This window comes from Pinus tabuliformis, chromosome X (genome assembly GCF_031772625.1).
Source record: "Pinus tabuliformis cultivar Carrire ecotype Pingquan chromosome X, CPIR1, whole genome shotgun sequence".
NCBI classification, from domain to species: domain Eukaryota; kingdom Viridiplantae; phylum Streptophyta; class Pinopsida; order Pinales; family Pinaceae; genus Pinus; species Pinus tabuliformis.
Window position 1 is genome coordinate 1,742,446,620 of NC_142308.1, and position 72,089 is coordinate 1,742,518,708.

General features: G+C 36.8%; 3 protein-coding genes across 3 annotated transcripts; all 3 read left to right on the forward strand.

Annotated features, from left to right (window-relative positions):
• The first annotated feature begins 15,929 nt into the window (after positions 1-15,929).
• On the forward strand, positions 15,930-16,562 carry LOC149146757 (uncharacterized). Its single transcript, XM_089452854.1, has one exon. The coding sequence runs from the start codon at positions 15,930-15,932 to the stop codon at positions 16,560-16,562; it is 633 nt and encodes a 210-aa protein (XP_089308980.1).
• A 2,968-nt stretch (positions 16,563-19,530) lies between these two features.
• On the forward strand, positions 19,531-20,166 carry LOC149146758 (uncharacterized). Its single transcript, XM_089452855.1, has one exon. It carries the CDS (start codon positions 19,531-19,533, stop codon positions 20,164-20,166), a length of 636 nt encoding a protein of 211 aa, XP_089308981.1.
• A 1,576-nt stretch (positions 20,167-21,742) lies between these two features.
• Positions 21,743-28,979, forward strand: LOC149146759 (uncharacterized). The gene is made up of 2 exons (XM_089452856.1): positions 21,743-22,880; positions 28,333-28,979. The coding sequence occupies exons 1-2, from the start codon at positions 21,743-21,745 to the stop codon at positions 28,977-28,979; spliced, it is 1,785 nt and encodes a 594-aa protein (XP_089308982.1).
• The last annotated feature ends 43,110 nt before the right edge of the window (positions 28,980-72,089 follow it).

Consider the following 72,089-nt stretch of genomic DNA (forward strand, 5'->3'; position numbering starts at 1 on the left):
ACCTTTGACTCTCTTGTGAAAAAAATTGCTGAAACATAGAAAGCTTTTGGGAAGAAGACAACTCCTCAATTTTCTCAGGAGGTTGTGTGTCTTGCACATAGAGAGAAGAATATTTATCAATATTCTTCCAGAGGAAGAGGTGGTCAAAGAGGAAGAGGAAGAAATTTCAGAGGTAGAGGGGGATAAACACTCAAGGAGAAAATTGAGATCTGCACTGCATACACTGCAAAAGAGATGGATCACATGATGTATCCACATGCAAGTTGCCTTGGGAAAAAATTGAGCAGGAAATAAACCAACCCAAAGGTAAAAATAATGACAAAGAGAAAGGGAAAGCACCTGAATCCACTCACTACATGTTGTGGCACACTGTAATATTGGAGTAAAGATCCTTGGAAAAATGATTGGTTTCTTGATTGAGGAGAACCTTGCCACATAACTTTTAGAAGATATTTTTTTGAATAATTTACTCACAATGTTGATGGAGCAGTATACTTCGTAGACAAATCAAAACTCAAGCCATCAGGGCTTGGCACAATTAGGCTTAAATTGCGTGGTCTTCTAGACTCTCTTCTACATCATGTTCTATATCTCCCACAACTGAGGAGAAACTTGATGTCCTTGGTCCACATCTTCCAGCAAGGACACTCCATTCATATGTTTTATGGCAAGCTTGAGGTGAGAAAATCATTATACCACTCACTTGTCATGACGAGGATAGAAGAAGAAAGGCTTCTCAAGTTGCAGGGTACCTCTGCTCGTGCACAAAATTTTTCATACAATTCTCATTATGAAGAAGGTACATTTCCATCAATTTTATTATGTAATGCTATATTTGGACACCTAAACTATGAAAGCCTCTTCTTGTTGAAGAAAAATGGTGTTACTGGTTTTCCTACAATTCCTAGGAAACTTAAGCAATGTGATGCTTGCATTCTAGGAAAGAATAGCAAACAATATTTTCATGATTCACATTCCAGAAAACATAGAAAACATGAACTCACTCATTCATATTTATGTAGTCCAATTCCTTTTCCTTCTGCAAATGGAAATAAATATATGATGACATTTATTGATGACTACACCGGAATGTGTTAGGTTAATTTAATGAAGAACAAATCTTATGCTTTTAAAACATCCAAGAACTTCCATACATGGATTGAAAATAATGCGCAATCTCATATTGGCTCTATTCGCATAGATAATGGAAAACAATACATTTCAAACGAATTTGAAAACGATCTTCACCAACATGGGATCAAACATCAAACAATTGTGCCTTATAATCCCCAACATAACGGAGTAGCTGAAAGAATGAATAGGACAATCTTAAATATGGTGTGCTCCATGATGTTTTTCAAAAATGTAAAATTGATGGTTTGGGATGATGCAGCTCTATGTGTTGTATATGTAAAGAATAGATGTTCATCTAATGTTATTAGAAACACGACTCCTTATGAAATGTGGTATGGTCGCATTCCTTCAATAAAGCATCTCATGGCCTTTAGTTCCACCTGTTATGCCTTGATACCAAAGGTACATAGAAACAAACTTGGTGCAAGAAGTCATAAGTGTATCTTCCTCGGGTATTCAAACACCTCCAAAGCATGCCGTCTCTATTATGAAGTTAATTAAAATTTTGTTGTACCTAGAGATGTAATGTTTCTTGAATCCTCCAAAACCCACAATGTTGTTGAGCGGTAACTTGAACGCTTGGACAGATTCACACATGAAAAATAATTTGAATAATTTGATAATCAGATTCCACATCTTGAAGGGGGGATTCCTATACTAGATCAACCTGTGGAATCTTCTTCTGAAGCACTCTCTCCCCTGCATGAAACTTCAACAATGGATGATGCTTTGATTGATGTGATTGACAGAATTGGGAGACTCAATCTTGATTCAATCCTAACTCAATTAGCGGAGTAGCCTAGACCATCTCAGAAAGGTCCCCCAAAGTGGTTCACAAAGACACTTGAAAGTGTTCATCCTCATGAGGTTCGAAAGATAAGAACTAGAAATTCAACCTGACAAAATGGAGGTGATGTAGATGACTCTCATTCACCTATTGATATGGATGTTTCTTATGATTGTGAATTGAATTTGTTTACAGATTTTGAACCAACTTCCTTCAAAGACGATGCTTCCCATGATGAATTGAAAGAAGCAATGAAAAAGGAGTATGATGCCTTGATAAATAATGGCACTTGCAGGCTGGTTGATCCTCCATTGGGAACCAAACCAATTGGCTACAAGTGGGTCTACAAGAACAAGTATAAAGCTGCTGGCTCACTTGACAAGCACAAAGCGAGGCTTGTGGAAAAATGTTTTGGACAGAAGGAAGGGGTTGATTATGAGGACACTTTTGCCACCACAACAAAATGGGCTACCATCTAGACGCTCTTTGCCCTACAAACTCAGAACGCTTGGAAAGTCCATCAAATGGATGTAAACACTGCTTTCTTGAATGGAGATCTAAAAGATAATATTTTTATGTCAAGGCCTGAAGGATTTGTTGTGAAAGGACATGAGCATAAAGCACGCAAACTTGTGAAATCCTTCTATGGCCTCAAATAAGCACCACAAGCATGCTATGAAAAATTAACTGAGCATCTTCTGAAACTCAATTTCAAACATTTTGATCTTGATGATGCAACTTTGTTTGTCAATAAGGTTGGAAAAACAGTTGTATATCTTGTGGTATATGTATATAACCTTTTGATTAGAGGTAATAATGAGAGCTACATTGCATTGATAAAGAAGAAATTGAGGAAAGGTTTTGAAATGACTGATTTGGGCTATGTTCATTACTATATTAGTATTGAAGTAACTCAACATTTGAAGTCCATATTCCTTTCTCAAAAGAAGTACATTGGAGATCTGTTGAACAGGTTTGGCATGACTGAATGCAATCCTCTCACTACTCCAATGGAACAAAACTTAAAGCTTACATCCATTGAAGGAAAATAATTTGAGGATGCAACAAAGTATAGACAACTTATAGGAAGTCTAAACTACCTCACTACTGTGAGACCACACATTTCGTTTGGTGTTGGAATCCTCTCCAGGTTTATGCAAAAGCCTTGTGAGAGACATTGGTCTACTGAAAAAAGAGTTCTAAAGTACTTGAAGGGAACTCAAGACTTTGGACTCAAGTACACACAGGTGGGCGATTTCAGCAATTTTCTTACAATAGCTTTCCGATCACCACAAGAAAAATGGTAGATGCAACTTCAATTTGCAAGGAATAGGTTTCACATGATGTGTGAATTTTAGAGGGGAAGGTGTAAAAAAAGGGTACCATTTCTTGTCCTCCTCCCAAGAAAAAGGTTCTATGTTGGAAAATGCTAATATCAAGTTTCAAAGAGGAAGTGGTTGGCATGTCATGACAATGAAGAAAAATAGCTAGTTACATCCATACTCGACTAAAGTAAAATTGCAATGAAAATTGAAGGAAAATGAAACTTAACTATCTCTCGAATGGTCGCCATAATACCTTGATGTTTTGGAACGAAATTGTCCCTTGAAAAAAACATCAACATCAACATCTCGTACTTATAGGCCATTGATGAGAAGTATTGGGAATGTTATCCTACAGTTTATAGTTGCTCGAGTTGGAGTAGATTCTACGCCAATACTGGTACAACTTAACCCTCTCCCTAGTCAATGAATGGTAGGTGACATGAAAGAGTCGTGCAACTAGAAAAAATGACCATAAAAATAAGAAACAAGAAAATGTAGCTACTATATGCCTAAACATGAATTTATTTAGAAAAGAAACAGACTAGTCTAGTTTGTTCTCTAAGATTTTGGTCTTACATTACTGTAGATTATTAGTTGTATTTAACTTATAAATTACATAAAAAAGATTAACCGCACCACACTAACCCTATGTAAGATGAGTAACTAAAATACCCTTCATGTAAGAACAAATAAATAAATGATAGCCATCCTATTAATGAACCAAATATCCCAATACATTAATGATTAGTTAAATTAGTGAAGGCATCTCGAAAAATTAATGAATTGATCTTAACTGGTTTGAAATTGTGACCTCTAGGTTGCATGACAAGTGACCTTAAAGATCACATTTATAACTTGTGTAATTGAATCTTTTCTTACATAACTTAGTTGTTGAATATGTATTCATGTTATGAAATTAGAAATATTAACCAATAGTAGAAGACATGTAATTAAATAGTCATTGAATAAGATTTCTTTTAACAACCATTAACATTAACCATGTTTGATCAGATAAACATTTGTTCAACTTAAAACAAAAAAAATTATCTACAAAACTAAAAAAAGTTTAAATAAGTATGGCTACAAAGTAAAAGATACACAAAAACCATTGAAGAGAGATTTGACCAACAAGGAAAATTCTCTTTTTTTAATTGCATTCTGGCATCTAAGTAAATTTCTACAGGGTGAGATATGTGAGAAAGTGGAAAGGTCATATACTATATAGCAATCATGAGGTCAATGCAAACATTAATGGTAAAACAATGAAAAAAATGCAACGAAATATCTTAACATGTTCTCGAATATAAACCAATGGAGCTCTGCAGTCATGTCCCAAGAGACACTTGAAAGATGAAACTTGCAAATTGACAATGATATCACTAAAGGAGAGGTCATCTACATGAACACGAAACAAGGAACAAAAGAAAGAAATAGTACTCTTGGTCACGCCCTCACTCATAAATGGGCAACATGTAGGTATGCAAAAGAGGAAATCAACATTCCATGTTGTTGCTTGCTTATATAGATCTCTTGAAGGTGATAGATGGTCTAGATTCTGATCGATTGACCATTGGATGAATGTTTAGTGTATTCATTCATTCAATTTATTTGGGAACTACTCAAATAATTCTTTTAATTTTCACCTTATGGGGCTAAGAACATAATGTCGAACTTCAATATATATTTAATGGATTTGTATTTAAATAAGATATATATTTATTCCCTTCCCTTTTAATACATTCTCAATTTTTACCCTTTTCTTAGTTATTTTTAATAAATATTTCTATAAAGAGAAAAATGTCATCAGATAGAAACTATATTTCAAAAAACACTTCAAACAATTACTACTCATTTTCAAATTCGTAGAACTCGGCAAATGACTCTCGAGGATATTGAACAAGAACTTTTAGCTTGCCATAACTTGTACATTCCACTTTTAAAGCCCCATGTATTTAAGACTAAGAATGGGTAAAACTATCCATTGTAAATTCAAATCAAAGAGTTCATATCTTTGGTGGTTGAATTACTGAGTAGCTTATTTCAAGTATCCTTTCTTTTCCACATTATCTTCTTGTCTATAAATATTTTCATCAAGCTATTGATTTGGTGATGATTAACTTTATGTTCGTGCATCAACTCTTGAACCTTGGCTCTATTATGGTTTAATTCTACTCATAATGTTGTTACCAAGGACGTAATTGAGGAATCTTTCTCCTTGAGGCTCCATATATAGTTTGAGACCTTCAACTACTCTATTGATGTTGTTAGACTATAGCTTGATTCTCTGAGTCTTATGTCCAAATCTATTGAAATTTTTGGAGTAATTACTTGATCATAAGCTCCAACTTATAGAATATGAAATTTCTTCTTTAAGCAAGCTCATAAACCAAGATAATTATGAAGAAAAAAACATATAAAAAAACAATGAACAAATAAAATACACTCAATACCTTAACCACCCTAATAATTTGCTACCCTAATTTTGCAGAGAGAACACAAAATTTGCAGACTTATTTGTCAAAAATTACATGATATGATTAAGCATTATCACGAAAACTCCCTGTTAATGCTTAATGAGGGTTTACTACCTTATCTCGTAGTGCCAAAAGCTTAGCTTTTGTAACTCCTTTGGTGAATATATCCTCTAGGTGATCCTCATTATTTATGTGCTTCAATTCAATATCCTTCATCTGCATCAAATCCCAAATGAAGTGATATTTCATGTCAAAATTCTTTGTCCTATTGTGATGAACCGGGTTCTTTTATAACTTGATTCCACTTACGTTATCACAATAAATCCTTGTAGATTGAATTTTCTTTTCTCCAATACCTTTCAAAAAAATTCTGAGCCAAAGATCTTTTGTACATGCTAAGGTAATTGCAACATACTTAGCTTCTATGGATGAGAGAACAACACTGCTTTATTTTTTTGAGCTCTAGGTGATCAAACCAAAACCAAAAGAGAAACAATTTCTAGATGTGGACTTATGGTCATCAATACTACCTCCCGAATCTAAATAACTAAATCCAATAAGATTGAACTTTTCAGAAGACTAGTGATGAATACCAAAATTTAGAGTGCCCTTCACATTACTTAAAATCCTCTTGGATTCCTTCATATGTATCTCAGATGGATTTGTCATATAACTTGAAACACGTGAAGGGCAATATGTAATATTAGATGTTGTGTGGGTTAGAAATATGAAGCTCCCCACAATACTTATGTAATTCATCCCATCAACTAAATCAACATCATCATCTATACATAACCTAACTCCATGAGCCTTGGAGTAGGGGATGGATTACAATAAATCATATCAAATTTGTTTAGCATACCTGCATACGTTTTCTCACAAATGAAAATCTCACCCTTACTTTGACAAACCTCCATTCCTAGAATATATTTCATGAGACCAAGATATTTCATGTCAAATTCATTCATCATAGCAACTTTGAATTTATCATTCATCTTAGAACTATTACCCATATAAAATACATCATCAACATACAAAATTATGATTAGAATATCAATACCTTATTGTTTGTAGTAAAGGCTAAGATCACTCTTACTTCTCTCAAAGTCGTTTTCCTGAAAGTATCCATCAATTCTAGCATAACATGCTCTTGGTGCTTGTTTGAGACTATACAAAGCCTTCTTCAAGTCGTAGACATTATTCTTTTTTCCTTCCACTTCAAAACATTGTTTCTGCTCCACATATACTTCCTCTTCTAAGTACCCATTCAAGAAGGCACGATTCATGTCCATATGATGTATGCTCCACTTTTTCTGAGCTGCTAAAAAAATCAACATTCTAATTATCTCTTGTCTTGCTAATTGTACAAATGTCTCTTCATAATAAATTCCACACTTATGTGTGAATCACTTAGCAAGTAATCTTGCCTTATGTCTTTCAACACTCCCATCACTGTTAAATTTAGTCGTGTAAACTCATTTGGTGTGAATCATCATCTTATCATGTGGAAGCTTTGTCAACTCCCAAGTGTCATTCCTGTGAATGAAATCCATATATTCTTGCATGGCTTGCACCCAAACCTCATTATTACATGCATATTCAAAACATGTTGGTTCAAAACCAACATTGGCTATTAACGCGAAATTGACTATCTCACCTATTCGGCTCTCTTCATGTGCTTGATTTGCACTCGTGTCATAGATATCTCTCAATCTTATTAGCTTCCTTGTAGAACTTGGAGAAGAAGTTTGACTTGAACTTGATAGTTAAGAAATTCATGAGGGATCCTTCGTGGAGTTAAACCACTAAATACAGAAGCATAAGTTGGTTGCTCATGATCAATATCAACAATTATATCATCATTCAAAACAGATTTTGTCTCCTCAACATGATCTTTTTAATGACCATAAACTCCCCCTTCATAAAAAGATACATCTCTTGAGACAATTAGCTTGTTAGTGAGAGGATTATACAATCTATAAGCATTGCATGTCTCACTATACCCAATATACATAACTCACTCTTTGCATCTAACTTTTTTCTATTCTAATAGGGTACATATACATAAGCCAACCAACCAAAAACTTTGAAATGATTAAAATTAGGCCTTTTTCCATACCAAGCTTCATCAGGAGTCAAGTTTTCGAGTGCACTAGTGGGGCTATTGTTGACGATGTACACTGTTGTAGAAATTGCATATCCCCAATAAGAATCTCTAAATTCCTTGGTTTGTAACATGTGCCTTGCCATTTAAACCACACTATGATTCTTCCTTTGAGTTGCTCCATTCTGTTGGGGTGTGTATGGGGTAGTATGCTCCCTCGTGATGCCCTTTATATCACAAAAACTCTCGAAAGATTTTGAGCAAAATTCCCCTCCATGATCAAGCAAACATTTGATCTTACACCCTTGCTCATTTTGTATGAGTGCTTTTAACTTCTTGAACATATTGAAGGCTTCTCTTTTGGCCTTCAAAAAATATACCCTACAATTTGTTGAGTGATCATCAATAAAAGTGATGAAATATGATCACTTAACTGAACTCTTAGTGTGTGTAGGACCACATATGTGTGAATGAACTAGATGAAGTGGGTGATGATCCCTCCATGTAAGTGCCCTTTGGAAACTTTTCCCTTGCATGCTTGCCTTTATCACATACTTCACAAACTTGCCTTTATCACATCCTTCAGAAACCTCCTTATGCTCCTCTACCTTGGGAAAACCATAAACTAATGCATGGGAGGTTATAAACTTCAAAGTGTGAAAATTTAAATGCCCGTACGTGAGATGCCATAACTAACTTGAAGACTCATAAGAAATATTTGCAAGGTTGCTTTTATGTTCATCAAACCTCAAGGGAAACATAGAGCGATCACCCTATTTCCCTTATTCTTATCATAGATAGTACATGTCTTATTTTCAAACAATACTTTATAATTTTTCTCACATAGCTTCGCAACGCTGAACAAATTATGCTTCAATTGTGAAGTATAATAAATGTCATGAATACTTATTATACCTTTTTTTGTTTGGGCCTCCATAGCTCCTTTGGAAGCAACATCCAATGCTTTATCATTACCAAGCTCGATCTTGGATTTGAAACTTCCTGAAACTTCCATCCTTTGTTGAAAACAATGTTTCATTCAGTTCATATGGTTAGAGAATGGAAAATCTAGGTATCAAACATCTTTACTAGTATTTTCACCTTTGGCATAAGATAAAAATGTGATGTCAAGGATACTCACTACTTTCTTGAGCATAGTTAGAATTTTTACATTCTTTCAATCTGCATTCCCTTTCAAAGTGGTCAAGTAAAATTGAACATTTCTCTTATCAAATCTACCTCTACCTCTTCCTATGAAACTACCTCTTCCTGTTGATCGACCTCTTCCTCTACCTCTTGAAGGATTTTGGTTTTTCCATATACCTTGGCCTTGATTTCTTTATGCACTATTGTTGCTTGCATCTTCATTCTTTGCAATTTGTCATTTGGAGGAAAACGTTTTATCTACAACTTCAAAAGTGTCCTTCAATCTTTCTTCATGAGCATGAGGGATCCAACCTAATGGTAAAAGTTTAGTTTTGTCAAATTCTTACTTTCTTCTATGACTATGGCTACATGATTCCATGTAGGTGTTAAAGATGTCAATACCTTTTTAATTAAAAATTCATTACTTACAGTAGCCATTTTATTGAGGACATCTTTGACTCTCACACAATAGTCACTAATACTTTCAGCTTCTTGGATAGTCAAATTCTAGAAATCTCGCTTCAACGTGTGAAGCTTGACCACCTTAACTTGATCACTACCTTGGTAAGCTTCTTCTACACTGTGCCAACATATTTGGGAGTTGTTTCTCATGATATTCTTGGAAATAAGGTCTTATCATGAGCTATATGAATATGAAACAAAGCTTGAACATTCTTCTTCCTTTCTCCTCATTCTTTCATTGGACATTCCAATCAGTTTGGCTCCTCATAAACAGATTCAAAAATATCCCACAAATATGTTCCAATAAAAAAGGTAAAGGTAAGCATATTAATGCACCAATAATCATAATCTTTCTTGGTTACAATTAGACATGATTAACTTTGGCTAAATTCCAACAATAAAAATTTAACTCCAAACAAATTTATGTGCTCATAGCACTTGTAGAATATGAAATGGCTTCTTGTAGAATATGAAATGGCTTATTTAAGCAAGCTGATAAACCAATATAGTTATGAATAAAACAACATATAAAAGAACAATGAACAAATAAAACACACCCACTGACTTACCTCAAACCACATGTAAGTGTCATATTAAATCAAAGCCATTAACAACATTGTTATATAGTAGACTTCTTACTAATATTATTATCAATCCACTGACTAACAAATCTACCCACACTTCAAATCACCACCCTAATAATCTCCTGCCCTAATTTTGCAAAGAAAACACAAAATCTGCTTACTTATTTGTGACCAATTACATGACATGATTAACCATTATCCCCAGCACAACCTCTAGTGAGCTGCTCAACCTTGTTAGTGATACAGTCTGGAAAGCCTCAATGTTTATTTCATTATATGCACGATATTGTGTCATTGAGGTTTCCACTTTCCTTCTAAGGTTACTATTGGTTGTTGCTACTTTTATTGCATCTATCTTTTTCCCTAATTGCCCTAGAAAATAATTACACTTCCCATGAGACCTTTGGCCTTTTATTTCTGGATAGAATGAGAACTTTTGCCATAATATTTCCTACCCATTTTTTAGTTCATATTACACACTCATGCATAACCCCATTTATAACCTCTAATGGTTCTATCATTGACTATCTCTGTTTAGTTCAATGGAATGTTGGTCACTATCTACAAAATCTCCATTGCTAGCGTCTTGAGCTGCACTTATAGCCCCATTCGAATGTATCGACTCAAGTGACGGTCTAAGAAATAGGTATGCTTCCCTACTGTCTTTCTCGTACCTCACTTCTTTCCTTAAGTTGTTGACTGCTTTGGTTTTCAAAAAGCCCTTAATTGCAACATCATTTTTAAAATAAAATGCCAGCTAACGTTTCGCCTTCCAATGAAATATGCGGTCGAGCAAGCACTGATCGATGGCGTGCAAAAATGAACACTGTGGCCTGTATATTGTCTGAGGTGTCAGTATATTTATATATAATGTATGTCAACCCCATGACCAGTGTTTCTTTCATATGGGAATGGACCCATGAACACATATTCTAATATCCTTTCCCTCTCTTTTTTTCAAACTTTGCAAGTATTTATCACACATTTGTTGGCAGTGAATGTGATAAGCAGTTTATATAACAATTCCATTTCCTTTCTGACCCGATGATGAAGAAGGCCTTTGGTGGTAGCGCTCCTTAGCTTGAGTCTTCGTAAAGCATACGGGCCTGTATTGTAGTGGTGACAAACTGAATACGTGTAAGCCCCCTTCTATATTTTCGTAGATAACAGTACTTTGACTTCAGCATTTGCATATGATATAAAAATGTCATTTTAGTTATATACACCAATCTTAATTACAACGAATAGTGTGCAGAAGGACCAAGAGGCTATTCAAGGGCATTTTTGTAATAATCTTTTTAAATCTTCTTAAAATAACAAAAACAATCCTTTATGAATTCCATCTTTAGGAATTGTAACTTTAAGAACCAGAACTTTAATTTATTCTTTTTCTTTAGAAATGGGGAGAAATTAGTTTTACTAATATAAGTGGGATCTTTAATAACAAGAAGGTTGAGAAAGTTACACAAAATGGTTTTTAATTTTCAACAATGCTAGAGTGGCCAATGCAAGGTACACAAAATAGTTTTTAATTTTCAACGATGCTAGGGTGGCAAATTCAAGAAATTCTTTGTGACAAGCTCACTTCTTGTTCAATTTTATATTGTTTAATTTTATGATAAGTGAGGAAGTGCATTTTTCAATAAGAATTAGGGAGACAATTTTGCTATGGAGGAAGCTCATGATGGACATGTAATGGGGCACTTATATAGATGCATTTGAGGATAGGAAGACACCCTCAATGGCTTATCTAATTTTTGAATAGTTGATGTGCTTTAATAATATATAGAAAAGATAAGGAGATCAAACAAGTTAAAGTGATAAATTTACAATTAATAAACCATTATTTAGTTAATATGACTACATATATGAGTATGCTATTAATATAAATATCATACTATGTTAACAATTGTATATTAAATTATATTAAAAGGTAAATTAAAGATAAATAATTATATAGCCCTCAAAGGGCCACTCAATTGGCAATGGTCATTGAAATGAAGTTTTATTCTACTAATATAAATATCATAATATTTAAAAAATTTATATTAAATTATATTAAAATGTAAATTAAATATAAATAATTATATGAGGATAGTTGGTCAAATATGTGTAGACCTAAAGTTTATATAATCTACTCTGTGTGATACTAAAATGGCCTAGTTCTTGATTCCTTTACTCACCAAATAGATATATATGTGTGTGTGTGTGTGTGTGTGTAATAATAATAACATTTTTAGAAATAAATTAGTTTAAGCTTATTTTAAATTTAAAGTTATTAAATAATATAAAAAATAATTTTCTATATAAAAAATAATATAAGATATATAAATGGTGTTATTAAAGAATTATATATTAAATTAATTTAAAATAAATTTAGGTTAATATTCAATTTAACATTAAAATGTAAAAGGGAAGATTTTCTTTTTTCTTTTACTATGCCAAGATTTGAAGAATTTTAGTCATGTAGAGTGTACAAAGATTTGGGGAATTTCTAGATCTTTTTGAAACCAATCTCACTTAAATCCTTTTGTTAGTAGTTTTTGAACTTACACCTTGTTTTCTGGCTTGTGAAAATGCTACAGGAGAATATGCACATTCCTCATGAACTCTTTTGGCTCATTAGTGAAAAGTGATACCTTCACTATTAGAGTCTCCTTAGTGAATACAACATTACCAATGATGTCATGATTTACATTGTAGAAATAATTCAAAGTGAATCCAAAGGGAGTGGTGAATCTAGTCAACCACACTAAGCTTGTTTAAATATGTTAAGGAATATTTGAAGTATGGAAATTTATCTTAATTTTTAGAAACTTTGGTGAACCTCACTAGTCCATAATATGTCATCTATAAAATGTTTGGTGGTGTTTCTATAAAAACATTAAAATTTATAATAATATATATAAAATTGTAGTGACTTTTAAGGTAAAATAACCAATACTTTTTGGAAAAAGATTGCAAATTTTGCCCAAAAACAAGGCCTACTTCACCAAACCCTAAATATCTTTGTAGATCTACATTTGTGGTGCACAACACCAGCATTTGTGGTGCACAACACCTTCTCTTGAGGTGGAAATTTTTTCATGTACTTTCATAGCTACAAATTATGAACAAAAAGTGATTATTTAGTGTTTCAATGAGTTTTGACATTTATCATAAACTCTCTAGGAGTGGGTTCACTAGAGTTGGTCTCTAGATGTTGTCTTACATTTCTAGTCAAAAGGTTTTTCTATTGTTATTTTTTCAGAAGTTATAATAATGGTAGAAGGTTTTAGCTTATGGAAACTTGTTTTCTGGTTTATCTGGTCTCTCTCTTCAACCTTGGTTTCTATATTTTAATCCTCTATGTATGTCAAATCTAGAATCTCCAATACTGGTGAAGTTTCCTAATTTTTCCATCCATGTTATAAAAGTGGACTTTAGTAAAACATTTCCAAAAAATCCTCCTTAAATCAGAAAATAAAGTTTGTTTCCAACTAATGGATTATGAAAATACAACTTTTGGTTGAAGATATTGCAAGTAGCTTGGACACCTTCACAATGTTTTCCCATGTTCACAATGTTTGCCCATATTCACAACGAAGCCAATAAGATAAATGGTGGATGGAAATATCCAAAATGACCCAATGTTTCTATGCCCATTCAGGCTCATTAGTCCATAAATTATGAGAACTAGGAGACTCACTACTCCTCATACTCATGATATTCCATATTAATCAAGAGGAAGCTAATTAGCCATCATTTTGGCATATGTAAAGAGTGGGCAAAATTCTATCCAACAATCACACCATTTAGATAGTGACAAGGAGCCAAGAAATATTCTATAATGAAAACATCTCAAGGTAATACAGTGGTTGTCTCAAAAAATCCACCACCTTTACCTAGGAAGGGGAAACAAACAAAGAAAATATAGTCCTAAGAGGAAAGCAAGAAAGACAATATAATGTTTTATCTCCCTTGAGTTTGAATATGCTACATGTTAGGAGAAAACACTTGTTTTTAACCATTAAACCCATTAAAAATATGTAAGGAAAGTTTTTGTTAAAGAAATAATGTCAAATAAATGACGAAATTATAGATATTAGATTAACCTAGTTTTTTGTTCCTAACATTAATTAAGAATTAACATTAATATTAGTTATTAGCATACTTACATCTTAACATTTAATTTGTCAAGAGTTAATAAGACTAAAATGCACAAAACATCAAAATGTTATAGTAAACCATAAAGATATATTCTTCTGGTTTGATTTTTGAGTCTCTTGATTAACCATTTACCAATGGGGTCAAAACCCTTTTTCCTTGCCCACCAAAATTCATTGTGATTTAGCCTTAACCCCAAATTAGCCTTGTGTTAAACTTTAGAGTTGTTTGATATTAGAAAATGAAGACATTCCATCTTTGGGATAAATAATACAACTAATAAATACACTTGAAAATTTTACTTAACTTTAACTTTGTATGTGAGAGGAGAGATAATCAACATAAATAATGAATTATATTCAAGAAATCATGAAAAGTAATCACCTCATGAATTTGTAGATTCACAATTTACCTGAAACCCTAATATAATTCATAGGCTTCAACTATCTTGTTGGAAGTGTGAAGAATACCTAAAAAAATTTATATTAAACAACATAAAATAAAATATTATGTTCAAAATATAATAAAATTAAAATGGGTACATGAGACTCCTTTATTTATGAGACAAGGGACTAGTCTCCATGTAAAGATCTTACTACTAAAGTTTACAAAAATGTATATATTCTAGCTCTTTTGAATTTGAATATATGAGATGTTAAGGAGAAATATATGCTCTTGACTTTTAAACCCACTCAAGCTATATACCTATATGGAAATTTTATATGAAAGAAAATATTTCAAATAAATGGGGAAATTATAGGTAACACAATAAGCTTGTTTCCTACAACTAACATTCATTACTATTAGCATTAATATTAATTATGAGTATAACATTAAATCTATTGAGCTTAGGGAGGACTTAATTTATGCAAACCTCATTGTATAACCTTAGGAAGTATTTGCAACTTGAGATATTTGACTCCTCTCAATATTAAGTTAAAATAAATTAATGTGATGAATCCAAGATAAATTTTTGTTGGTTATTTATAAGATAAATCCCTATTTAGATCCTTTAAGAAGAGATTCATTTTAATTCTATCGAAACAAATGTGCCTTTGACTCTCACAACTCTTTAAGGTTTAGAGTTATGGTGGTCAAAATCAAGTTCATAGTAATTTAGGAGGTCAAATTTTACAATATGATTGAAAAAATGAATATAAAATACCCCATAATTCACAACACTACAACCAAACCAGAAATATAAGTCAACATTTTAATGGGTGTATGAGACTTCCTTATTTGTGGAACTATATAACAATCTCACTATTAATATCTGCACCAATTTACATAATCAACCTTCTTTTAATATAAATATATAAAATGTTACAAAGAAATGAGTATCATCTTAAAAATTAAACCCATTTAAATTATACATATAATTATTTTTTACATAAAAAAAGATAATGTCAGATAACAAAATTATAGAAATTAAATTAAACTTATTTTTTACCACCAACAATAATTCAGAATTTACTTGAATATACCTCCATCTTAACATAAGATTTAGAGGATTAAAAGTTCCTTAATAAATTTAAAATTTGCTTCCCTTGAAACAAATTTTTTCCCATAGTGGAATAGACCTATAAAGCCGACATTAAAGATGATGGAGCCGACTTCTGATTTTCAAATTTTGAGTCGACATAACACTACATCCTTTTAGTATAGAAAGGTATATACTAAGGTTTTGTGAATATCAAGACCCGTGAGACACAATTCACCACAATCAGTGTAATAGTAATTCTGAACTACTTTGTACTCTTGGAAACAATGGTTGAGCCAACAAGCCCCCGGAGTGATGATGTATCACTAAACAACCCTAATCCTATTCTAGGAATGGGCGCACATCTTTTTGAAGACTTTTACGTTCGCTCCCCGAGTGATGAAGAAGAATCAGTAAACAGTCATGGCAGGCCTATTTCACCTCCCGGTAGTCCTTCTTCATACATCCAACTAGGAATACCTCCAGATACTGTGCAACACTATTACGTTCGCTCCATCAGTGATGTTGAATCCGAAAACAATGAACCAGGAATACGTGCTGCCGACCACATCCATGAGCTGCTCGTCGCAGTGCAAGAGTCGTTGGCTTCTCTTCGCCGCCATCCACCGGTTGGTCGGCATTTCAACACCGCCACCTATGAGCAGTTGGGTTCTGTCACAGTTGGGCTGCCTGCTGAAACGGTAGCTGGTTTACCTGTGGTTCAATTCAACAAAGAAGAAGCCAACGATGTAAAAGGAGCAGAAATGTGCACAATTTGTTTGGAGGATTTTGAGGATGGTAAGAACGTGGTACAACTGCCTTGTTCCCACATTCTGCATCCTCACTGTGCTGCCCAATTGTTTAGCAACACAAATCAATGCCCTCTATGTCGGGACGAAGTTGAAATTGAAAAGAAATAAATGAGGTAGAGTTGAAATTTACATATTTAGAATTTAGTTGGTTATTTCTCTCATCTAATTATTTTTTCAATGGAATATTTTACCTTTAATTTGTTTGAATATAATTTACTATTTAATCACGGTTTCCAAGTAAATAAAATATTTATAATACTTTAATTAACTTTATAAAATAGGGTATTGCTTTATAATTTTAAAATTTTATTATAAATTAAGATTAAATTAAAATTATTTTTTAAAATTATCTATTTATTATTTTTTTATATTTGAAATATTACTAAATGGAGTAATTTTTTTTTAATAAAATGTTGTAATGGTTAAGGAAGACATCTCACTACACTAGATATTTTTCAAATATCTAAAAGTATGTTATACACCAATACCAAAACTAGACCTATATTTAGAACAATGAGTTATAAATAAATTGTAATTATAAGACAAATGAATTGTTATACATAAAAAAAAAATTAAAATAATAAAACAAAAGTTATTATTCACTACCAACTATTTAACAATTTTGGGAAATCTATATTCACTCAATATTATGATTTCATTTATTGTAGTGGTGAACTGATGGTGAAAATAGCTTTTGTTGGTGAAATAATGGTGAAGATTCATATTGAGAAAACCAATAGTTTTTATGACACCCACATTTCAATCTTGGAGAATACATTTTCTTGTTGTTTGAGTAGGTTTAGCTTTATGAGGGATTGTATACACCTATTATGTATGGGTCATGAGCACTACCTAAAACCCATTAAACTTTTGTTAATTGTGTGGAGAGCAAGTGATAATCTAAGGAAGACCAAATATCAAATTTCTGAATTTTGTACATTTGTGGTTCAATGTGATAAAATAATTTACAAATAGTCAATATAACTAGAAAAAGAGAATAAAATGCATGAAATTTTGACAATTTTGGATGATTTCTAAATTTTGTTAGCAATGGAAATGGAGTTGGTGGGAATGAAACTCTATTATAATTTGAGGATTAAGATGAACTAGATGAAATATTCCTTCTCATTTGAGTCTTCATAATTCTATTCAAATATGTTTCAAAATCGTGTGTGATTCACCTAATGATGATATAAAATCCCTTAGTTGCAAGCTATGTGATAGATCAATTGATTGGAATGAATTAAGTAGATCAACTTCTTTTATTTTATCTTCTCTATTATTATAATATTAATTTTTTTGATGATTCCCGAGCTTTGTCTGCAACTTGCGCTAGGGTGCGTTTACCCCTTCCCCCCTTCTTTTCTCTGTGCAACTGGAGCCCCTAACTCAGTTCTCCTGCTGAGCGCCCGTCTATGGATTCGCCCTTTGTAGGGGCGGGCTCATCCCCCCCTGCAACCGCCCTTTTATCCTCTGACAAAACAGAGAGCGCAGACCCTCTGATCAATCCAGGCACGCTCCCTCGGTACAACCAGGACAATGAGACTGCCACCGAGGCTTTCGAAGACCTTGCAACAAACTCTGAAGCTGTAAAGGACACAGGCAATGACCAAAAGACATCAGCGACGCAGCCAAAAGCATCTTCTACGACATGCATTCCAAAGAAGGCAGAAAGAATAAAAGTAGAGCTCCCCAGTCAGAGAATCAACAACGAAATCCAATATATGAGGGATCATGCACTCATAGGCAAGTTCATGGGATTCTGGCCTACTGAAAAGGCCCTGCATGGCTGGATAGCTTCCAAATGGAAGCCCAAAGGACAAGTCTCTCTGCAGCTTGGCCCCAAAGGCTTCTTCACCGCCACTTTCAACTGCTTGGAAGACAAACATCGCATCTTCGAAGGAGGCCCGTATTTTTTCAACTCTTCAGGACTGTACCTTCGTAACTGGAAGGAAAGGTTCAACCCAGACACGGAAGATCTCAGTTGGGCTCCAGTATGGATAAGATTGTATTCTCTGCCATTGGAATACTGGAGGGAGGAGACCTTAAAGGACATAGGCAACAGCTTGGGGGTATTCATCAAAGTTGCCGAAGAAACAAAAACCCGGAGGTACACCTCCTATGCCAGGATCTGCGTTCACATGCACTTGACCAAAGAACTCACGGACTCGGTAAGTCTATTTCATGATGATTATGAGTGGATTCAAACTATAGATTATGAGCATATACCTTTTCGTTGCAGAAAATGCCATGAGCATGGCCATCTCTTCAGGGATTGTCCTCTTAATCTTAAATCCAAAGCCCCAGCTAATGATACTAGCAAAGACTCTGAAGGCTTCACAAAGGTCCCTAGCCGTAGAAGGAATGCCAAGAAAAATCCGACAGCTCCCAGCACCTCCAAAAGTCCTGAATCCCAGAACAGATTTGAAATTCTGACTTCTCTTAACTCTACGGAGATTCACACTGATATCCCTCTAGCAGATCCCTCGCCTTCCTCCCCCCCCAAGGCCCCTCATTCTGAAGTGCCGAAACCTGTCTCAACTCTCACCAGCTTTCCCGCCTCAACCTCATCTGAAATCTTTGATCCAGAGACAGCCCAGAAATCTTCCACCATGGAAATCGATGCAGCTTTAGCTCTCAGCATTCACCATCAGACAAATGAGGAAGATCAGAACTCCCCGATCCACATGGAAGAGGAACCCGAAAGCATAAATCTGGAAGGTCTAGATATTCTCAAACTGGAAACAGCATGCAGACAAAAGGAGTTCAACACCATACCCCCCTGGGAAATTGAAAGGCTGGAAGTAGTTCTGGCTAGAGCACAACACAATAAAAGCCTAGGCATTCAGGCCGGCAGTCCGTGGGATGGGAAGAAAATCCTGAGAGACACAAAGAAACGAGGGCGCAAAACGGATCTGCAAAGGACAATAATCATAGGAGAAATGCTGGTGGACTCTGGTAGATTCCCCAAGCTGACCAGGTTCTTCAAATCTCTCCCCCATGGTTCCTCATGAAGCTCATATCATGGAATGTGAGAGGGCTCAACAGCCCCACAAAACACAGAATGTTAAAAAATATGATTCAGCAAGAAAAGCCTTCTATTGTCTTTCTTCAAGAAACCAAAGGAAACAGTATAGTACTGGAAAGGATTCTAAACAAGGTATGGCCAGGATGCCGCTCAGTCTCTGTGGATGCATCAGGTGCTTCAGGAGGGCTGGCAATTTTGTGGAACCCGCAGATACTCTCCCTTCAAGACTTTCATGCCTCACACTTCTTCATTCAATCAACCTTTCATCTAATGGGGACCAACATTCACGGCCATCTCTCCAATGTTTACTTTCCACAAAACTTACAACAAAAGATGGATCTCTTGGATACACTCATAGCACTCAACTCAGAAAGGCATTTCCCCCTTTGGATTGGGGGCGGTGACTTCAATATCATCACGGCTCTAGAGGAAAAATCCGGAGGCAGATCGAAGTTGGAAGCTGACAGCTACGGCTTCAAGGACTTTATCAACAGCAATCAGTTAATGGACCTTCAAACCTCCAATGGTATGTACACCTGGACCAACAAAAGAAGCGGACCTCAGCATATTGCATCCAGGCTGGATCGCTTCCTCATATCGGACAATGCAATACACCTAGGTGGGGATTTTCATGCTTCCATTATGCCTCAAGCGGGCTCCGATCACTGGCCCATAATGCTTTAGTGGTCGCGTCCGGGCACAAAATGCAATAGACCTTTCCGCTTTGAAGCCTTTTGGTTCTCGCATCCCAAATTCAAAGAAGTCGTAGAAGAGACCTGGAAGTCATTCCACCCCCCAGTAGGAGCCAAGATGTTCCAGCTACAACAAAAACTAAAACATCTCAAACAGGCTCTCAAGTCATGGAACAGAACTCAGTTTGGCAACATCTTAGAAAATCGGAAAGAGTTGGAGCAACAGATGGCCTCATTACAACAGAAAATTATCTTGGAGGGAAGAACAGAGGAATATGCGCAATAGGATCAGTCCCTTTCAACTAAGATCGATGAACGAAGGCAGCAAGAAGAAGTTTTGTGGTGAGAAAATGCAATAGACCTTTCTGTTTTGAAGCCTTTTGGTTCTCGCATCCCAAATTCAAAGAAGTAGTAGAAGAGACCTGGAAGTCATTCCACCCCCCAGCAGGAGCCAAGATGTTCCAGCTACAACAAAAACTAAAACATCTCAAACAGGCTCTCAAGTCGTGGAACAGAACTCAGTTTGGCAACATCTTAGAAAATCGGAAAGAGTTGGAGCAACAGATGGCCTCATTACAGCAGAAAATTATCTTGGAGGGAAGAACAGAGGAATATGTGCAATAGGAGCAGTCCCTCTCAACTAAGATCGATGAACGAAGGCAGCAAGAAGAAGTTTTGTGGCGACAAAAATCCAGAATCAACTGGCTAAAGGAAGGGGAAAAAATACAAAATTTTTCCATCGATCAACAATTCAGAGGAGAATGCATAATAACATAGCCTTCATAAACAATCATCAGGGGGAGAGATTAGAGGCACATGAAGATGTGGAACAGGAATTCAAAGAATACTTTCAGGATATTCTCAGGGAGCCGCCAGGATGCAGGAATCAGGCCATACGCTCATTAACGCAGCATATTCCTAAACTGGTTTCGGAGGACCACAACAAAATGTTGCTCCAAGCCGTCACCAAGAAAGAAGTGGAGGATGCCATGGCTCAACTCAAGGATGGCAAAGCGCCTGGACCCGATGGCTTTACAGCCAACTTCTTTCATGCATTTTGGGAGCTCATTAAAACAGAGGTTTGGGAAATGGTGGAGGAATCTAGATCGATGCACTGGATCCTTCCCTCCCTTAATTCCACCTTCATAGCGCTAATTCCCAAAGTGGATGAACCCAACACACTGACAAATACAGGCCCATAGCACTTTGTAACGTCATTTACAAGCTCATATCCAAAGTCCTGGCGAATAGGCTCAAGCCTCTTCTCCCTCTTCTCATCTCGACCGAGCAAACCGGATATGTCGAAGGGCGCTAGATAATGGATGGCATCATTCTCTCAAATGAAGTAATCCACTCTCTCAAGCTTATAAAAAAGCCAGGTATGATTCTAAAGCTAGATCTTTCCAAGGCTTTTGACAAACTCAGTTGGCATTATATCAATCAGGTGTTACTGGCTTTCGGCTTCACCTAGCTTTTCCATCCTGCTTAATGGCTCACCTTCTACCCCCTTTCGTTCTTCCCGAGGCATCCGCCAAGGTGACCCCCTTTCCCCTTTCCTCTTTGTTCTAATGGCTGAAGGCCTCAGTCGCCTCCTTCATTCTGCCATCTCATCCCATTCTATAAAGGGCATCTCTCTACATGGACTCCCCCCCACCTCTCATCAACAGTTTGTTGATGATACTATGCTTTTTGGCCACCCGTCAGTTCAAGAAGCCACTGCCTTTAAAGACCTGCTTAATCTCTTCTCTGAAGCCTCAGGAACCTCCATCAATGCCTCCAAGTCCCAGCTTTTTTTCTTCAATACTCCCACCCTGACTCAGAGGAACATTGCTAGGATTCTAGGCTTCCAGATAGCTGCGCTTCCTGCGAAATATCTGGGAGCTCCATTGTTGGCCTCTGCTAATAAACATGCCTCCTGGAGAACCCTCTTGGATAAGTTAGAGACTAGGCTCTCTTCTTGGACCTTCCGTTCGCTCAACATAGCTGGTAGACTTGTCTTAATCAAATCTGTTCTCCAAGCTATGCCCCTTTATCTCTTTTCTATACTGGCAGCTCCCAAATGGGTTCTCAAGAAAATCCGCAATCTACAAAGAAACTTTCTTTGGGGATCGGATGGACTCAACAGGAAATGGGCTCTGGTCAAATGGACTGAGGTTTGTCAACACAAATCAGCTGGTGGGCTAGGATTGAGGGATCCCTTACACAGCAACAATACAATGGGAGCCCGTATCTGGTGGAATTGGATTTCCAAACCACACATTCCTTGGGCACGCCTATGGCAAGCAAAATACGCACCAGGTAGTCAATGGGAAGATCTCATCAGAATCATCACAACGACTCCTGGCTCTATAATCTGGAATGCTGCCAAGCAACAGAGTGCCTTCATTCAAGCGCACAGCTTTTGGGAAGTCCACTCGGGCACTACAGCTAGATTTTGGGAGGACTCTTGGCAACAGCTCCCTAGACTAGCCGCTCTCTTCCATAAACCCAACTGGCAAGCTTCGATGAGGCAAACCAACCAAATCCATATTCATCAGTTTTGGCAGAGGCATCCCCCACAAGACTTCAAACTCTGGAAAGCAGCCAGCACCTGGCAGGAAAATTGGCAAGAGGAAACATATGAGGAGATCGACCAGGAGTTAAATCTCAGAAAAATTAAACACTCTGATAAAAAGGACAAATTGCGATGGGGACACACGCCAAAAGGTATGTTCACCACCAAAGAGGCATACCAACTCCTATATCAACCCATGCAAACAGTAAAGGATCAGATTTGGGAACAAATTTGGCAACCTGGTATCTGGCCTAAGGTTTCCACTTTTTTATGGCTTTTGAGCAAAGGGAGAATCCTTACCTGGGATAATCTTCAAAAACGTGGATTCAATGGACCTTCAAGGTGTCCTAACTGCAATCTCAACTCAGAAACCATTGTGCATCTATTGGATACCTGCCCATTAGCAGTACAGATGTGGGAAAGAATTGATCAATGCAATAGAAGGACAGGCAGATGTGTGGGAAACATCACAGACACCATCAGAAACTGGCGTCGACATCCATACCAAAGCTGCCTTCTCAACTCTCTTTGGAACCTGTTGATGCCTCGAAAATCGCTGCAACAACATCGGGGATAACCACCCGGTCCGGACCTTAGTACAGCTCCTTTTCCGTTTGGAATAGTGGCTCCGACTGGGGATAATGGGACCAGTTTCCCAAAAGTTGATAAACGGGATGAATGGATGATTTATAAAACTAAGCTAGTGATGGGTGAATAACTAAATCTATTGACAAGAATAAAAAGAACTATAACCTATCCCGGGAATCTATTTAGCTTTAGAGTGTAGCGTTTGATGATCTATGTCTAAAGACAGGCATATAGATGACTCTATTTATCAGACATAGATGTTAACTTATTCAAGATTGTTGTGCATAAATAGTTAAACAGAGCGATTAAAGCGATATTACCACACTCATCATTTATATTATTGACATATACATGATTAAAAGGAAAGCATTTCATAAAACATCCAATAGTGGAATGAATACAGATCTGCTGTTACAACGCATGCATATAATCAACAATAGCAAGGATAATCAAATAACAATTCACATAACAGGAATGAATTCAGACATAGATAGAAATACCATATGAGCTGCTTCGACACTCCCGATATCAATCGCTACTTGTAATTCTTTCTTCAACGCAGAAACATTCACAACAACGACAATAGTGCACAATTGCATAAAAAAGCTTCTTTGTTGAATTAAGAAAGACTGGTCTAGTTTCATAAAAGAATATTGACTGAAGCACAATAGTGCAAACTTCAGTCTTTAAGTCTGGTACAAAACTTTACGACCCTTTCCAAAACAATGAAAGTGTCTATAAATACTAAATTAATCTAAATATCTATTAAACTGAAATGCAACTAAATCGGTATCAATAAATTTTTCTCCCATTTTCCTCAGCGATCTAGCGATTGGCGGCATGATTCATCAGGTAGGCTGCCTCCCTTTAAATCTGAGCTGACTTATCGCAAGCATTGGCTCTACTTCCGGAGGTTTGTTGAGGCGGGAACTGAGCTGGGCGGCATAGGTGGCATCCTGAATATCGGGAATTATACACCCGATTGCATCTGTTAAACACTTAAGGGCGGCTCGCTGTGTGTGTGGCTTAATCAGGAAAAGCCAATATGCATCCATAGTTAAACTATTAATCCCAGCGATTAATCTCCCTTTCTCCTCTAAATCAGGATAGCATGATTGTTCCAATGTATTTGTTGTTGTCATCTTTCCTGGTGTACATTGGGAAATCATATTTGCTAAGTAGAGAGTGTTGTTAACTAGATCAACCAGATTGCTGGAAGTTGATTTACATCTTGAAGCTGCCCTTTCTGCTTTCATCACCTGAGTGTGCCATTCTGTGAAAAGTATGTCTTTATATGTTTCTGAAATCTTGGGAAAATTTGCTTCTCTCCCTTGATCAGAATCTTGCCAGTCAAGATATCCAGTTATGATCTCTTCGGCCTGGTATAACTCATTTCTGGCCTTCTCTACCTGCTGATTTATGGATGTTGTTAGCTCACACAATGGCTCTTCTTGAGCGATTTGTTGACACAAAAGCCTGATTTGGGATATTAAGGCAGTGTTTATTTGCACTGCTTCTGCTCTGAATTCACCCACCTGTTGAGCACCCTTTATCTTTTCGAGCTGTGATGACAATTGAGCGATTTGCTCATCTTTCGTTTTCATCATTTGCTCGTTTGCTGCCCTTAATTGACTGTTCAATTGTTGTTGTGTCAACAACTGCTGCTCCACCTGCTCTGCCTTCTGTTTTGATTCAGCCAACTCTGTCTGTAATGCGAAAATTTCTTGGTCCTTAGTCTTTAGTAAAAGACTTACCTCCGATGCCTTGTCGATTGTTGCTGCCGAATAGGCTCCTGCATACTGTGACAGTTTTGTCAGGTCATCGGAGGGGTCGAATTCCTCTTTCCAAACCACACTGCCCGTAACAGTTTGTTCTGGGAAAAGGGAAGGTTGATCAATCCTCCTTCTTTTCCTTTGTCGTTTTACCACTGCTCTATGTCTTGGGCTGTAGAAAACATCCAGGGGAGGAATATCTTCTACCTGAAGAATGATTTGGTCGGAGGGGTCCTTTGGTATTACTTCAACATCTTTAGAAATGGGTGGGCCGCTGGTTCTGCTTAGAACCTGAGGTGAAGTGATGTCCTGTGTGTCGCTTGGCTTGGAAGTGTCTGTATCCTTGGAACATTCCAACCCACTAATGATGGAATCAAACTGTTTCCATTCCTGGATCAATATAGGGTCAATAGTAGTATCTTTATTGACATCAGTGGTGGTTTGTTTTTCCTTTTCAGCTTGGGACTCCTTCCGCACTTTTTCCTGCTCTCTTTTCTGCTGTTCCTCTTGTTCTTTCTTTTGCCTTTCCTCTTGCTCTTTCTTCTGTTGTTCCTCTTTCTCTTTCCTCTGTTTCTCTTCGTGTGCTCTCTTCTGCCTTTCTTCTTTTTCTTTTCTCTGCCTTTCCTCCTGTTCCTTTTTATGATCCTTTGTTACAACCGGGGGTTCCTTTGACTGTTGCCGAAAAGGCTCGCTTGATGATGTCGCCGGGGTTGTTGCTAGTAAATCTAGAGGCAGAGTTTGCAACCTCTGTTCTCTAAGCTTATTAAACTCAGTCAGCCCTTCATCATTATATTTCATTCGAGCGAGTTCTTTAGCCTGACCTATTGTTTCGACTGAAACGAATAGGTCGTCAAACATATCTTCTTTGTGCTCAAATTTTGTCAATTTGGCCTGTTCTAGTGCATTGTAGGCAACTTTCTTTGGATCATATGGCCTGTTTGGGATAGTCGCCAGAGTTAAGGATTGAATCTTTGTAGCTTCCTTTTCTTCATGTTTGAGATCATGCAGAGTATAGACACCACACCTCAAGGGAAAAGAGGGCCAGCCCCTCTTCTTTTCTTTCTTGAGAGTTTGTGTAACACTCTCAGCCATAATCTGATAGGCGATTTCTCTTGCTAGCAGCTTATCTGGTATATACAAAGGGAGAACATGTGGGTCGGCTTGGCTGCCGAAAACTCTTATGTAGGTAAATCTCTCCTCTCCAAACCAACTTGCTACTGCTGTTATATCAAACGAAGCTTGATAGGAAATCTTGGGAATGGGTTTATCAAAAATAGAATAATGAATAGGCACCATAAAGCCATTGCAGATTTGGTACAGATGGTGCTTGTAAGAGGACTTCCATAGTTTCTGATGGTATATGTGGATAGCCGTGGGATCTTGTGGTGTCCACCTCCAGCCGAGCATGGGAAATTCAGAATTGAAACATAGTGTATCTAAGATATATGCACTGTAATAGAACGGGGGAATTTTCCTTTCAGTGACGACAGTCTGATGTCTAAAATCACGCACAGCTTGTGCTAATTTGTCAGAAAGGATGGTGGCCCAATCCATAATTATACCGTTTACAGTTGCCTCCATTAGACGAACCATTTCTATGGTAAAATTAGCAGAGTCATGCAATCCCCATAATCTACACATCATTATTCCCGCATAGCAATAAGGAGAAGCAAGAGAATCAACCGAGTACTTACCAGAAGATTCGTGTTTGTGTTTGGCTGGATTTTGTCTCCAATCCCGGATGGGTTCGGGTTCAACTTCATTTTCGCTTGCAAACTTCTCCAGGAACACTTTATTATATACCTTCTCCGGCTCGGGCAAATGATACATTTGCCTTAGATCATCTGGCCTGAACGATCCGAAGATTCTTCCATCTCTAGTGCTGAGAGTTCTATCCAAGATTGGGATTTCTTGAATTGCCCACCGCACTACGTCTGTGTATGGGAGAATTTGTTCCCTGGCCGCTATTCTGTGAAGGAAAGAGTCGGCTAAATCTTTGAGAGTACAATTAGACTTCCGAGTAGGATCCGCAGTAGCTTCTGTTACTGTCTTTTCTGGTTCTTCGACTTCAATTAGGTTGTAAGTGCCTTGCCAAGTAACTCTGGTGAGACCCGTGCATGTAGTATCGGATATTAAGCCCTTCTTCTTGTCCACGAGAGCTTGTCCTGCAGCTGGTGTAGTGGAAGCACCTGCGGTCTTCTTAGATTTCTTCCCCATCTTATTTGAGCTTCCTTCTATGGATGAATTCTGTACAGCGGCGCAAATATACGTAATACAGAGAAATAGCAATGAAAACTTGCAAGTGATGAGAAAACATGGACAGATGGGTAATAAGGGATTAGCCTTTAAAATGGGCGCGGACACAATCCATGGGAAGATTTTAGGACTTATGATCACATTAATTGGCTGTTGAAAACCTGTCATCCCTTAAATGCCCATTATATCGTTAATAGGCCGAATGATTCATTTAAGCGTGCAGTGGGCATTTTGGCGGTTGAGCGCAGGTGAATGATTGCTTAACCGATCAAGCTTTAAATATGAATGAACCATGATATCCCATCACTTAACGGCTTTTTATTGAAATCTGTGCTTTATCACAATCGGGCATCGGGACAACCTTAAACCTTCTTGTATTGACACTATTCACAACCTCCGATCGCCGATAGCGATATCGCATCGCGTCGGGGGTATGACCTGGGCGCCTTTTTTATTGTGTATTGGATATTGCCGAACGCCGATCGCCGATAGCATATCGCATCGGAACTAATGGCATGTGGGTGCTTTAAAACCTGCATAAAGTATCGCCGATTGCCGATTGCGATATCGCATCGGCGGAGATTAATGTGCCACTTATTTGCATTCCTTATGTCATTGCGATATGCGATCTTGCGATCGCTTTATCGCAATGACAAAGATTTGCTTTATTCCATTTTATAGGTTTTATATAATGATTTCATTTGATTATCGATTTTTTCGAAATAATGAAGTATTGATACCAACTAACTTCTAAAGGGACCCATTTCATATGATAATAAATAAAAAGAATAATAATAAGACATGGGGGGTTGTTGTAGAGCACAACAGAACCTCATTCCGGGCTTCGTTTATTGGATCCTATGGAAGGAAAGAAATAATAGAACCTTCAACAGTCTTAGCAAGTCTCCTGATACCTTATGGCTCCTTCTCAATCAAAATCTGCAGGAAACTCTTGCGCTAAGACATTGGCAAGATTCGGATTTGCCAGACTCTCCTCAGGAATGCCTCATTCTGAGAGACTGGAATATGGACCTCACTTTCGTAGCTCAAATCAAAACTAATCCCCCTATCAGAACTACTTCTCCCCTTCACTCGTCTCCCCCGGCTTCACAATCTTACAAATTGAACTTCGATGGGGCTGCTAAGGGGAATCCTGGGCCGGCAGGCTTCGGTGGGGTCTTTAGAAATGAGGTTGGTTCAGCTCTGTTTATTTATCATGGGTCAATTGGCAAAGATACCAACAATGCCGCAAAAATAGAAGGTTTATGGAAAGGTCTTTGCATAGCAGAAAAGGAAGACTTCTTCCCTCTTGAGGTTGAAGGGGACTCTCAAATTTTAATAGCAGTAGCCACAAGGATTCAATTAGGCACCCCAGCAGCAAAGATTGCCTCGAGTTGGAGGCTTCTAAGTAGATTGGAACAAATAGAGGAATGGCTAAGGGCCTCCAGAAGCATAACCTTCAAACACATTCGACGAACGGCCAACAAGGTTGCAGACAGACTAGCTAATCAGGGAGTCAATCAGCAGCTCCATTTTTTCTCAGGACCTTTAAGTGAATCCAATGATGAACAACTCATACAAGACTGCAATTCTCTGGTGCTACAGGATTCATCACCCCCGGATGCGGGTGTATAGCATAGAGCTCAAAAGGATGGCGGCGAAAAGGCATAGCAGGTGGCTCGACGCAAGTGCCAACCGGCATCGCACAAACAATGATTTGATATCACCGTTAGTAAACATTAATGCAGCCATTACATAGCTCACCAACTCCTGTAGATATGTAAGTATGGTGGATGCTCTACTCTGTAAGTTACTCTGTCCCGCTCCTCTCTCCAGCACTTGCAGGTTTGGCCTGGTGGAAGATAGCCCATGCTACCGGTGGTATCAGAAACCAAACAAGGACAAGCGTAGGGGTTGGTATGCTTCCAACTCCCTTGGTCGTCACCTCTCAATCCTTTCCTCAGATTACTGTTTAATTCCTCTAGAATTCTTCAAAATGACGAAGCTATGAACTAGAATGATTAGAAGATGGGATGGTTCACGGGGACGTGCCTCCCGTCAGCCCTCCTCTTCTACCTCAAAAACTTCGTCAGAGGCCTTGAATTTTCGGTTTGATAGGTATCTAGCAACAAGAAGTAGACGCGGCAGGGGTCGTGGGCATTTCCTCTCAGACGAGCATTCTCTCCATCCCAACTCCCAGACAGTGCGCTTCTGTTTCCCGTGCACCCTTGGCCGCTCCTCCATCATAGCCTCAGTTACTGTTGAGCTGAGCGAAGCTTCTGAGGATTTGGAGGCTGATAGTTCGGGACACCCTTCGGTTCCAAGAATGGAAGACCAGATGGCTACAATGCAGACTTTGAATGCTCAAAGGAACACCCAAGGCGGTTCCGCATCTCAGGGAGCGCCCTTCCAAGCTGGTCCTAGTGCCCCTTCAGGTGGAAGTCCCTCAGAAAAAGAGGGCCAACCCTCTAAAAGTGAACACCCTGATCCTTATGGTTGCCGCATAGTCGAAGAACCACCTTCTGCACAGCATGAAGAATGATCAGGTCGGTGCCTCAAGGTTGTGGTCCAATTGCTGTTTGAAGTCGCTCACTCTCATCCAAATTCACAGCCTTTTCATGGTTCTAGCTCTCAGAACTTCAGTTTTCAATTTCGTCTTTACCAGTTACCCATGTATGGGCTGTTTACTTCTATTCCAGTTCAGAATGTTGATGGGTCACTGTTTTGGCAGTGGTTGTGCTGTTCCTTTCTCTGGTCTTGGTATTCTGTCACTGTTTTTTAGATGTCTCAAGTCTCAAAGTAAGTCAGTATGATGGGTTTTGGTCAATATCCCCAACAATTTTTGTAAGCATGCCGATACAATGGCTAGAAATCTCGAGGCATTTGCCTCTCTGTAACAAAATTTTTGTATCAATATAGGAGTAGTCATATTCAAAAAAAATAAAATAATAATAATAATAATTTTTTTAAACTTTCCTTCTTGCCTCCTTGCTCCATTTTTTATCCTTCCTTGTATATCCCCAATCAATATCATTATCATTGAATTTTTCTTTTTAATATTTGAAATATTTTAGCTAATTTTATAAAATATGGTATTCCTTAATATATTTAAAATTCCATTACAAATTAAGATTAAATTAAGATTGTCTTTTTAACATGAAATATCTATTTACTTTTTTTCTTAACATTTTTCATTTCAAATGAAATAGGTGTAAACAAAATATTTTTTAATAAAATGTTTTAATGCCCAAAGGGGACATGCAGATACACTAGATATTACTTAAATGATTAAGAAAAGGCATGTTTTGGGTCTTAAAGCCCAAGTTTTGACAAATTCTATTGTAAAGACTCCGCGAATTATAGGCATGGAGCATGAAGTCGTAATAGAATCATAGGGTTGTGTGCCCTTGTTTTTCTAATGTAATGTCAGCTTGAAAGATCTACCCATGGTCTAGATACCATGGGATCGTATAAATAGAGTGAGGCTCTAAGTGTAGATGAAATCTAATCTAAGCTAAGCATGGATGGATCTAAGGAATTGATAAAGCATTGAGTCGAAGTGTAAGTCATGTCGTTGGGTCGTAAAGTAGGAGAAGGCTCTACAGCTGAGTGCACAAAGGCCTAGTAGTCCACAGCTGAGTGCACGAACCCATGTAGCTGAGTGTGGAGGGCAGGTCGAGTCTGTAACCATGGGAAGAATTAATAAAAGAGAAGTTTTACCATATTTATGAGTATCTTTTCCTTGTTTATGTATTATTGGGTTTGAATTACAAGTTTACTGTTTATTTACTGCGTGAACTCATATGGATGTGGTGAATAAGTAAATATAATATAAGGCATCTGCTTACACGAAGATAACTAACAGTTATAAGAAGATAAGTAAGATCTTGGGTGTGACTTAGGGAAATAGTGCAGATCGTTGATCTAGTAGCGTGAAAGCCCCACAGCCCCTCGTTAGGGTTGCGTGAAGGAGAATATATCACGGCGTGAAGGCCAAGGAAGTGTGCGAAGTAACCTCCCCAAAGAGACTCTTAGTTGGACCAAATCAACCCCTCAAACATCTCAAGGGTGTGAAAACCTCGTTCTAGCACCCGCCCATACTACTTCGGGTGAGACCTAAGTCCGTGCTCCACGGACTGTTGCCGAAAGGGCCAGTAGTACACGTATTTGTTTGGCTAATTAATTACGAACCTGGCTAAGGCCCCAACAAGCCAACATTATCTTTCATCATTGAGACAAAATAGTATGATGTTGTGACATCACCCTTCATTTCATCAAATATGAGACATGTTGCACATCCTCCTTTGATTTGCTTTCATCATTCAAGTTTCAAATTGTAATGATGATCCCTGGAGGAAGGTTTGAACCAACTAGAGAAGTTAACAACTTGTTTTAGCATCCAATAGATGTGTGATTTATTCCTTCTTCTACTTAAAGCATTCTAGATAGCCAAATGAAGTTTGTATGCTAAGTCTCCAAGGGATTTGTTGCAGTGAGGGATAATCATTATGCTTCTTCAAGTTTAGAGGTTATCGCCACTTCTAGGTTTCAAATATTCATTTTCCTAAGTGATTCATCTTATAAGTTGTTCAATTTACCCTTACATGTCAAGGAAAATGTTGAGATAACCTTGCAAACCCTAGACTCCTAGCTTGCTCCTTTCTATTTTTTGTGCCTCGAGAATTCACTGTGCTTTAACAGAGTTGTTGCATTTTATGGTTTTTCTTGTTTCAAACATTCAAAGTTTGTTTTATTCCTATATCCCGGAGCTTGAAAATTCAATAGAAGTGATCTATAGTATTAGAACTTTGTTTCTTTTTCTCTAGAATATCAAGAAACTTATTTCCCTTATGCATTGTGATTTCTTGCTCCACCTCTGTTTTTGAATTTCCATTATAAGCTAAAAGCAACAAACTACTGCATTTGGGTCTCGAGGTTTAGTTTCACTGCCTGAATTTATTAATGAATGGATTTTGTTTCAAGGTTTGCCACGAGTACTCATCTAAAACCCTAATTCCATAAATGCTACACTATTGTTGTGCAAGTTGTCAAACAATGTAATTGCATTTTAAAACCCTAGAATTTACTTCATTGTGAGCCATGACAACTCAAGACAAGAAGAACCATAAAGGGGGAGACATAGTTAGTTTGAGCATCAAGATCTTGCCTTCCTAAATTCATATCCATAAATTAGGGTTTCTTTTGAACAAATTGGTTGCATCATGTTTTATGAGAAGATTCAGAGTTATAGTGTTTAGCTAACCAAAGAGTTTGCTTTGAATTTCATCAAGGTATATGTAATATTGGAGAGTTGTGTTTTCGAGTGTCATATGTCACCATTTCAACTGCTACAAAGATTCCTCTACAATGAGGATAGTGTTCCAAGGGCATGCCTCTAGACATTGTCAACTACAAGGATTTCCTGAAGCCAAAATACAAAAATAAGGAATATGGAGGTATTGTGCCAAGAGAATATCTGCTAGAACCTTACCACAAACTTCTTAAGGTGATCTAGATATATTTCACTTGTGAAGGAAGATTTGGGAGAATTTATGAGTTTCAATTTAGGTTATTGATCCATTTCATAGGAAAAATGCCTATGAATCCACGTTTCTATTTGTTCATAAGCCTTGGTAATATGGAAGATAAGGTTCAAGGTAAGCAAAGGAAAATGGAGCCTACTCTCTATCATTTCTCTCTCACTAAATTGTTAGTGGTGGAAGAATTGAAAAAGAAAAATTAGACATGGCAGGAACTCATAAATTCATCCGATTAGACAATTGAGTTTCCTACTAGCCCCTAGAGTAGAAAAGATACACTGTCATCTATGGTGAGGGATGTTCAACCAACAATGGGGAGATCAGTGAAAAGGCCATCAACTTCAATTGACCCATCATACAAGAAAAAATATAAGAAACTTCATTTTTCTCGTGAGGTGGTGGAGGTTCCTAAGAAGCCACTCACAAAAGAAGCTATGAAAAGATTTCCCATGGAGTAAACAATTGAACAGTCAACTAAATTTCTAGATACCATACTAAAGGATGTTGTTTCACATGAAAATGTTAAGGAGATTGTAGAACTATAGGAACAACTCAAAAAAGGCTCATTTAGTACTTGCCTAGTTACAACATGACAATAGGGAGTTGAAGAATACTATTTTGAAGAAGACACCTAAGGTTGATGAAGTAGATCTAGTGATGAAAACATTTCCATCTTCCACTAAGTCAAAAGGTAAAGAAAAGGAAACAACAAAGGACATTCATAAGGTAGAGACCTCATCAACAAGAATTATTGTGCCTATGTCTTCAGCAATGCAATAGAAGAAAGAGTGAGTGAAAGAAGAGAAGGCCGAGATCAATGAAGGGTAGCATACTTGCCATAGGTCGAGTAAGTAGTTGAAGAAATCTCAAAATGAGATCACTAGGCTTAAGAAACAATATGAAAGGGCGAGATAGAAGATACATGCTCATTTGAAAATGTGTGAGCCAACATTGTTGGAGGCGAAGTATATGCTTAAGAGAAATTTTCCCTTGGACAGAAAGCTCAAAAATGTTTGTAGGCAGAATATTACCTTAAAGAAGGAGTTGAGGACTACAAAGAAGCAGTTGCAAGAGGCATTGTAAGAAAATCAGAAACGAGAAAGAGGGAATTTGGACTTGCTCGCTTAGGCAACAAAGGTTTGAAATGGGAAAGGAAATTAACATAAATTTTACTTTTTTCCTTTTTGTTTGAAGTACATTGGGCTATATAATCACGTACTCTATAGTTTTGGGAATTTTTTTGAAAAGGGGAGATGACACATTAACGCAACAATGTTGTTGCGCCACTACTAAAACATTAAAACTTGATGAAAAGATCAGGGTTTTGTTGTTATTTCTTGTGTATTGAAGCTCATGGAGGTTGTTAAGAATGTGAGCATCATTAGCAAGCTATTTTCTTTGTTCAGAGACCCGAATGTCTTGTCACACGTATGCAGGTGCAAATGTGTTGCACTTTTGGTGTAGGTGATGTTTTGTTAGGATGGAACGTTTTTAGTGAAAAAGAGGTCATTCAAAGAGTGTTTTACGATGTGGGAGTTGACTTTTACTTGTTGGACACATCAAGCAGTACAAAGCATGATGTGAAACTTCCAAACCATCAATTAGTTGTGATTTTGTTGTAGTGTTTTTGCGGAAGAAGGAAGTAACATAGCGAAGTTATTGAGCTTCCACAAAGTCAACATTTTGACTTTCCAATTCGAGCCCAAACCTCACTAAATCAATTTTTGTGGCAATAAAAAATGTCTTGAAGTGTTTTGGGAGGTTAGAGCATCATTTTATGTATATATATGTAATTTGTTTAAGAATTTCTTAGTCAAAACAGCGTCCGAGTTTCTAGAGAGTAGTTCTAAACTATTTTCTTTTTAAGGAAATTAAGTTCTTAAAGGAAGGAATTAAGTTGTTTTTTATCTATATATGATACATTTTTTTCAAGGAAGTGTTGGTGAGGGTTAGAGAAAGGAAAAATGTTTCATTGTATATCTTCATTAAATTGTTAATAAATGATGAAGGCTTAAGTCGATTTTTATAGGGATTCATGTGCCAATTGCTTATGGTGATGTTTTATCCTAGTTTTTTTTTTGTTACAAATCATGCTTGAAATGTTGTGTCTTCATGTTTATTTAAGACATGATTTATTTCAGAACTCCCCTATTATAGCTTACTGAGCATTTTATGTTTTGCTTCCATTGTGACATCTATAATTCATCATGAGTTAGATGCTTTAGGTGCCACTATTTTCACTACTTCTTTGCTCACCATCTTTTCAATAAAATATGACAAAAAACACCATAAGGATTTGCTATCTTGACCTTGTCTAAGGTTTCTTGAATTTTCCCATCACATCACTAAAAACATTAGCTTTATATGGCTATATGCCTAATGGATTTTCCCTCTTCCCTACCTTCAAACTGATCAATCTATTCATCTCTGATCTTAATACCTAGCTTGAGACCTAAGTGACTGAAGAACCATATAGAAAGAACCCTCTCTCAAATTAGAACTAGATTCCAGTTTTTAAGTGGTTTGTGTTTACCTTTAGATTCCTCTCCTTAGTTTGGATGAACTACAAAGTGCTAACAACTACGACATATAACAATAATTCACTAGCATCACCAACATCCTCTCCTCATCTAACTAGAAATCAGAAGACTCACTGAACAAGGTAATTACAACAATATTCTTGTAACAACCATGGTCGCAACGTATTTGATGGTTTGTGCATATTGGAACACTAGACATATTGGACCCATCACTTTTTGGCTACTTACTTTTTGGCTACTTGGCTTTACTCCATAACTCTCAGTGTTTTTGGTAGTAGAATTTCGTCTTCGGGAGCTCTAGATTCTTAGTATCAATTCTGGTAGTACTTTGCATCTATGTTGCGGCTAGGATTTTGAGATTCAATTGCTCTTTTGGTGGTTAGAGAGGCTCCGCCAGAGGGGCTACGTCAGTTATCTTCCTCTGTCGGCCAGGGGTTTTTCAAGTTGCATTATCTGCGGACAGCTGAGGGGGATTTGAGTACTATTGCAACCAACATGTCCTAGTTGTAGGCTTTGTAGAGATTGAACCTAAACAATTTTACCATTTTTCTGTACGTTCAATAGATTTGGTGGTTGTTGGCACAGTCTGGGGGCAAATTGGGGGTTCGGGGGGTTCAGTCCTACGACTTCTATTCTTTGGGTCGTTATTTATGTCAGGGGTGATATGTAGTCTTCATGTTAGTGCTCTTCAGAGTATTAAGATGTAGTTGGGTGGCCTTTGGTCAGCTATTGTATAAACATTCAAGGTCTCAGCCCTTTGATGCTTTCGTTGTGCTTCTATCTGAGCCAGAGGGTTTGTGGTATTGGCTCTATTAAGATTTCTGTCCATGCGGCCAGCAGTTATGTGTGCAAGGTATTTGCTAGAGCAGCTAAGGTAGCAATGCCATGTCAATGTGGGTGAGTGAGAAGGGGAGTAGGCGACAGAGGGAAATGTAGCGGCCACATAATTGTTGGAATGTTAATTCCAACTGCAGGTTGCAAACACCGTGCAGGCGGACGTGGAAAATACGGCAGCACCCAAAACCGTCGGAGCAAAACCAAAAACCACCTTGAGGGATATCGGACCGCTTTTGCGTGAAAGTGGTTTCCGTATTTTTGAGCCCGATATAATATAGTGCTGCCGCGTGGCTCTCAGCATACATAAGCAAACGTCATTTCTCGGGTACTATCGTTCAGCCAAGTAAGGCCTCCCGATATCTCTGTCTGTCGTTCGATTGTCTCCAGCATTCTCGTCCGTTGATTGTGTAAAGCTGCATACGAATGAACCAACATTAAAGTCTTTGCGTGGAGTGAAAAATTAAATCTAGTTGACCGCCACTCTAGCCTGCAAAAGGAATTAAATTGAATTTATTGTGGTTCGTAAATGGATGGTAGAACATTTAATTTTATTATTTTTATATCAACGAGAGGTATGGGCATAAAAGATCATATTCACGTATTATCTTTTTTGGGAATGTATTGGATATGCATTAAAAAGCCAAAAAAACAAATGCATATGTTTTTTGTAATATGTTTTAAAAAAAGAGGAATGTGCGTTGACCATTTTGTAATGAACCACGCAGCGAAGAACAATGTGATTTTTGCACAGCAGTGCATAAATGAAAAACGTGGAGCGCATATGTTCCTGTGTGTAATTTTTATGCAGTTGAAAATATTGTAAAACGAAGCAGGAGCAAAAGCCAAGGAAATGCACAGCAGTGCATGAAGAAAAGAATAGGGGAGCAGCAGATGGTTTTTATGTGTTGATTTGTTTTTGCAAGGATGAATGCACAGCAGTGCGAATAGAGAAAACGAGGAGCGGATGAAGAAATGTATTACACAGCAGTGTAAATGGTGTGAGTAAAGAAATGGTTTTTCACCTCACAGCGAATGTAATGTAAAAGTTCTTTTTACAGGAATATATGTAAATTTATTTTTACAGCAGTAAGTGTAAAATAGTTTTTCACAGCAGTGAATGTAAAAGGGGTTTTACAGCAGTAAACCCAGCTCAGTAAATTCTCAGGTGGAGACAGAGTTCTGGTGAATGTTTTGTTTTTGGTGAATCCCTCTCAGCAAAGAGGATGAATGTGTATCAGAGTTGGCTGAATGTATTTTTTGGTAAATCCCTATGAGTAAAAGAGGATGAATGTTGCTTCAGGCATTTTATATTTTAATGAATAGAAATGTTTTATGGCTGTGTAATACTCTGTTCTGAGGAATTTTTATTAAAAGCTTTCCTATGCACAAAAGATCCTGTGGCAGAGAAAAACAGAGCATTGTCTCTGTGTGTGCTTGAATTGTTTTTTTTTGGGATTTTCTCAGAAAAATATCCAACAGTGGTATCAAAGCTAATCTAGGCTCTTTGGAGGTGACAAAGAAGCTGAAGGAAAGACTCTTGTTGCAGCAGTAAAGCTTCTCCAGCAGTGTGAAGTCTTAAGCAAAAGAGTTCAGGTATTTCTCAGATTAATTTTTTCTGTGTTGCTGTTGAAGAAACAGTGAGTCATTTTAAAAACACAGTCAGGTATTTTAAACATAGTTAAGAATGGCAAGGTCAAAGAAAAAAGTCTCCAAATCCCCTAAGGTTGTGTCTCCCTCTTCTATTAAAATAGAAAACAATCTATTTGAAAGCATTCTATTTGAGGTTCCAAGGTTCGATGGGAACTTTGATAAATGGGAAATAAAAATGAGGGCTTTCTTAAAGTCCGAAGGGATTGAAATCTGGGAATCAGTGATTGATGATAGAAAGAAGGATAAAGAATCCAAGGAGTACAATGCAAAGGCATCAAAGATTATCTTGGATGGACTGCCTGATTCTATAAAGAAGAAATTAGGAAAATATTCATCAGCAAAGGATATATGGGACAGACTTCATGACCTTCATGCAAAGGGAGCACTGACCATGACCATCAGTGAAGAAGAAAATTCTGAACCCATCATAAAAGTTGAAAGTGAGAAGGTTGACCTCATCAAGCTTCAAGTAAAAGAAAGGGATGAAGAGCTCGTCAAGCTTAAGAAGGAGCTTGATCAATGCAAGAGGAAACATCATGAAGAAATCATATCCATGACAAATCAGCTGAATGAAGCAAAGAAGCAGGAAGACGCCTTGTCAAGTCAACTTGAACAAAGGCACAAGATAGTGAACAAACTTGTAGAAGAGATTGGACAGTACAAGGTAGAGGTCACCTCCCTTAAGTCTGAACTACAAGAAGCCATGAAGCAGGCACAAGGAGCTGAAAAGAAAATGAAGAGCAGTCAAGCAAAAGATGAAGAAATCTCCAAAATGAAGTCAGATATCATCTCCCTTAAAATAGTAGCAGCTGAAGCTACTCGTAGCAAGGAAGAAACTGAGGAACAACTTGCAAAGAAAAATAATGAGTGTGAAAGATTGGAAGAAGAGATTGTCCTCCTCAGGAAAAAGGTTGAAGGGATGAACAAAATCATGAAGAGCTCTCAAGCCTTGGATGACATGCTCAGCTATCACAGATCTCCATCTGATAAATCAGGACTTGGGTATGTAGGTGAACCCTCAAACAAGGATGAAGATGCTTTAAGCAAAGGAGATGTGAAGAAGCCAGAAAGAAGTTGTGAAGCTCCTAGTTCCAGCAAAGGCAAGGAGAAAAATGAAGGCTGCAATAGAAGAAATCCTGCTCCAAGAAGAAAACCAGCTCCAAGAAGAAATGTAGCTGATGTCAAAGAGGCAAGATGCAATGGTTATCATCAAAGGATCTCAAGGCAGAAAGACTTCAGAAGTACATCAAGGAAACCTCCATCTCCCAGGTACCAAAGTTCATTTTATGGTTATTGTTATTCCTGCTCAAACTTTGGTCATATGGCAAAAGATTGTAGAGCATCTCATAGAGATAGATGTTGTGGTCCCCGACAATCTCCAAGAAATAATTTTATAAGAAGAAATCATGAATTCTTATTCATGAAAAATGTAGAATGTTTCAAGTGTCATAACATTGGGCATATGGCACGTGGCTGTAACTTAAGATGGGCTGCTATGCAAGCTAGACCCACACAAAAGAAGAAAGTTACACAAGTATGGAGAAAGAAGGAAATATAGTGCGACAGTCCCTTGAGCTTTGCAACTGATCTAAGTTTCTGTTAAGAAAACTTTGCTGAAAGAAGATAAAGCATACACTAAAGGGGAGCTTGTAATTTCTTTTTGCTGAACTGTATTAACAGTCACTCTTTGATGAAGACCTTTTCATAAGGGAAAGATATGAAGTTAAATCTGCCATAGAAGCAGAGAAGAAAAGTATGCAAAGCAAGAAGACCCTCACAGCAGTGGGAAGACAGAACATAAAACAGCAGTTTGGAAATTTTTTTTGGAGCACATGCATTGAAATGCATAGCAATGGAATGTAGTTTTCCTTTTATGTAATATGAGAGAATATACTCACAGCAGAGTGAGTATAATACACAGCAGATGGAAATGTTTTGTATTGGGAATGAAAATGCAAAGCAGTGAGAAGAAAATGAGAAGAAGGCAAAACGCAGCAGAGCGTAAATGCCCAGTGGCTGAGAATGCAATGAAATTTTTCACACAGCAGTGAAAAATGTAATATTTTTTTTGTATGCAATGCAACATGCACAGAAATGCCTAAAGAAAAACAGGGGCAGCGTATATTTTTAATGCACATGGGATGAATGAGAATGTGTATGGCAGCAGAAAAACGAAAGGAATTGCACAGCAGTGCATTGTGTAAATAAAAAAATGAAGACGAAGACTGTGTGAAGCAAGGGTGTAAAAAGGAACAGGGGCAGCCACAGTGCAAATTGCAGAGGCAACGCAGCAGCAAATAAAAACCCAGGGATGACAGAGTCTATGGTTATGGGTATGGACAGCAATGCATAAGAAAAGGCAGCAGCGTGATGGCAAGAAGGAGAAGCACAGTAGTGCGAAGAAAATGAAACCAGAACTAAGAGAGAATGAAGAAATGTGTTTTTACACAGCAATGCAAATAAGAAAATGCAGCAGCATGAAGTTTTTGTTGAAGAAATGAAAGGTAATGGACAGCAACAGATGTAAAAGAAATTTTTTTCTTTACAACAGTAAATGTAAGTATAGTGAATGTGTTGTTCATTGAATTGAAATGCAACATATGCAACAGCAGTGAATGTAAGAAATGTTTACACACAACAGTGTAAATTTGTAAGGTGGGACAGAGTAATTGTTCTAGAAAAGACAGAGTATTCTGCCTTTGAAGAATGCACAGCAATGCAGAGTTTGCAAAGAAATGTAAGTGAAGTGCAGCAACACAACAACAGGTGTAGACGCAGTAGCGTGGAGCAGACACAGCAGTGTGGGGTAGACGCAGCAAAGAAGATGGCACAACAGTGTAGCAGAGAATATGCAGCAGCATAAAAGAACAATATAATGGGTATGCACAACAATGCAATGAATGTTTTGTTTTGGAACTGCACTTGAAGCAGTCATTTGGTGAAACCCTCTATTAAAGAGGAAGGTGCTTTTCAACACAGTGTCATGGTGAATCCCTCAGACAAGAGGAAGATGCTTTTCAGCATAGTGTGGTAAATCCCTCTGTCAAGAGGAAGATGCTTTTTAGCATACACATGGTAAATCCCTCTATCAAGAGGATGATGCTTTTCAGCATAGTCACAGGTGAGTCCCTCTGTCAAGAGGAAGGTGCTCTTCAGCACATTGTTATGGTGAATCCCTCTGTCATGAGGAAGGTGCTCTTAAGCACAGTCTCAGGTGAATCCCTCTGTTAAGAGGAAGACAACTTTGTTGTTTGTGGAGCTGCATCAGAAGCAGTGTTGGTGAATCCCTCTATGTGAGGAAGATTTTTTTGTAACAGCAATTGATGAATCCCTCTATGTGAGGAAGTGTTTGGGTATGATTGAATGCCCAGCAGTTGAAATTAAAGGGGAGTGTTGGAATGTTAATTCCAACTGCAGGTTGCAAACACCGTGCAGGTGGACGTGGACAATACGGCAGCACCCAAAACCGCCGGAGCAAAACCAAAAACCACCTTGAGGGATATCGGACCGCTTTTGCGTGAAAGTGGTTTCCGTATTTTTGAGCCCGATATAATATAGTGTTGCCGCGTGGCTCTCAGCATACATAAGCAAACGTCATTTCTCGGGTACTATCGTTCAGCCAAGTAAGGTCTCCCGATATCTCTGTCCGCCGTTCGATTGTCTCCAACATTCTCGTCCGTTGAACGAACCAACATTAAAGTCTTTGCGTGGAGTGAAAAATTAAATCTGGTTGACTGCCACTCCAGTCTGCAAAAAGAATTAAATTGAATTTATTGTGGTTCGTAAATGGATAGTAGAACATTTAATTTTATTATTTTTATATCAACGAGAGGTATGGGCATAAAAGATCATATTCACGTATTATCTTTTTTTTGGGAATGTATTGGATATGCATTAAAAAGCCAAAAAAACAAATGCATATGTTTTAAACAAAGAGGAATGTGCGTTGACCATTTTGTAATGAACCACGCAGCGAAGAACAACGTGATTTTTGCACAAGTGCATAAATGAAAAACGTGGAGCGCATATGTTCCTGTGTGTAATTTTTATGCAGTTGAAAATATTGTAAAACGAAGCAGGAGCAAAAAGCCAAGGAAATGCAGAGCAGTGCATGAAGAAAAGAATAGGGGAGCAGCAGATGGTTTTTATGTGTTGATTTGTTTTGCAAGGATGAATGCAAAGCAGTGCGAATAGAGAAAACGAGGAGCGGATGAAGAAATGTATTACACAACAGTGTAAATGGTGTGAGTAAAGAAATGCTTTTTCACCTCACAGCGAATGTAATGTAAAAATTCTTTTTACAGGAATATATGTAAATTTATTTTTACAGCAGTAAGTGTAAAATAGTTTTTCACAGCAGTGAATGTAAAAGGGGTTTTACATCAGTAAACCCAGCTCAGTAAATTCTCAGGTGGAGACAGAGTTATGGTGAATGTTTTGTTTTTGGTGAATCCCTTGTGTATCAGAGTTGGCTGAATGTATTTTTTGGTAAATCCCTCTGACTAAAAGAGGATGAATGTTGATTCAGTCATTTTATATTTTAATGAATATAAATGTTTTATGTGTAATACTCTGTTCTGAGAATTTTTATTAAAAGCTTTACTGTGCACAAAAGATCCTGTGGCAGAGAAAAACAGAGCATTGTCTCTATGTGTGCTTGAATTGTTTGTATTTGGGATTTTCTCATAAAAATCTCCAACAATAATGGGTGACACAGGTCTTGGTGAGGTTGTTGACCCCAACTTATCCACACAGCCTTGTGTCATAGCCTCACTCTTTGGAGACTCTTGACGACCAGCAATGTGATCATTAACTTCATGAATGATCTCCAATGAAATCACTCATAGATGCAAGGTTGTTTGGCCAGCTTGTATAGAGGGCAATGCCGAGTACAGAAGAAATTAGATCGCAACATGACCGCTATCACTTCAGACCTCCTTCAATACTTGGTTCCAGTGCAGGCCACCCTCTTATTTCTAATAGTAATTGGTTACATTTTGGTTTTGAAGGTTTTTTGGTATCACTTTCCTTTCAAGTTTTTGGTTAATTAAGATAATTTGGCAGCTATTTGTGTCTGTATTTACGTACTAGTCAATAAATCTAATAAGAATAAGAACAGCAAAATTTTGAAAAATTGTAAACAATGATATAATCTTTTAGCATAATATAAATACTCTGTTTAGAAAAAAAATAATAATAGTTTAATACACACTTGGTTTTTACATAATTTGCAAAATATTAATCGACGAACGTTTCACATCCATGTCAGGAGACCGCTGGGCTTCTGATTGGTTTGTCTTCAAACGCAACTCTTCAGTTTTCCTATGTACCATCGTGGCTCCGATTACATTGAGAAAGGAGGTGATTACTCAAACACAATTTTCAAGCGCAATCAATCTGGTTCTGATTTCCTTGTCCATGTCCGAAAAGTAAACTAAAATCTACAAAGAATAAAATAAAGGAACAATACTGGACATGGCAGACCATCTGCTAGCCCCCGCTGCATCAGAGGCCAGAAGAAGTATTTATGGAACGATGCCACGGCGGAAATTGGCGCGGCGTCCTCAAACAGTCGCTAATTGGTTCCCCGCCATCACATTTGAAAAACAACCAGAGGAACGAGATAATGAAGAAATTTGTGCTATCTGTCGGGAGCAGTACGATGAAGATAGAAAAATCCTGCAACTTCCTGTATGCTCCCATATATTACATCAGAAATGCGCGCAGCATTGGTTTGGCGTTGGCAAAAACTGTCCCATGTGCAGGCGCGAAGTTAGAATTGAAAATGGAAATACTTTTCAAAGGGATGATCCGGAAAAAGTAGAACAGAATCCATTCATTCCATGATTCAGTGCATTCACTAATTTGCACCTGGAATTTGAGTACGAAATTACAAACAAATTTGAAACTGAAAGTCTCTTATTTTCTTATGCGAAAAAAGTTATTTGCAAGTGTCTTCTTAAATTATACGAGAATATATGGGTATTATACAGACATGAATTGCAACTGTATGGTTACTGTACGTAGGTTATATTTGTTCATCGGATGCAAATTCACGTGGGTTAGCTCAATTTCCTACGAATCTCTGGTCAGGATACAGAACATGCTATATATCGACATGAATAATGTGTGGGAGAGAAAAAGAAAAAAATAGTTGAACTATTTTATTGACAATATTATTTAATAACAAATTAAACAGATGATTTGTCATGAATAAAGATGCAATTATATATTAATAAAAAGTTGTTTTATTCTTCTTTGGTGAAATTGAAAGTGTGTATCTCTACTCGACTAAAAGTTGTTTTTTATATTTCTTTGGCGAAATTGAAAATGTGTATCTTTAGTCTCCAGTAAGTAGGAAAAAATTTGTAATTAGGTTTTTCTCTTTTAATTATTTGGTTTAAGTAGAAAATGTTTTTAGTTTTAATCAAGTAGATGGATTGATATCAATTTGTGTTGCGGTTTATCTAGCAAGTGTTGTTTGGAAGATGTATCTATATATTTTCCCGTACATGGAATGGGTTGGCACTCTATATAAAATCTTAGAACGGCCTTAAGAATTATAAAGCATTGCTACTATCATGGAATGAGTCTTAATATGTTTTGAACACAATATTTCACCTAGGTTTGAGCATTTTCCTATTAATGTCATGTTAGTGAAAAGAGAGTAATAAGGACCTCATATGTATCATAACACATCTCGGAGAATGTCCTATGGCAACGTAAATAATGAATTTATACCTATGTAGGACCACATGGTGATAAGTATCTCAGTTTTGGGGTAAAAAGGTGAAGATGAAGAGGATGCATGAGTGTCTCATTGACCACTTCAATCTAGTTGTTTTTATATGAGTGGAATGTTCTAGAGAAACATGTAGGAAATTGAGAAAATAGGAAAGCATTTTCCAAAAATAGCTTAACCACTTTGAGTCATGATCGCAAATAATTCTAAGGGGCAACCCAAATTGCATTTCAACATGCCAAAAGAAAAGAAAAATGTTGTAGCTTTTTGAGAAATCGCAAAGTTAATTGGTGGAATAAGTACTACTATTTTTTTTAAATTAGTTGACAATCATGAAAATAAAGTCATTTTTTTTCTTTGTGAAAAGTCATTATGAATTCATTAAGGAAGTCCAATGAGATGGATTCCAAAGGTCTAAGGGGAATGGGAAAGTGTTGACATAATCTAAACTTTAGATATGATGGTTTCCCTTTGCTACAAAGAGACAATGATAGATCAATTTCTTTGTATGCTTATGCACATATAGTTATTATATAATGATAGATCAATTTCTTTGCATGCTTATGTACATATAGGTATTATATAATGATAGATCAATTTCTTTGTGTGCTTATGCACATATAGGTATTATATAGTTCTTAATGTATCAAATTGTCATTTATATGAAGAAATGTGTGCTTATATGATAAGGGTTATGTAGTTCTCGATAAAGGAAACCTAAATCTAATTTAGTTTGTACATACAACTTTCCCAAATTAAATAATCTACAAATGAGGCTTGATATACTTTTGTAGGATGGAGTAATGGATGAATGATGGATGCAAAAACACAATTTATATAATACAAGTCACTCTAATTCTCAAATATGGCTTGCCAAATTTCTAAAATATTATAAACATTTTAGGAGTGGCAATTAGTAAAGGAGTTGTATTTAGTGCCACTTTTTGGAAGCTTTTCAAGTGCAATTTCTCTAAAATCCATCAGGAATCTATTGAAATCACAAGTTTGATGGGCAACCCTTGCACAATGGAAGTGCCCTAGGTGTTGAATCCATATATAGAGTCAAACCAATTTAAAAAACACAAATCATGATTTCATCTCAATTTTTTCCTAGAAAGTCCAAAAAATTGCACTAAAAACAACTCCATTAGTAAATAATCAACATTATCAAAATTAACTTTCTTATAAAAAAGACAAACTAAAATTAATGACAAAAAGATGTGCACTTAAAGTAGCATTGATCCTATATCTTTGACGGCAAACTAATGAAAACCAAAAGATAGTGATTAATGTGAAAAATAGTTTCCTTCCCTAAAATGTAGTGTCATCCTGTGTACTATAGTTCAACTAGGGAACTAACAAATTTTTGAATGGTATGCCACCAAATCAACCCCTTGTTGAAGAACTAATGCAATAGAAAACTAACTACATCATATTTAATTTCAAATTGATGTTCAATATTGAGTAAATAGAGAAATAGTTTGGAGTAGAAAACATATTTTAGGTATTGTAAAGTTTGTGTAATCATTAGTGTATTATTTTATATTGTTCCTTTATTATAAATAAAAGAAAAAGTATAAACACAATAATATAATGCATTATAAATAATAATAAACAATTTGTTATATATATATATATATATATATATATATATATAATATTAATAGGATTAATACTTGATATTATTATAAATAATTTATATTTAATATTTAATATTTATTATATATTTATTATATTAATATGTTTAATACTTGATATTATTATAAAAATATATATTAATATACTTAATACTATAATAAATATATATGTAAAACTTTTCCTCTCAATCTCTAAAAAAATCCTTCTAATCCAAATTGGTTCTTTAATTACCAAAATTATACCATAAATAAATATCTATAATACCTAATGTCAAGATTTTGATAACTAAGAATAAGAAAAATACCAAAAACGATAAGAATATGCAGTAATTAAATGTAATAATTACATTGATAAGAAAGTTATACCACTTAGTGAGGGAACCTCCTTTGAGAGGGTTATCTTCTTATATAGCCCATTGTATTTGAAATATATTCTACGCCTTTTATGTTTTAAAAAGAATGGTGTTACACACAAATATAAGTTAATAGCTGCATATAAGCTAATGGTTTCACGTTGAATAATAGGTGTTTATTTGAATACTCATGACTTTTAGGTTGTGACTATTTATTATTATAGTCTCCATTCTTTGTAAATGTATTATATTATTATTATTATTTTATTATAAATATATTTTTTTGGGGTATTTGCCAGTGGTTTAAGCTGTTTCATAAGCACTGGTTTCACTGGCGGATGGAATGTGTTTGAAGTTGCCCGGACCTGGTGCTTCGACTGATTGACTTAGAATGGGACTGACTTATTATTGCTAGGCGAGTTCCTTAGGCTGGCAGGGGAAGGGCCAGCGTAAGAACCCAGGCAAGATAGGCACTCCAATGGGGTTATGTAGTAAAGAAAGCAAGTGTAGTTCTAACTACTAGCTTATTGGATCCAGGCTAAGTCCCAAGGATCGGGTCCTGATATTAGGGATCAGGTCCTTACTTACCTTATCTCCTTGGCCCTCTGGGGATAGCTCCTATACATACAAGGTACAGGGATAGTGTAAAGGGAGGTCCTTACTGGTATCAGGCTTTATATAAGGGTACAGGAATCAAGTCCAAACTGGTATCAGGTCCGGTATGGGGATAGTATACTAGGGAAGACTTCTAATTCTCTTATTCAGTTATCCAAAAATGCATTTAAAACCTCCCTTGCCAATTTTTTACTTTGTTATAAACTTGGTCATTTTGTCTAAGCTTCTTCAAAAAGATCATACCTAGCTTCAATACTGAGATTCACATTTTTCCTCGTGATATTTAGAATTCTATTATTATATTTGGCCTAGATATATAGAGAGGAGGGTGATTTTATTGGTCTTCCTCCCCTTTCTACTACTCATATTTGGGCATACACATATCAAATACATCTAACATAGTCATTCCCATAGAATAATGTAAGCTATAGAACTCATGCTCTTCTCCTCTACTCCTAACCCTCATGCTATCCAATTTCTCATACTTTTAGAGTCAATGCACTATGACTATTTGTCAATATTAACATGAGCTAATAATATTTTTATAATTGGAATTGTATATACATGGAAATTTTGGACTACTTATTTTTTATTGCATTAAAGCAAGGTATCTATCATAAGCATCTAAAATATTTTGTAATTTTTCTACTAATGGAGTTTTCCTACCCGTCACAAATGAAATGATAGAAATAACCATAATGATTTTTGAAGATTAAAGACCCTCAAGATCAATGTAATCATTGTCATTTCCAATTTTCTTTATAATTCAAGCATAATAAAGTGAATGGTATAGAAGTGGTTCTAGCTTGGACAACAACAACCTATATTTGTCATGAATGAATTTGTGGATGATAGCAATTTCCTTCTTAATTTCAACTAACAAGGCATTGCAATCAACGATGAGTTGATACTCTAGATCATCCTCCAATGTTATCCCATTTATATTAATATTGTATCAATTCTACAAGGCTTTTCCAACTTTTGCATGATTTCTAAATAATGTTGGATGTTTTGTAGCTTTGAAACACTAAAGTAATCATCATAGTTAATAGTTCTACACTAACCATATTATCTTGAACATTCACCACCTCCTCCATTATTTAAGGGAAAATTTTGCCCATAGTAATAAGTTACTTTAGACCCAACATGCTTTTCCCAAGACCTACCCAAACAGTATGGAGAAGTGATGCTAAGCTAACAAGAAATCTCATGTATTCAAAGTCATGAAGAAAACGTGAAGAAGTTACTTTTTATCATGAGAATCCAATCTTTGTTGGTGAACCCATCTTGGGGAAGATATCTTCGAGAACTTTACTCCTGAATCTTCCTTATGACCTGCACACAATGGAAATAACCAATTCCTAATCTCCCGCAAAAATGCTAGCAAATAAACAATAGATAAACCAACTAAAATATGAGAAAACATGGAAGATAAATGTGGGGAAAGACTTTTTATTACTGTAGAATCAATGGTGAACTAGAGTGCATTAATGAATCCTCACAACCTCTACCTTCAGTCTATCTCCTAACCTCTATGTTCATGTTTATATGAACCTACATGCACAAGTTTATCTTGAAAATAGACTGGCAACATTTCGGCATAAGTTCATTTCTTCTCCCTTGTGACTAGTGAAGAGCTTGGATTTTATAGATTTTCCTCATGATTGGTCTCATTGAACCTAGAAACTTTCTTGGTTGGATCATAGGTTATGATTAAATTAGACCAAATCAATGATGACTTAATCAAATGGGTTGAATTGGATGAAATTAATGCTTATCCAATCGAACTTTAATGCAATTTCAGAACTCTAGTGGAGAGAGGGCATTGCTAGGTTATGTTTTGACCTCAGTACTGGAAAAGGGCATTGATAATCCTTCCTGTTTCAAACCCATAGCTGAATAAGAGAATTGGACCCTCAAAAATCCACACTTTTTGTTATTCCGCTAGTCATAAATTAAACCTTTGACTTTGCAAAGGGTTGTTCTATTCTCTTACATCCTATAGGGTGGAATCTGTATTTATAATAGATGCCCCCAATGTATGATGTTAGAAGAGATTCTGATGGTTGAAATACATTATAATATGTAAACTAGTGAGTGAGGTAGAGAGAGAGAGAGACCACAAACAAGATACCTACATAGCATCAAAAGTATAGTCAAATACATAAATAAGTACATCTCTGAGGTAGGAATACCATATTCAATACTAAGAGAAATCATATATGCCCACACAACGTACTATGGATTGATGTCATCAAGTACTAGTCATGATACAATTTAGATCTCTAACAAAGTAGCTATCATTAGGATCAGACAATGATGTAAATACCCCCAATAATGCTGCTCAAAGTACATAATATATTCTCCAATAAAAACTTGAGGGAGGCAATGATCATGAGTGAAGTAGCCTTAATACCCAAAGGTCTTTGACACTTTTTGGCAATAAAAATCTACTACATCTAAATGATTAAACTGGTGTCGAGCATGAAGGGGGAATATCTGACTACCATGGATCTATCCCATTAGCAGATGTATGGGAGACCACCAATAATGAAAATGTTTCCCAGGGTACCTAACATATTCTACATAGTGTAAATGAATGAGCTAAAGTTGATAACTTCGTAAAATTAGCCAGCATGGACCAATGACTAAAACACAATACGGACATCGAGGAAACCTTCCACTGATGACTGCAAGATCCAAGGTATAGTGAGTCCCCATTTGGCTTCCAAATTTTAAGTGGGCATTGGAGTAGGATGTTTGAATCCTAGAATGTTCAACTAGTGTGGGGGGTTACTCATCAAATTAAAGGATTAGCTAACCAAATGTAGAACAGGGAAGTAGAGTATGTTTGGATATGGAATATCTTAATATCTTTCCTTTTTAATATAATTTCAATATTGCGTCCACACGTCACAACGACAAAGAGATCAACTCCATGGATGGATAGGTAGAATGAATTTCTATCAACTCTAGGGGTTGGAACTACCATTCAACCATATGAAAATCATTACTATCTATGATAACACATGTAGTTTATATGGATTGATGATTACACATATGCAAGAGTATAATTTCATCATGATCCGCACCTAGTTTTCCCCCTAACAATGAGTGGGCTGCACTAGGTAAGTGAAATATGTTTTCTAATTTTTTTAAATTTTTGTGATGTTTTTAATGGTATAGAGTGCTAATCATTAACATGGATGGATGACATAGATGTCACACCACAGAGACCCATTGGTGGATCTCCTTATGACTGATAGGGAGAGCCACAAGTGGCCTATGAAGAGATATATGAGCAACTATGTGATGAGAACTAAACAAAACATGACCTAGAAGTGAAACTATCAAGGGGTTCTTTGATGATGTACCAATTAGGATAAAGATACTTCTGATAAGTGTAAGGTCTAAATTCAATAGAGATGTGATGAGCACCATTTTTTTTTATGATGGGAATGATGTTATCGACCCAAGTGGGGGATGCATGGCACTAGATCCAATGAAGAAAATTTGCAAGAAGCTATGGATTGATACCAAGCATAAATCAATGTGAAGGGGAAATAATGTTGCAGATGACGAGGGAAACAGCGGTGTAAAGAGAAATGTCATCATGAGGGAAATCCACTTCAATTGTAAAGTTATCCATAACCCCAAGTTAATGAGGAATGCTAATGGGGCTATCAAAAGGAAAGCATGAAAGATTTAGGTTAAAGAGCTCATCATCAGTGATATTAAGATCTTGTGTTGAATAGACATTTCATAGAGAATCAAGGGTGTGCAAGTCACCATTCCATAATTGTTTCAACCAAATGGAAACAATAAAGGATGAAATGGATCCTCCCAAAATAGATCAAAGCTTGGATATCATCCTCGAGGTATGGCATCAAAGGCACAAAAATAGGAATGTATGACACACTGAGTGGGCGAAGGGAAGCAATAAAGTCTAACATCATGGAAATAACTCGATGGGATGAGTGATTTCTTAGTGTTCCCGTCATGATCGGATAAAGGAGGAGAATCAAGTTTGACATGTTGGGAAGAACTTGACTCAAAGCCAACTAGTTTCATTTCACTAAACATTCTAAGGCCTTCAAGAGAAGGATCAATCCAAGGATCAATGGACCCATTGAAATCATATTCAATGGAGGGAGAAGCAAGTTCGATATCATGGGAAGAACTTGAGTCATGTTAAGGAGGCACCATTTCACCAAATTTTCCAACATCTCCAAGGGAAAAATCTATCCAAGGATTAGTAGGTCCATTAGACTCATATGAGATGGAGGTGACCATATTGATGGCATTAGTTAACTTTGAAAACTAGGTGGAGGAAGGGGAAATGTTCCCATCAAGGTGGAGACTTTAAATATTCCAAACACAATAATCATAGTAAGAGTGGTGGAATCACCTACAAAAGGGATCAATTGATTATCGTGAAATAAAAGATTAGGTTGGAAAAGTCTAACTAGTCAAGGGTGACTATCTTACCCTCCTCAAATAACATCATGAAAAAAAAACATTAAATACACAGTAGCAGTCATAGCATAAAACTAACTTCGTCCAAGTAAGAGGTTATAATATAGTGGTGCATCAATGAGATCAACCCCAACAATGAGTTTTTTCCTCGTAGCTCTATAGGTAAAGTGGAAAATTCCCCTTGAGGCTATAAGGTATGCCAATCAAAAGCCTTCAATGTTGATCTAGGTGCAAATAATATTGGGAGACCAAGATATTTCTAACACTTTGACGACATGATGCAAGTTAATGCCTCCTCATCCAAAATTATCTTAATGAATGTGTTGTCCAAAAACATGGACCATTATCTGAAATGCTATATGATGTGGAAGATGGGTTTCCAAAAAGAAGGATCGAAGGTCATCATATTTGATTATGATGGATCCAACTCACCGATAATAGAGAAAAGTTCCTTGCATTGCATTAGGAAACTTTGCAACACTTCTAATGAAAACATAACAATTTGATCTTGGGTTAGATCCTTAACAATACTCTAATTGTGAGTGACCTTTTCACTAGGATTATGCGTAGTCTTTCGAAAGTCACCCTTAGGCAGGTGTGACATAGTGTTTAGTGATGGCTTATCAAATTGAAGTTGACCATTTAGTGGAGCTTCAGTCACAGGCTCTGAGGTAGAAGTTCCACTCTCGAGATTATCATAATTGTGTACTCTAGTTTGTAAACAGATGCATCAATTAACCATAAAAACATATTATGCACAAGAAAATACATTAGAAGAGCTACTCCCACTACCTCCTTGTTGAGGTGGTGGAGGATTTGCAGCCATGTGTCGTTGTTGGGCTGGGAAGGGATTGAGCGAGGCAACTATTTCATGACTAGGTTGTTGTGAGAAATATCAATGAATCTCATCCATCCAGGAGCACTCATGAGTAAGATGATCATCCCTACAATTATTTGAAGGAAAGTTATTCTTATTCTAGTTCTCTTTGGTACCACTCCTAATGTTGTTTTAGGTTTGTGATTCCCCTTATTCCTTAGTTGAATCTTTGGCCTTATTCTTTTTCTTCTTACCTCCAAGTTGTTGAGGATTCTTATTCAAGGTGGACTAAATAGAATTGACCTCATGGTGGGAACATGTACATGAGGTGTTTGAGTAGTAGGTTACCAGCCAAGGCACTAGCATATATGTTCATTTGATCCATTTGAGAGGCTAGTTGGCATATGTTTCTATAAGATAGAGAACCCATGACACCATCAACATGGGTTCCAGGTTTGTCAATGTTAGATCCCCATAATACAAATGTATCACCCACATTGTTATTTTTGTGCCCCATCAAATCCCACTATTACTATCATTGTTGCCTTACATTATTATTGTTATGTAGGCCTTAATTATATTTTGACCCATTAGACTACTATATATACCAAGAAGTTCTTGTTATTTGAATCATCCAAGAATTTTTCATTTATTTGATGTAAAAGTAGGTTTACCCCTCAAAGTAGCTTGTTATCGAGTTGTTGATCTATATTTTATTTCTTTTTGTTCTATTTCTAAACTCGATGCATAACATTTGGTATTAAATCTCTTGATCCTAGGATATTATTTCTTCAAACAGGTCATTGTGGAATTTTCACTATAAAGTTTTATTGGCAAAGATTTAAATTGTGAAATTGATACCTTAGTCAACTATAGTTTTAGAGATATGGTCTCACAAATTTAGGGTTTCTCCATGCTTTAGAATTTAGTCTCAAACAAGTGTTCCCGATAAAATCATCATAACTTTCTCTTCGAGATTTGGAATTTAATTTTGTAAAAAGTAGCTAAAATTTAGCAAACTGTAGTTTCTTGGGTGTTATTTTCAGGGTTGAATGTTACAATAGTAACACGTGGAATTATGTACACATTTTCTCTACTGAACCAATCCATAATGAGGTCATTTTGGAATATTTGGAATAACTTTATCTTGAAGAATCCAACCTTAGTCTAATGGGTTGGATTGGAAATAAAGCACAGAGCAATATTTTAGTATGAATTTTAGATATTGGGAGGCCAAAATAACTAAGATACAATAGTTTCAAGGTCGGTCAAATAGAAAACTCAAAATCAAACTCTTAAAAGGTGTGTATTTTTAAATTTGGATAAATATTTTTTTTTAATTAGTTTGAAGTGTTTCAAAGGGAATAGTGTAGCATAGATATCATTAATTGGTTTGAAAATCCCTCCTAAAGAAACATCCATTAAGATTTCATAGAGCTCTACTAGGACGCAAGAAGAGGAAGAAATGAAACATGATATATGAAAATTGTGGCACCAAGTGCAACAAAATTTTCTTTCACGAAGAGAAACGAAATATGAACTGGAAGTAATGATGAAGGGCTTAAAATTAGACATAAAACTAGATATAAAGGGTATGTGGATGGTTTAAAAGATAACATGGATGGTTTGAAGAAAGGTTTGACAAAGTTGGTACAGGAAAGGCTTCCTATTGGTAACAAGGTAGTCCATGAAACCATGATGAAAACAAAAGGAATGTGGATCATGATTTTAGAGACTCCAAAGCTGGGTTGAAGACTAGCCACATTCCAGAGATTAATGTGAGGAATTTTGATGGCAAGGATCTCATAACTTGGACACTATAGATGGAGAAATTATTTGATATACACGATGTGAAACACACAAAAAAGGTATACATTACATACTTATATTTAGAACCCAATCAATTTGTGTGGTATTCATGGCTTTAATCTCATAAATCACTTGTCACTTGGACAATTTTTACATAGATTGATAGCACATTATGAGGATAAAAATACAAATACCTTCTTTAGCCAATTTATAAATATCAAACAAAAGGGTTCAATGCGAGAGCACATTGAGGACTTCCAAAGATTGAATATCAAGGTAATGAATATTCGAGAGGAAAATATGATTGATGTAGTCCTAGGGACTTTAAAGGATAATGTCCAACATGAGGTTTTCCTTTGGGAACATAATTAATTGGAGAATGCATTCAAGGTGGCAAGAAAAGTTGAAAGCAATATTATGGAAACAAGGAGGTCTACCACTCACAACTATAAAGATGGAAGTGTTGCTGAGCCTAGCCTCCCACAACTCACAAGGTTGAAACCCCAACAAGTGGAGGAAAAAATACCAAAAGGGATTGTTATAGAAAATACACTAAAGGCCATAAGTGTGCTAAGAAAAAACTATTTTACATAGATTGTGAAGGGGAGGAAAAAAATGAACAAGAACCATAAAAAAAGGATATACACCAAGAACCAACACCAAAGGTTGAAAAAAAAGAAATGAATCAACCCATATCTTGTAATGCATCAATAGGAATTACCATTCCTCAAATTGTCAAGATAGAAGGATATATCAAGAAGAAAAAGGTAATAGTATTCATTGATTCGGCTAGTACACATAATTTTATTCATTTTGAGATAGCCAAGGATTTTAATTTCTTTATCTAGCACCAAACTGTCAAGTGATGGTTACAATGGAGGAACTATAAGTTCCTTAGGAAAGTTCCATAATGTAAATCTAACCATCGGTGAATATGTATTGAATATTCCAATGCTTTCCATTCCAATGAGTGGTGTTGATGTTGTATTAGGATTCCAATGGCTACAATCTTTGGAGATGATAGCTTTTTCTGTTTAATAACCTTTCTTGAAATTTTTATGGGAATGAAAGGAAATTGAATTAAGGGGTATCATAGGGAAACTTAGGAAGATAATAATCTCTAATGGTATGACACATCTTTTGGAGAAGGAACAACAAGGGTTAATTGTACAATTTCTCACTAGATGTTCAAACATCTAAGTCATCTATTTCTGGAGATCTCCAAAGGTTCCTTTAGAATCATTCCAAGGTATTTGAGACTCCCAAATGTATCCCACCTACTTGTGATCATTATCATTTTACTCACTCTATTCTAGGAAGGTTTCCTCCAAACATCAAACCTTATAGATATCCCGATGCCTAGAAGAGTGAAATTGAATGTATGGTTTTATAAATGCTAGAGGCGGGTATAATTGACCCTAGCCAATGTTATTTCTCTTCTCCAGTAGTATTGGTGCACAAGAAGGATGGATCACGACAAATGTGTTTAGATTATAGAGAGCTCAACAACCTCACTATTAAAGATAAATTTCTCATTCTTGTCATTCATGAGTTGTTGCATGAACTACATGGAGAAATCTACTTCAAAAAACTATATATTTATTTAGGGTATCATCAAATTACAATGAAGGCATAAGGAATTCTAAAAATAGCATTCAAAACTCATGAAGGTCATTATCAATTTCTGGTCATGCCTTTTGGCCTTCCTAATGCACCTTCCACATTTAAAGGTTTTATGAAATCCACTTTGAAAACATTCCTTAGAAAATTTGTCTTAGTATTTATGACGATATACTAATCAACAACAATTTTTGGAAATATCATGTTTGACATGTTGATAGGGTGTGCGAACTGTTGGAGGAGAAACAACTGTATGCAAATCCCTCCAAATATTTCTTTAGGGTATAAAAAGTGGAATATTTGGGTCATATTTTAACTCATGAGGGTGTTAACGTAGACCCTTACAAAATTAAAGCCAACAAGGAATGGAAAATCCCCACAAACTTAAGGCATATTTGAGGATTACTTAGTTTGAAAAGGAATTATTGTAAGTTTGTTAAGAATTATGGGAAAATAGTAGCACCAAAGGCCTTTGAAAATCTTAAAGAGACAATGTGATGAGCTCCAGTCTTAGCTATGCCAGAGTTCACAAAAACGTTTATTGTGGAATGTGAAGAGTTAGCAAATGGCATTGGTGTTGTTTTAATGCAAGAAGAAAGTACCAATTCTTTTGAAAGTTGTCCATTCAAGGGAAACTATTTACACAAACCTAGTTATGACAAGGAAATGTTGGCAATACTACATGCCCTAAAATAATGGCACCCTTACCTAATGGGAAGACACTTCAAGGTTAAAAAAAATAATGATAATATTAAATACTTCTTGGAGCAACAATTTTCTTTAGAAGAGTAGCAAAAATGGGTCACAAAGATGTTGGGATATGACTTTTAAATCATCTATAAAAAAGGGTAGAAAAATGTTGTTGCATATGCACTCTCAAGAAGGGATTAGGATGTGGAGGCATTGCTCTATTCCATTTCTATTATCTAACATAATTGGATAACTAATGAAAGAAATGAATAGAAGAATGATGAAGGTATGTACACTCATTCAAAAGTTGCAGCAAGATCCTAGTGCATTTGGTACATTTACCTGGAAAAATGATTCATTGTGGTACAAAGATCACTTATATCTATGTAAGAACTCCCAAATCAAACAAAAGGTTCTATTATAATTGAACACCTCTCCTATAGGAGGGAACTCAAGATTTTTAAAAAATTACCAAAAGGTTAAGAAGCAATTTATTTGGGATGGCTTTAAATCTAATATTTAGAAGTTTGTGGTAGAATGTTTGGTTTTCCAACAAAATAAAGTTGAGACAATAAGACTCTAGGTCTTTTAAAACCATTAGAAATTATAAGTTAGCATTGGGAGGTGTTGATAGATTTTATCACAGGTTTATCTAAGTCCAAAGGAAAAAGTGTCATCATGGTGATAGTTGATATACTTACAAACATGCATACTTTTGTGCACTATCTCATCCTTTCAAAGCTAGTATAGTCTCTATTGCATTTGTGCAAACAATTCAAAAGCTACATGAAAACCCAAATATTATTGTAAGTGGAAGAGATCCCATTTTTACTGGAAATTTATGTGCAGAATTATTTTCTTGTCTTGGTGCTCAATTAGCTCATAGCTCATCTTATCATCCTCAATATGATGGGAAAACTGAGATAGTGAAAAAATGTTTGGAAGGATATATTTGTTGCTTTGTACTAGATAAACAAACACAATAGGTCAAGTGATTACCTTTATTAGAATGGTAGTATAACACTTCCTTCCATATTGAAGTAAAAATGTACCCATTTATTGCACTTTATGGATATTACCCACCATCCGTCACATCATCTTTAAGAGAAAATTATAAGGTTCAAGTAGTCGAATATCACAATGAGCATCAACAACAAATTATACAAGTCTTAAAGGATAACTGGAATCTCGCACATAATAGAATGAAACAATAATTAGATCAATGTCATAGTGAAATAAGTTTCAACATGGGAGATCAGGTATTTTTATGGCTACAACCATATAAACAAATGTCCCTCAATCAAGTTAAGAAGGATAATAAAATATCACCTAAGTATTATGGCCCTTATAAGGTGTTGTAGAAAATTGGTACTATGGCATACAAATTGGAGTTACCCGCATCATCACAAATACACTCATTTTTCCATGTTTAATGCTTAAATAAGGTTATAGTGACAAGCTTCTAGTTCAATTATATTGCCAAAACTTGAAGAATAAGGTAATATTATATTGGAGCTTGAATCAATCATGGAAACAAGAATCTCACAATAGAAATTTCGATCGATTTCAGAGTATCTCATTAAGTGGAATAACTTTCCTGCTATAAATTCCACATGGGAGGATAAGTATTTTATACAGAAGGATCCAAAACTACTAAATCATTGAGGAAACCTCTTCTTTTAAGGAGAGGGATGGTGAGCCGTGGTATTGCACCAAGAGTGTTGCAACTCTATTTATCAACTCGGGTTCGTAAAAACTTTGAGGTGACAATGTTATATACACAGTAGATGGAACTCTACTCATGTTACATTGTAGTTTGTCACCGACCCCACATTCCCGCATCCCAGACATTTCCAGTCCGTGTTATTGACATTTGCTTCCTGTCATGTTGAAAAATATGTGTCAGTGTCTGCCTTGTTAGATCAGGAAGAATACCTCAGTTCATTGCTCCTGGAGCAGGCCCTTTTTAACCTATGTTTTTGGGTCGTCACGGGTCATCAGTTACTCCACCCGCAAATATGGCCAATATTGAACTAAGCCTAGTGACGTCGTCACTCTGTCCCTATGTTTCACTTGACACGAGCTACTTTTGGTGCATTTGTTTTAACAAATTGTCAATGGATGGTCTTAGGGTTGGTTGTTGGATCAAATGATCTCAGCTCTCTCCTTTGGGATGGTTGTTCCACCTTTTGTGCAACCTCCCAAAGGGATAAGCTCTTTCTCCCATCTATTATGGAGGCTCCTCCTCCTATAAATATCTCCTTCATGGCTGAGATCAGCTAGTTCAGTTGGTTTGGAGAGAGTTTGAGTGTAGTTTGGAAGTAGCTTATAATGTAAGTTAGCCTGAGATAGTTTTGTGTGAATTTGGCTTGATTGTATGAGTGTTCTAGCATCATAATGTTGCCTTTTGGGTAGGAGAGAGAGTTATTCATCCTCTTGGGAGACACTTCTTGAGTGAATGCTTGTGGAGACATGTTGATAGGACCCTTCAAGGAAGCCTACAACATTAAGGAATGGTTGTAAGTTTTACTTCAGTTCATATTAATACAAATCAATGTTTTATTTCCTATATCCTATGTCAAATTGCATATTGATAGCTCGAAGTTCCTTGACCCTTTAAGTAGATCCTTTTTGTTGTATTATATTATGTTTGTAGCTGTTCTCTGTAAGTTTCTTTTAGGTACAAAAGTGATTAGAATGAAAGTTGGAGAAACACAACGAGAACTTCATCAAACAAGGATTTGAAGGTAGGCCTTCATGACATCAACTATCTAAGGGAATTTTCTTTGATGTTGTCATTGTTGTGACTATACCCATTATAGGGCTAGAGGGGTTGCCTCTATCCACAGAGGGAACTTGCTTGCATCAAAAGTCGACGACCATACTGGGGAATTTTGTCTTTTGTCTCTTTATTTGATTTTGCTTTGCTTGTTTATTGTCTCCTTTACTTTCTGGGTAGAACTCTCCATATTGTGGGTTGTTTGACTACTCTTGGTAGTCTTCCCTCTATCATAAGTGATAGGTCTAGCCTTTTCTCAGTTGAATTTTTAAAATTTTCCTTTGATTTGGGTCATTGCCTTTTATTTTATGACAGTTGCGAAGATAGTCACATTTGTTCTATCTAATTAGTTGCACCTTCTACTGTTTGGCGTGATTAAATTGCCTCACAATTGTGAAGGGCTATAAAATAGGCTCGACGATGTTGTCTGGTGTACTCTTGCGATGGCGTCACAAAGTAAATAGTTAGGGGGTGCGACTTTTCATTGTCAGTGCATGTTGTTAGTTTGATGCTCGTGAAGATTCCTGTAGGTTTCAATTTTGAAGTTTTGTTTGTTGATTGGCCAGTGTGTCCTATCCTTCTAAGCTTGTCTTCTGGCTATTTGTTATGTGTCAAATTGTTGTTTGCTAGAATATTTGACTCTTGGTTTCGTTCCCTTGATATTTCTCCTTTTGAACTGTGTGACCTGTTCACCTTAGGGTTTCTTGAAGTATTAGTTTTTTCTTGGGTTACTTCTTCATTTGGACCTTTGAGCTGTGTTTGAAATGATCCCTTTCTTTGTTTGAGGCTTCTCCTTATTAACTGTTCTTTCATCTTCTTGACTTGTATGTGACATTTGGTTATCAAAAATTTCAAGTCTTATTTGTTTGGTTTCCTTCCATCACTTTGGCATAGATCACATTGCTTCCTGGTCAGTTAGAAAGCTTTCAAGATTTTTCAAAATGAAGCATATTATTTGTTTTGAGTCTTTGATTAGCTTCTGAGTGGAATGTTTCTCTTTACTTATTGAATGATTTCGTTCTTAAAGGACTTAAAACTAGCATTGTTTTGAGTTTTGCATTTGGTTGCTTGTCATCTATTCGAAAAAACAAAAATGTCGCATTCATTTTGCATTAGCAAATGAGAAAAATATTTTGCATTAGTAAATTCTTGACATTTAGAAGTTGTAAAGAAAAGGATGTATTTTTCATTTTCTTAATTAGATTGCTTGCAAGTTAGTGAAAGATAGAAGCATTTCTATCTTGATTGGTTTGCTTGTGAAATAATGAAAAGTACCATTCTTGCATTTGCTTGCTTGTCACTTTGATTGCTTTGAAATGAACCTCTCACTTTTCTTTAGTTAGTTGTTCATTGAAAATAAATGATTTCTTTACTCATTTAGTTGCATTATAGGATATTTTGAAGATACATTTGGTAGGGTTTTGAAACTGAGATTTAATTCAAGATAAACTGCTAAAATTTATTGAATTAATCTAAAGACGCATTGGAACTTAATGCTCATATATCTAGAGGTCTAGGCTAGAGACGGGTTCCGGCATCTTTAAACCTAGTGGTTGTTTTTTTCACTAAGGTTGGGTGATTCCTCCTTTTGTGATTCGATAAGTACTAGTACGGAATTGTGCTCCCTGTACCGTCGTGTATATGATGGGAGACCCCACTAGGTTGCAATCTTGTTTTCCATAGGAAGTTGAGTCCATCGCCTTATGAATCGTAATGCACCAATAAAAGCATTCGGGAAGATTAGCTACTGTACAGGAAATCCTTGGTCATTTCTCTTTCATTGACTACCAAGGTGTATATGCAGTTTTACGATTTGTCTGGTAAACCTTTTTCCTAGAGTTCCAGAGAAGTCATTTGATCTTTTTGACTCATTAAACTTAAAAGATCGTTTGAGCACTTGTCCTTTCAGCCTCGTTTCCAATCAGAAGTGATATAGTCACCTCTTTTCCTTTTCTCAACTCTTAAAATATGAAAAGGGAAAGTTTTGTTTCAGTGTCATAAAAAGTAACTTCCCACAAAATATTCCTGGTAAAATTTATCTTCCTTAGTAATTCTTTAGCGTCGATTCCAATGGCAACATTTCTGGATTCCATCAGGGAAGGGTTCCCCTCAGAAGGGAATCCTAGTACTTTTCCTTCTTTTGGAAATGTTAGTACCCTTATATGGCAACGTTGTCCCTCCCTGGGTTAACCATTGGTTTACGTGTCTGGTTATTTTTTACCTCAATCATCCCAAGTGTCCCAAATCCTTCCCTCGCCTTCTTCCCCTTTTTCTTCACCTTCCTCTTCTACGTCGCCTAGTGAAAGTTTCAAATCTAGTAACCAAGAGGCTAATAAGAAGAAGAAGAAGACGAAGAAGAAGAAGTCAGCTAAGCAAGAGGCTAACCGTGTTGTTACTACAAATGCACCTCCTATAGGTGAACCTTCTGTTCCTTCACGGAGGGTCAAATTCCCTGGCAAGATTTGTAAGGGTGCCCATCTCCTCCAAGACTGTCCTGGCATTCCCAAAGTCTTAGAGGTATGGTCTCAAAATCTAAATCGACCATCCCCATCGACCTCTAGAGATCATGTCGATGCTACACCCTCGGCTAATTATGGTCAGAAGAAAGGGAAGATTAGATTCCCCTATCGGCTATGTGAAGGAGAGCATCTTCTTCACCTTTGTCCTCTTATGGATAAAGCTTCCAAAGTTTTTGAAAACCTTACAGCTCCTCAACCCTAACTCTCGGTTGGTTATGAGAAGCTTTCTTCTAACCTTCTCCCGGTTGGTAAAGAGATTGACTTGGGTTCATCTCTTATTCATCCTTCTCTTCCTGAGTGAGACTCTTTTATCTCTGTTCCCGACCAACCATTGGTCGAAAAGAGTGTCGACTTGGCTCTGCCACTAGGTGCTCACTCTGTTCCAGAAGAGCGTAGTGATCATATTGCTCATGTTCTTCTCATCTCCTCTGAGTCTCATGAATCGAAGAGTGACCCTCCTGTCCCGACTGTTCAGGAGATTCCCTCTTCCATTCCTGCAGAGCATGGTGGAAATCATATAATTCCCCCACCAAGTAGTTCTATCATTTCTTTTGATTAGAGTCACTTGACCGCTTTCTGCCTCCCATCTTACGTGCCTTTCGAGACCACTGTACAAGCCTATAATATGGTGTTGAGCTAATTTGTGTACCTAAATTAACACAATTATTTCTTATCAATCCGAGTTGTTTATGCTTTGAGGCAAGTTCACTATATGTGAAGATCAGATGTAATCAAACCTTGAAAGATAAGTTATTCAAAAGCTTAAATTAATACATCCTACAACTCTAATTCAATTAGTTTAAAAGAGGAAAAACATTGAAATGGTTCTTGACTCAAGAAGTCCACTTTTGCCTCAATTACCACTTAATGAATCAGAGGTTAAAACCAAGAACTTAAGATGGATAAATTATTAATGAAGGAAGCTCTTAACTTAAGAGACACATAAGGTATTCCATCATAATTCATTCATCTCAATATCGAAATCTCAATAAGAAACTACTTGCATGCAAACAAAGGAAACTAGTTTTAATTCTTCATTTTAGTAGAAGGGATGCTCAACTTGAACACTTGTTTTTCCAAATTAATAAAGTGATGAATAAGCTAAGAACTAATGAAATCAATCACTATGCATGAACCATAAATCAATCTGAAATAAAGCTTTGAAAAACCAGTTCTACAATAACCAGATTACAAGAAATAAAACTAGTTAACAAGGAAGTGTACTTAGCTTGGAATGGGGGCCCTCCACCCTTGCCTTGCACACTTGAGAGGTGATATCAGAAGCTTAAATTCAGTCACACATCCATAGCATTGAACAGAAAAATAATAATAACACAAGTCTTCAAATTAACTCTTCAATCCAAAGGTGTCACAGCATAAAAGTATAATAAGTCAATACATAAGCCATCAAAGTTTTGGCTCTTAAATAAGAAGTCTCATGAAACAAACTGATCTATATTCACTCAAACAAACCCATCTACTCTCATCCACCTATCTAAGTCGAATTCATTACTCCCATCCCAAGAAATATGACCAATCCTATAGAATCTCAAAACTGCCCTATTTCTATGGGATTTCTGAATGACTAGTCATGATTGACTAGCACCAAATGGGCCTAATAAAGCTTGTTCTATTCGAACTAAGAATAGGTGACTTAGTCCTAGTTCCCAAGCTATCCATCCATGCATTCAATTTGTGCCCAAGTGTCCTGTAACCATATCAACCATAGAGCTATTACGGGAATTTCTGAATCTGCCAATTTTGCACTAAAAACCAAACTTTCATAAAAACTTTAGAAATTGAAAAATTAAAATTAAATACCTGAATGGATATCAAATATACATCAAAATGGGATGAATGAAGGAAAAATGGATGGCAAATAGATGTATTAGTAAGTTTCTTAGAGCAAAAATAAGACCAAAACTAAGGCCCAACATATGGTAGTACCTGGCACTATATTAGATGAAGGTGCGTTTGTTAGCATCATGTCTTCTACTACTTGGCAAGCTTGTGCTCCCCACAGCTTGTGCCTGTCACCCAGAATCTATTGGCTTTCAACAGAGGAGCCAATAAAACCTTAGGGATCCTTCTGCAGTTCCCTATTACTTTGGGAGGAAAGACTATCTATATAAACATGATGGTAGTCCAAGGTCTGTTAGATTTCAATCTCCTGCTTGGACACAACTATGTGTATGTCATGGGAGCTCTTGTTTCTTCACTTTTCCGTGTGGTTTGTTTTCCGCACGAAGGAATAATTGTGACTATTGATCAAGTGTCATTCATTGGTCAACAAGCATCTCCTTTGCAACCATCGTCCCATATCGACTCTTGTTTGCAAGCAGTACCTTCCCCACCATAGGTTAATTATGTGGTTACCCGTTCCATCTCTGCATCTGGTAATGATTACACAAATTGGATTGTACATTATGTACTAGGGGAATTGGAATATGATCTTTCTATGGTACGAAATGACATGTATTCCTCACAGAGCGTGGTTCTTCCATATAGTGAGAATCTCTTGGGCATCATGTTCTTGTATGGTCCATGAACAAAGATGAGGATAGTTCCTGGTCTTGTGTCAACCTCATTAAAAAATGAAACAAAGGGCACGCACATAGTTTTTGTCTTGTGTCAAGCTCATTAAAAAATGAAACAAGGGTTCGGAGCATAGTTCCTTGTCTTGTGTCAAGCTCATTAAAGAATGAAACAAGGAGTCATGAGCATAGTTTTTTGTCTTGTGTCAAGTTCGTTAAAAAATGAAACAAGGGTCTTGAGGATAGTTCTTTTACTATGTCAACTTCATTAAAAAATGACAGCAACTCCATTTTCAAATCTAGTCTTTGATTAAGATCTCGTAAACTCCCAGTCGATTCTTTCCAAGATCTCAAAAGTGAACCTTCATTCCATCCACCTAGTTGAATGAAATGAAGCTTGGGGGGCATGTACCTCAGTTTGAGTCATTATGCTGAGGGCATGCGAAATTATAGCAAGCATAGTTCTCCATGGTTCAAGCTTGTGTAAAAATCAACCCATACCTAACTTTAACCCTCGTGATCACCATTTTTATCAACTAATTTCTACTAGATGAGCCTTTGTTGTTTCATTCTATCGCCACCATCTCTTTGGCCGATCATATGCTTTCACTTGGTTTTTTTTTTCCTTTCTTGAGGGACCGCGGCAATGAGTGATTTTATTAGCCAGCCTCTTGACCATTACATGTTTTGATCAGTTCCGCCATTACCGGAACCAGTTGCTACCCTTTATACCACTCATTCATCTTTTAGCTCTTTTCTGACTCTCGAAACATGAAAATATTGTCGAGCTCTTGTCACTTTGAACTCGTTAAAGGTTGTGAAGCATCATCTACCAAGTATAATTTTACCCCTTTTAGAAATTGGGATAGATTACTTACGAAAAAGATATATGTTGATCTATCATGGTCAATAGGTTCCCTTGGGTATTTTTTTCTACCTTCTCAGATTCGAGGGACAAATTTATGAAAAGGGCCCTTCAGAGTTTTCTTTTCTATGTTTTCTTCAAACTCTCTAAATATGAAAAAGACTCTGAGTTTTACCTATGTGGGACTCGTTAAACCCTGGCGACATTGGACTTGTCATCATGATGAGACCGAGTTTCTCCTTCCTAGGGCTCGTTAAGATTTACTAGGTCAGATTTGTCCGAAGGACAAACTTATATTACAAGCATATGCTATTCCCTTCAAGCTTGTGTTTCAAAAATAGGGTACTCGCCAAAAATGGTGGGGGAAGAGATGGAAATATTTCATCGGTTGTATTAATTATTATGGTAGCTTGTCACTCTTGAACATCGACACTCTTTTTACTTCGTGTCAGGTTGGGATAACCTCACTTAATCGTTTGCCTTCCAGGTTTTGGGTTATCCATTTTTCCTCATTCCATCTGATCCTTACTACATCATCATGACATTTGATCCCTTGCTACCAAAATGCTGCCAAACTCCGGAGTCATGTCGCTGATATGTTCAAGAGCTTAATCCTTCTGTAGTTTGTACCCTTACACACCTTCCTCAAATTATCTATCTCATCCACATTCATCTTATTCCTTTGTCTCACGTCGATGATGTGGGAAACATTATGGCCCTCCTTCGACCGACTGTTTCCTGTCGACTTCAGCTCCTTATCTGGGAAATTGATCTAGAGACTCCTTTCTGGTACCCTGGAGCTTGCATGCCTTAATGACAAGTTCTTCGCATTCAACAACAGGCTTTCATTATTGGCCTTTGATCGGGTGATTTCACAAGTGTTCGACTCTAGATCATTCTTCGCACTTCATGGATTGTACTAGCAATACCTTAAGAACCATTGACATTACTGGTGGTCTCTCTTGCGCTTGTTAATGGTTTATATCATTGACCAGTAATCAAGCGATTTTATATTATGCTCGACTTCAGCACATCTATTCGCATATTAGGATTTGTACCTTGATCGGGTTGGAATTCAAGACCGTGGGCTCAGATTACATAAGTCCAAGTTGCGTGGATTGGTTCATGATTGTATACATGATTCTTTTGATTGGATGGCTGCAACAACACCTGAGTATTTAATATGGTCCGTCTAATTGGATGGCTACATCCATACCACAGATCATTTATGTTGATCTTCTAGATGGATGCACCCATGCCTTATGCCAATGTATTTCCTTTCACTATGTACTTATGTATCATAGATATCAGTTGTACTTGCATTTGCAGGTTCTCTGTGACGGTGTTTTGTTTCAGTTATGGATTTGTAAAGAATTTCACCCCTCCCACTCTCTCTGCCTTCATGCTTTAAGGGGCATCTGTTACACAGTATTTTGTCACCGACCCCACATTCCCTGATCCCAAACACTGCCATTTTGTGTTATCGACATCTACTTTGTGTCATGTTGCAAAATATGTGTCAGTGTCTTCCTTGTCAGATCAGGAAGAGTACCTCAGTTCATTACTCCTCGAGTAGACCATTTTTAACCTATGTTTTTGGGTCTTCGCAGGACATCAATTATTCCACTTGTGAAGATGGCCAATATTGAACTAAGCCTAGCGACATCATCGCTCTGTCCCTGAGTTTCACTCATGATGAGCTACTTTTGGCGAGTTTGTTTCAACAAATTGTCAATGGACGTTCCTAGGGTTGGTTGTTGGATCAGATGAGCTCAAATCTCTCCTTTGGGACAGTTGTTCCTCCTTTTGTGCAACCTCCCAAAGGGATAAGCTCTTTCTCCCATCTCTTATGGAGGCTCCTCCTCCTATAAATATCTCCTTCATGGTTGCGATCAGCGACTTTAGCTGGTTTGGAGAGAGTTTGAGTGGAGTTTGGAAGTAGCTTCTAATGTAACTTAGCCTGGGATATTTTTGTGTGAATTTGGCTTGATTGTATGAGTGATCTAGCATCATAACTTTTCCTTTTGGGTAGGAATGAGAGTTATTCTTCCTCTTGGGAGACACTTCATGAGTTAATGCTTGTGGAGACATGCTGACAGGACCCTTCAAGGAAACCTACAACGTCAAGGCATGGTTGTAAGTTTTACTTTAGTTCATATTAATACAAATCAATGGTTTATTTCCTATATCGTATCTCAAATTTCAAATTGATAGCTTAAAGTTCCTTGATCCTTTAAGTAGATCTTTTTCGTTTTATTCTATTATGTTCGTTGTTGTTCTCCATATGTTTTTTTTAGGTACAAAAGTGATTAGAACGAAAGTTGGATCAACGGAACGAGAACTTCATCAAACAAGGATTTGAAGGTAGGCCTTCATGACATCAATTATCTAAGGGAATTTGCTTTGATATTGTATTTGCTGTGACTAGACCCACTCTATGGCTAGAGCGGTTGCCTTTCTCTGCAGAGGGAAATTGCGTGCATCACAACTCATGTCACCCTCAATTAGGTCATTTGATCATTAGGGCTCCAAGACCATTCTTATACTTAACTAAAGGGGATTAAATACTGAAAGAATAATTCAAAAGCTCGTCCTAGTGCAGAGAAAGTAAATTATCTTCAACTCTAACTTGTAAATTTTTTCAACCTGTAAATGATACTGATTCAATTAATGAAAGAACACAAGAATTGTGCTATCTATAGAAAGGAAACTACCCCAGTTATATTCAACCATCTAGTTATCAATTTCACTTGGAAATAGAAGATTATCCTAGAAATTAAAATCAAGAATTCAAGCATCATTTATCTAACTCACACTTGCAGATTAAGTAATGTCCTAATTTCCAAATCTGTACTAAAGAAAATAATGTTATTTTCACTTGTAGAAAAATAAAAGGAATGGTGGGAATGGCCTAGGTGGTACCTTCGGTCATGGATTCCACTCTAAGGGGTCAAGTTACTCCTAAACTAAGCTACAATGGCATTACAGGTCAAAACAGGGGCAAAACAGGTTGCTACATGTGTGCTACAAGATTCCTATATTGCTACAGGAAGTCTTGATTGCTACAGGAATTTTTCCAAGAGGGGTTGCAGGGTAAGGATGATGGGATAAATTGATGGCAATATGGATGAAGTTTGTTGGAAATGTATACAATCTGACCAATGCCTCTAGCCAAACCCAACACTTCGGGAAGGCAAACTTTGGGCTAAGAGGGATACTCAAGGTGACCTAAAAACAAATATCAAGAACATTGGTTGGAATTCATCAAAAGGGAGTGGAGAAATCCTAGATGTGGGTGGTGATAATATCCCTTTCCTACAGATCCAACAGTCCTACAACATCACATGCACCTGGTCTTATTTTCATTTGCAAAATATTACAATCAATGGTGGAAAAGATGAGTTGAGTTTGTAAACTATCTAACTGATGCAAAGAACTTGATATATAAAATGAATTAAATTCTAACCTACATAAATCATATGTAAATAAATATAACAAATGTATACTTTTCTAACAAAATCATAAACAAGAAATCACACAATGTTTTTGGGCTTTGATGGTGGAGTCCTCTAATCATGCTCCCATGACAGAGATGAGATAGAAGCCACAGTCACAGAGGTTTTGAGGAACTATACTCTACTGAAATGCAACAACTAGTCAAACATTCTAAGCTAAAATAAGTATAAATACATAAGAGGGACCTAAGCTACTGAGGTTGGGTCTAAACCCAAGAGATTCAGTCCTCTAGACTAACTCAATGATGGATCAAAATGAAACTTCTCATTATCATTCCAAAAATGTCAAATGCATCATCAAAATTAATCACAAGTGCTTGAGCTCAATAGCCGCCTCAATACAAAAAAAATTACAATCCTAATGAGTTCCTTAGCATGTTAATTTATACAAAAGGGTAGCTACCAACAAATCCCTAGATAATAAAGATGTTTGTCTCCTAAACTTGAGAAAGGTCAATCTACATCTTCTTTAAACTACACTGGCTTGACTGCCAATGACCTTGGCATGCTTGGCTTCCAATGACCTCGAGTTGATGAGAGATAGAGTGGTGATATTTAACTAATTCGAGGAATTAAGGAGGTGGGAAACCTCCTAGAATCTCTCCTTGTTGTCTACTCTGAGCTCCTACACTCAAATTATCTCAAAATTTCTCCAATTCTTGTATTTAAGAAATATTAGGCCACATGACATAGCAACACATATTTTAATCCTCACATTAAAAATATTATAACAAAATTTGTAAATAAATGTGAGACAGATATGATTTTGAAGTTGGAGGATAGCATTGTGACACTTACGATATACCTATTGATGAGCCTCATCATCACCCCCCTACTGAAACAATTGTTCATCCTTTCAGAAACTTAACCATCTATATGCATATATTTCATGGACCTGGTGGCTTCTATGACATACCAAGGTTATGTAGATGGTGTGCCTTCTAGAGGATAGAACCCTGCAGCCTTCACTATGTCTGTCCACTGCTTCCTTTCCTCTTCTTCATTCCTTCGTTCCTGTAGACCAGATAGTAAAGGTGGAATGAGCTTGGGTCCAATCGAGTTGAATTTTAATCTTTGTATGAGCCTTTTTTACACGGGTATCCATTCTAATGCATTCCTAAAACTTTTAGGAGAGTGATACTCCCTGATATGGAGACTGTGAGGTAAGGAATTCCATCTTCTCTCGCATGCTTGTCGGCTTTCTATTCCTAATAGCCTTAGTGTGTCTTCAAAATGTGAGATGGCCTGCTCTTGGGTGGTAAGGTATCTAGGTTCTAGATCAGCATCATTGGAGATGATGATGTGAGTACTAATTACAAACATTGGGCTTATCTTCTTTGCCCTAATATAGAGTGGTTATTTTTATTCCTTTTCCATTGCTTTATGTACCTCCTCGGCTCTGGCCTCCTCATGAGTCATCCAAGATGCAAGGTCCATCAATTGTAGGTCCCCCAAATTTGCATTGGGATCCCAAACATTCATATCAGTCAGGGTGAAATTATGCATGTAGAATTCAACCAATTTTTTTTATCTTCTATGCTACTTTGGTCACACAATTCAATGAATTGTTTGTAGTCCTGAAATGGCATGGATCCATGTTGTGCTAAGGTCTTGATTTGGAAATGCATCCACTACTCTTGGAGAAAGAGTGCATAATACTTGGATGGATGTCTTCGCTATAGTGTCTCCATGGAGAGGCTTGCCATTATGACCATTTGGGTTCCTTCTCTTGCAATTTCTTTCTCAACCATCTATTTTCTGCCTGCAGTTGTTCTCTCATTGTGGACTTTTTCTCCCTTAACTCACTTAATTCTATGCCCATTTCAAGGACCTTCTCTTCCATGAGGCCCACATCTTCCACCTTCTTGGATTTAGCAATCTACATCCATCTGTGGGTTCTTCCTCTTTCTACTTCAAGTTCAAAGAAAAGTGGGATTGAAAATTTTTGTGGGATAACTCTCCCTCCTTCAATGAATTTATAATAGGAGCTCAAACTAGGTTGTGGACTAGGCTCCTATAGCTCTAGGAAGCCCTTCTCAAATGTTCTTAGGTAATTTTCCCCCTCCTGTTGCGCATTCTTCTCTTCCTGTAGCACCTCCTATTCTTCATGTAACACACTTTGGTTTTCCTGTAGCACACTATGTTTTTCCTGTAACATGATTTTTTTCTTGTAGCCTCCCTTTTCCTTTTTGTTGGAGTGTGGTAGGTGTCTTAGGTTCTTTAAATAAGGTTGATATTGTGGTGGGCCTCCATAAATATGCTATAGGAATCTTTGATATGGTTTCTGAAGAAGTGACCTGCTCAACTTTCCTTTTAGTGGGCCCTACCTCCTCTTTTTTACTTGGGGACTCTTCAACTGTGGTAGGGAAATTTGTGGGAGTTTGAGGCCTTCCTTTCTTAATCCTAGTTCTTTTCTTGGTTTTATAATAGAGGGGAGTTGTCCTCTTCCTTTACTTCTTGGGTTTGATTGGTGTGCTCAAGGTAGCTAAGGTGGAAGCTACCTCTTTTTCACTAGGTCCTGGAGACAAACTTGTTTGCTATGGGGATAACTCTTCTTATCTAGATGTAGCAGTTTTCTTAGGGCTTGTTTTTCCATGTTTCTCCTCTTCTTCTTCTTCATCTTTTTATTTCTCTACTTATGCCTCTAGGTATTCCTCTATTTTCTCTTCCCCTATCTCTCTTTCCTCTTCTGCCTTTGCCTCTTCTACTCTTTCCTCTTCTTCCTCTCCCTCTTGTTCTTCTTCCTTCCCTTATCTTCCTCCAACACTAGTGGCTGGGGTCTCCCCTGGTGTGAGGGTTTGAGTTTCAATGAATGCCTCTCTACCCATATCCATGAATTTGGACCAAAGGACTGGGATCCTTAGTTTATTCAATGCATCTACCACTATTAGTTTGATGAGGCCATGGTGGTCTAGGTGTTGGTTCTTGCCCTCTCTCACCTTTTGGCTCATGTCCCTGATGGAATGTAAGAGGAGATATGGTACACTGAGTCTTTGGACTGGGAAATTCTGCTTGAAAACTTATTTAATGGAGTAATCTAAAATGGTAGCCATAGACTACATTCGCTTTCATTCACAAGAGATATATTTTAGGATATGGTAGGACATCTAATCCTAGGTATAGGGTAGGATTTCCCTCATAAATTCATTCTTATCTTCAATAAGTTCTTCATCAGTAGTGACAAACTTGTTTTTGGAAATGGCACTG

Bases quoted from the DNA above. Each gene is read 5' to 3' on its own strand.
- LOC149146757 (XM_089452854.1), top strand. From the start codon at position 15,930: ATGGTTGAGCCAACAAGCCCCCGGAGTGATGATGTATCACTAAACAAC.
- LOC149146758 (XM_089452855.1), top strand. From the start codon at position 19,531: ATGATTCAGCAAGAAAAGCCTTCTATTGTCTTTCTTCAAGAAACCAAA.
- LOC149146759 (XM_089452856.1), top strand. From the start codon at position 21,743: ATGGCTGAAGGCCTCAGTCGCCTCCTTCATTCTGCCATCTCATCCCAT. The intron at 22,881-28,332 runs GTATGTTCACCA...CGGATTTGCCAG, and splicing joins ATGGGGACACACGCCAAAAG to ACTCTCCTCAGGAATGCCTC.